General features: G+C 34.1%; 2 protein-coding genes and 1 long non-coding RNA gene across 4 annotated transcripts; 2 read left to right on the forward strand and 1 right to left on the reverse strand.

Annotated features, from left to right (window-relative positions):
- The first annotated feature begins 5,814 nt into the window (after positions 1 to 5,814).
- On the forward strand, positions 5,815 to 22,513 carry LOC136033589 (uncharacterized). 2 transcript variants are annotated; one of them, XM_065714363.1, is made up of 3 exons: positions 5,815 to 5,904; positions 20,591 to 20,694; positions 21,697 to 22,513. In XM_065714363.1, exons 2-3 carry the CDS (start codon positions 20,626 to 20,628, stop codon positions 22,015 to 22,017), a joined length of 390 nt encoding a protein of 129 aa, XP_065570435.1. In that variant the 5' UTR covers positions 5,815 to 5,904; positions 20,591 to 20,625; the 3' UTR covers positions 22,018 to 22,513. The 2 variants fall into 2 exon arrangements, with proteins under 2 accessions (XP_065570435.1, XP_065570434.1); XM_065714362.1 differs by lacking the exon at positions 5,815 to 5,904 and adding an exon at positions 18,693 to 18,800.
- Positions 22,514 to 22,630: 117 nt separating this feature from the next.
- LOC136034169 (putative nuclease HARBI1) lies at positions 22,631 to 23,584 on the reverse strand. Its single transcript, XM_065715350.1, has one exon. It carries the CDS (start codon positions 23,582 to 23,584, stop codon positions 22,631 to 22,633), a length of 954 nt encoding a protein of 317 aa, XP_065571422.1.
- Positions 23,585 to 31,527: 7,943 nt separating this feature from the next.
- LOC136033590 (uncharacterized) lies at positions 31,528 to 60,313 on the forward strand. Its single transcript, XR_010618964.1, has 3 exons — positions 31,528 to 31,656; positions 46,144 to 46,228; positions 60,171 to 60,313. It is a non-coding gene; the product is annotated as an uncharacterized LOC136033590 (long non-coding RNA).
- The last annotated feature ends 635 nt before the right edge of the window (positions 60,314 to 60,948 follow it).

The raw sequence follows: 60,948 nt of genomic DNA on the forward strand, positions 1-60,948 counted from the left end.
GGAGACCAACTTGATAATGGCTGGACTACTACATGTCTTCCGATTTTCATAGAGAAATGTATGATTTATGAGACACTCCTTGAGTAAAGCTTTAAAAAATAAGTTTTGTGTCTACTTCTGATGTAGAAACTTAATAGCAATCCAAACAAATCCTGAAACTTTTTTTTTCCTTTCTTTCTGATATATATAATCCTTTTAATTTTATATATGTAGTTACCACTGAAAATCGGAAAACTAAAGCTGTGTTTCTCTTGAAGTCCGCACGGATGACTGACCTATTGCGGAGCTCCAAAAAGTCGTTTTTCTTGCAGCGGAGATAACCATAGCGTACATCAGTTGGCAGTGCTAAGAAAAACGTGAAGAAGCGACGGACTAAGCAGACTATTCAAATTCAAGATGACGTTGAAAGATTTAAGTTAATACTTATAAGCATAGTTATTCAATGTCGTAAGTTTTTTTGTTCAGAGTGGCATTCTATTATAATCAAATGATTTAGTGCTGGCATAATTTCCTCCGGATTTTACATATTTCACATTAATTTGAGGTCAGAGTGAGTTGAAAAATAATCTAACATACTCTCTGGTATATTTGAAGAGATAGGAAGGGGCTAAATTAGTGGAATCTTTGGTTAAATTGTTCAGATAATATCTTGGAAAATGTTTTATTCATACTTTAAAACAAAATCATCTATAAAAAGTCCTAAATGATAAGATTTTGGCTTTGTTGAGCTACCCTATACAGAGGGTAAAATTCTAGTTTGATTATTTTTTTGTTTTGAATTTGGAATTCTAATACCAGGCTATAGATTAAATTTCCAGTGAAATTCCAGTTTCGCTACTTTTTGCTATCTTTGAAAGGAGTTGTGTTAGGAGAATGAAATTTTCAGTGATTAATCCATAGCTAAAAATATGCTCTGAGAAGCTATTGCTAAGCTTATGTGATAACCCTCTTCTGATTTTTAAGTCTTAGAATTTTGCATACTTGACTGGTTTGTAACTATTAACATTTTGGCAAAACAACATCTTACCTTAATTTTCAGCTAGCAGTGTTTATTTCTCTGGTTTTAGCTGTGAAAATGCAATTCTTGTTACTTGAGTAGAATCTTAAGCCATAGGCTATCAGTGTTTCATATTTGAATTTAGGAAATGTATTTCCTGGAAGTTTCCAAATCTTGGAAACTTCATAAATTGGAATTGAACAAAGTTATGACACTAAAAATGCTTTTTTTCTTGTCATTTAAGTAGAAGATTTATTTTGCAAGGGTTTCACTTTTATAACACAATCATTTTTAAGGGTGTAGACCAAATATTGAGATTTCCAACTGTCTTCATCACTAACCAGCAATTCTACAGGATTTAATCCTTATTTCATTGGACAATGTGATTTAAGGTAATTTAAGGTAAATATTTTTAAGAGAGAGAAGGAGTAGAGTTATATGCTTCAAAATACTTTCCCATGACATAGTTTAGTCTCTAGACCCATCCCTGAAAGTTTCATTTTCCTAACCTATACCTTTTTCAAGATAATACAAATTTATCTAAACTAAAATTTTACCAAACAGAGTTTTTAACCTCATAACTTGTAATAACATATTGTTCAGGCTAGCCTTTGCAATCCCTAAAAATTTTTACTCTTCACAATAAAGCCCTATCATAGGCTTAGCCTAACAAAAGAACAATAGGCCTACCTAACTGATTTGAAAGCCAAATCTTATATATATATAGAGAAGAAAAATTCAATTTGACTATCAGTATCTTACTCAAAACATAGGAACCCTGATTTCAGAGAGCAATAATTATCTAGATTTTTATTTAGCTTAGAAACAGAGAAGTTGTTATGAAGTCAAGTTATAATGTCATTCTCTGGTCCTAACACTTCATAACCAACATGTCTGCAAGATAACAATCTAATAGCTCTTTTATAGCCTAAAGCATAGCTATTTGTTATCATAAAAAATTAAGTGCAGTTCTATAATGAAATGAAAACAGCAAACTGCTTAATCTTAATAAAAAAAAAAATCTGAAGTGCTTTATGTTTCCTCAATACAAAATATATATTAATTTTGTTTTTAGTAGAATACTAGTTAAGTATAAACCTGCAAATGTGTAAGAATTTTTTGAGGGGGGGGGGGGAGCAGCTGCCTAAAATTAACAAAATATTTCTGATAAGTACAAAAATATAACAAATTAAGCTAAACTAGGAAAATTGTTTTTTTTTCTCACTAAACTGTTACCATGACACATAATTTGTTGTAAGATGTTTGCAGTACTTGTGCATTATAGCCACCACACTTAAGTTCTATTGAGAAGTTAAGTTTGGCTAAGGTTTATGACATAAAATAAAATATGATTAATATATGACACTTTATCAACAAATTATGAAAACTACAACAAATAATCTTGGAATTTGTAAATCAGCATCATATCTAAATATATCTTACATTGTGATAGATTGTTTTAACGCCCTACTGTACAGGGGTAAATATTTAAATTATGTATGATAGGCAATTATCAGAAGAGTAATCTATTAAAAGTCTCCTGAGCTATATAGGGAAGTTTTTTTCTTTTTTACTTGCTTTAGCTTGTATCCATTTCCTGATTGCCATATAAATTCCATAAGTCATAGTTAAATAACATAAGCTTATATATATAGACTTTAGCTTGTTGCTAATTTTTCTGGGTATAGAATGTTTGATTTGGTAAAGCCCTAGAGAAGGACCTGAAAAGAAAAAAACATAATAAAAAAAAATTCATGCTTCATAATTTTTAGAATAATAGCTGGTAACACATTTTATGTACAACTTTGCTCTACTTTATCCCTCAATCCTCCAAATATACAAATCTATTGCTGAAATTTCCAATTTTCCATTTTTTTTGTCAATATGTCTCTCTAACTTCATCCCATTTAGCTGTAATTTAAACCAAATGTGACAAACAATAACTAGAAAAACAGGTGACAGGATGTTAAATGCATTGAAAATATGAAATTTGGGCCATATTTCTGCATATTAGGAGGGGGATTGAGATAAAGCATATCCTAGCTGAATGATTTTCTCTTGCTATGTAGGGTAATTGGAAGGTCACTTGTATATGATGCTGTCCCTTTTGGTTTTAGTTGGATAGAAAAAAATCCAAAGAAAGTCCCCTTTGAAAAGATAGGAGTCCCAAAGTGAGATTATATTTGTCAAAGCTTGGAGGTTTGTCCCTTCTGTCTGTTTAAACAAAACAGATTCTTAATTGAAGCTTTGTTCATTTCTCTCTTAAGGGTGCCCAATAATTATGATATAAGATACTTTTCTTTATTCATTTGTCTTTTTTGTAATCTAAAAGACTATTTTAATCTAGATGTATCACAAATTGTTAATTTTTACCAGAGGTTCTGTTGACCTACTTTGAAATCCCTGGTCTCAAAATTACATTTGACTTTGTTAAAGCTAGGAGACATAGACCTTGTGTTTGTTTAAAGAAAGTAAATAAACATTAGTAAGTTGTATTGCACTAGAGCCCCAGGGCTATGACAATTCAAAACAAAAAAGAAAATTCACTTTAGAATATTCAACATTGTCTGACATAACAGAAACAAAGAAAAAAAATACAAAATTTACTTCTGTGCTCTATTGTCAACGTGAAAAGTTGTCCAAAATTTTAAAATCTTGCAAAACATTCATCCCTCATCACATTCGCAAGCCATCTCTCATCAAACCTACACTTCATTTCTCATTCCACTCAAATCTACACATACTTCAAATGACCCACACTCTCATTAGTACTTCCACAGATATGGCCAAAGTAAGGACAATCTTGCTTACATTTTATTATATCTAAAAGTTTTTTGTAGCTAAGTCAGTACTTAAATATTTTCTTACACCTTTGTAAACAACCTTAAGATGGTAAAATAGGTTGGATTATCAAAATTTTTAGTGATCTCAATATATTTCAATCATTACCAAGTGTAATATAAAGGGCAGCCAATGGTAAAGGACCTGAATAAATATTTTAAGGTAATTAAAAAGGTTTATTACCCAAAAACTTGATAAAACTAAAAGGGACTTCTTAATGATTGATTACTTTAAAATATCTACATTATACACAACAATAAACCTTTGCTATAAAGGGAAAGTCAGAAAAGCCCAAAGAACTATTCAATACCAATTGTGCTTTGAGACTGTTAGGTGATTGTCTAAATGATCTTGGAAATTAGTGAAGATAAAATGTATGTATACAAACTCAACACCAATATGCAAGTAAGTAAGTATGGCAGCACTGACACATCAAGATCTAAACTGGCAGTGCTAATTTCCACTTTGTGACCCTGTGGCCAAGAATTGCAATGAAGGGCTGGGGACCAGAAATCCTGTGCTTTTGTACACCCTCCCTGCTTACCTTTCCCATATTTCTCCATTTGCCCATTTAAAGCTGGTGTAAATCAGTCTAACATCACTGACCCCCATTCAAAACAAATAAACTGGCAATACCATGAAGCAAACCTGTACCTCATGGACAAAGGATTTCCAACTGAGAGTGTTTTCCACTTAGCCAGGAACACCATTATGACCAGAGTAAAACAACTATTTTGAAAAAAAATATTGAAAAAAAAAACAAGATGGATTTACAGCCATTTTCACTTATCTTCTATACACATTATATTTTACTTAGACAAATTATTTTAAGGCAGGTGTCAACAAAGCTCCAGCAGGGATTGCATTTACTCAAGATGCAAACTAGCATGGTGAATGCTTAGCTTTGTGATATTCTTGTCTTAAAATAATAAAAACAGCAAATTAACATTTGCTACTTGTTTTCTAAACACTCATTTAAGCAAAACCATTTGCAACAGCAATACACCCATGGTTAGGATCTATCTAAAATGCTTTACAACAGAAGGGACACATGTCTTCCAAAGCAAATATGCAGCTTTAATGCTGTTCTTTGTCATCTACAAAAATAATTAAACTGTATCAGATGTATATTGATTTAAGATACTTCTAAGACTTTAAGCCAATTCTGTTAAATAAAAGGCCAGGCATTTCTTCACGATTTATACAATGTGTAAAAGAGCACCAGGGGGTTAGATTAAAAAAAAAAATTCAGGGATGGGTCTAAAGGCTAAAGTATGTCCTGGGAAGGTCTGCTTATATATAAAATACAAAGAAACTGGTTTCAGTTTCACAACTTTCCTCAATCCCACTTTATAAGGTTTTAAAGATATGCAAATACACTTCCTGAATTTTGAAAACCAATAATTATAAATCATATAAGTCTACAGTTAAAAACAATGACAGTTCTGGTTAAATCAGAGTTCAAACAGTCAATTTTTTCACGCAAAAACACTTTTCATGACAGCCTTGTTTGTCATTGTTTCACGCAAAAACAGCGGTTGAGCTCAACCACACCGAATGGTTGAGCTCAAACAGTCTCTTTGGTAGACGCAACCAAAGTCTTAAATTCCAAATTCCAAAATCTCCAAATTCCAGATTCCAAAGTCTTAACCAAAATCCTGAATTTTAACCTTTCAGAAGTTTTGAATTCAGCGCTTCTTTCTAATGAGCCGACGGACTTCGGCCCCATTCACAGCGGATAAAAATTTAGCACGCCAGCGGACGACTTAGGTAAGTAGAAGCAAGAAAATCGACTTCAGAGATCTAGCGGACAAAGAAAAACGATATTTATCTCGCGTGGGTTCGCGGAGACAAGAGAAACACACCTTAAGGGTGCGTTTGTTTACTTGTCCAATGGGATTTTTACTAATCGAGGTTTAATCCCTAAAAGATAGCAACAAATACTTTTCTGGCCACGTGTCACTTAAAACGGCAAGATTAATTGCGAATAATAACAACATTGGTCACGTGTAATTATTGCTTTAATGCTATGTGAAGTTCTGACAAGGAAGAGGCTGGGATTTCGGGTCTGTTTCTAATTTTACAGGCAAATACACCTTCAGCAATTATTTCAGAGCTGGGTAGCCTAATACGATTTGTGTGGCAAGAAGTTTAATTGTAAGATTTCATATTGTGGTTGTCATTTGCCTTTTTAAGTCATTCCATTCAAGATGCTTTGGATATTTTTTATTGTGATAAATTGTCTTAATGCTCTGAAAAGGGAAAACTATTTCAATTGCATAGTATAGGAAAATTTCGGTAGGCTAATCAATTCAAAGTCCTAAATTAGCCAGGGAAGTGTTTTTTTGTTTTTTTTTTTTCACTAAAAAATCACCATCTTCTTTGAACTCCAATTATATAGCCCTGTTTTTGGCCCCTTGAGCTAGTATCCAGTTCCTGATTGTCATTTACACTAAATTTCACTTTTTCTGTTACCTATATATGTTTACACCAGTTTTACCATTGGGTAAAACTGGTGCAAACAGTATTACTGGCTTTCATATAAAGTGAATATACCACTTGATGCCTTTTTTAATACTGTTTACAAATATAATAATCGCTTCTACTGCAAATTCAGATTTAAGCACTTTTTGACCTCTTAAAAATGACCTATATATGGGGTAATTACAAATCTGTAATAGTTTAGAAACAAATTTGGGCTATATATTTGCACATCAGGGGGGTGGGGGTGAAGTATAGCATATATTAAATACGTAAACTAACCATTGCTGAATATTTTTTTTATGTTTGTGCTGTTGCACTGGTGATTTCTCTTCTCATTAAAATTTGATGTGCACAAATACATAAAAAAAAAACAGCAATGGTTAGTTTACATATATAATATATGCTATGCTTTACCCCCTCCCCCCCTGATGTGCAAATATATAGCCCAAATTTGTTTCTAAACTATTACAGATTTGTAATGACCCCATATATAGGTCATTTTTATGAGGTCAAGAGGTCAAAAGGTGCTTAAAACTGAATTTGCAGTAGAAGCAATTATTATATTTGTAAACAGCATAAAAAAAGGCATCAAGTGGTATATTCACTTTATATGTAAGCCAGTAATACTGTTTGCACCAGTTTTACCCTCATTTCTCGTTAATATTACTAAGAGGTCATAGTTAAGCACTAGAGAAGACATTGTTGAATAACATGTGCTTATATATATATAGCTTTTTGCTACTTATTCTTCTCTGGTTATATAATGCTTCATGTGGTATAAGCCAAGAGAAGGACCTTAAGACCTATAAAAACCTGTTAAAAAAAAAGATGATTCTTTGTTATTTACATAATAATTATAGCTAACACATTCTACATGCAGCCCTGCTCTACTTAACCCCAACCCTCCTAATATGGAAATCTATAGCTGAAGTTACATATTTTCTATTGATTCTGCCAATCTATCCCTCAACCCTAGTACCTGTTAATTGAGGCAACTGTGGCAAAACAAGAACTGGAAAATCAAGTAAAATGTGGCAGAAAATATTGGAAATATATAATTTGGGCTATATATTTGCAAATTAGGCATGTTAAGGGTGAATTTTTTCTTGTTCATATTTTGATTTACAAATCAAGTGAATATACCACTTGATGCCGTTTTGTATGTTCTTTACAAATATAATAATTGATTATTTTGCTAGTTCAAGTATAAGCACTTTTTGACCTTATTTAACCTAACAAATTTTGGCAGTGAAAAAAATACATTATTTTGTCAAAAATGACCAAAAACACATACCTTAATTGAAAATTTGGCATCAAAGAAGAAGAAATACAGCATAATATTGTAAAATTTATTAATCCAACTTAATTGTGGAAAATCAGTGCTCATAGATTATACAACATGTAAGAAAAGGATTAATAATGAAACAGTAAGTTTGAGACCAACGTTTTAAGCTTTTTTATACACAAAAACTATATGAGTATACTTTGGTCATTTTCAAGAGCTAAAAAACCCTCACTTGAAGCACTTATTATGTTTGTAAAAAACATAATGAGGCATCAAGGAGTATGTTCACTTTATTTGTAAATGAAAAATATGAACAACAAAAAATTTACTAATTATTTAGTATAGCTGCACAATTTTCCCCTGGGTATGTAGGCTTAGTGGAAGGTCACTTATACCTGATCATGTCCCTACTGTTTTTACTTGGTTGAAAAAAATCCAAAGAAAGTTCCTATTGAAAAGTAAAGAGACCAAAAGTGGGATTGAATTTGTCATAGCTTGGAGGTTTGCCCCTTCAGTCTTTTAAAGAAAACAGATTCATAATTGAAGCTTTGTTAATTTCAATCTTAGGGATGATCTACATTTGTTACACTTCATTAAATGGTTGTAAAGGAATACTTTTATTTATTTGTCTTGTTTTTTTCTACATAATTTTTTTAATTTTTAAATTGATATTCATTTCTTACAAATTAATTAGTCATACCATAGTTCCATTTGCAAGTTTTGACCTACTTCGTAACCCTGGTCTCAAAATTGCATATAAATTTATTGAAGCTAGGAAACATAGAACTACTCTCTGTTTAAAAGAAAATGGATGGCCATAAGTAGGTTTTAATACACTAAAGTCCTAGGGCCATGGAAATTAAAACAAAACAATGAAGATTAGCTTTAAAATTCTGGACATGACATAAATATAACATTCACAAAGAAAAACCATTCACAAAATTTTACTTTTGTGCTCAGTTGCCAACCTGAGCAATTGCCCTAAATTTTTAAACCTTGCAAAACATTCACCAGCCACCTCTTATGACCTTCACTCTTGTCTGTACATCAACAATTCATTGGAAAGGATGGACCACCTTAGTGGCATTTCTTCCTTTGTACTTATATTTAATGGGTTTAAAAGAAAGCTTCTATGGCTATGTCAAAAGACCAGTAAAGGACCAGGTGATCCTTTAGCCAGGAAGTGCAATAGGAAGCTAGGGACCAGTCATCCTATGCTTTTGCATGCCCTTCCTGCTTACTGACCCCAGATTTCTCTAGGTAACCTGTTAAGTTTGGGCCAATTCTGGCTGAACTTACAGAGCTACATCACTGACCTTTGTCCCAAACCAAATAAACTGCTAATGCCAGGAATTAAACCTGTGCCCTTTGGATAAAGGATTCTCAACCTAGAGTGCCAGCCACTTAGGAAGGAACACAAATGTCACCAGAGAACAAAAATTATTTGGAAAAAGAAAATATTTAAAAAAAAAACAACTCAAGTCATAGTAGCTCCCATTTTTCATTGCTGTCCCACAAACAATATGTATTTTATGACAAATAAATTTTTAAACAGGTATCAACAAAACTCCATCAGGGATTGTATTTACTTAAGGTACAATCAGCAATATGAATGCTTAGTTTTGTGATATTCTAGTCTTGAAATAATAAAAAAAGACAAATTATATGTTCTATTTGTTTTCCCCAAGCCCATTTGAGAAAAACCACTGTGACAACAATATACCCATGGTTGGCTCAGAATATCTCTAAAATGCTTTAAACAGAAGGAATTTTAAAAACAATTATACTCATAAGCAAGAAGAATATTAACATAACTATCTAAACTTGGCACTTTTTAAGACAATTTTTAGCAAAGCAAATGCAAAACTTTGTTTTTGCATTTTTGAAACTTTGACCTTCAAAATATGTGTGTTATAAAAATGAAACCTTGCAAAATAGATCTTCTGCTTAATTGAAATACAACAAAATTGTTTTCAGCTTCATAACTTTACTCAGTTCCATTTTATAAGGTTTTAAAAATATGCAAATACATTTCCTAAATTTTGAAAAAAAAAACATCGATATGGGTCAAAATTCTACTCAAATAACAGGAATTGCATTTTCAGAACTAAATGCAGAGAAAAAGCAACTAATAATTGAAAATTAAGGTAAAATGTTGTTTCTTCAAAATTTCAACAGGTATAGACCTTTCATGTAGGCAAATTTCAGAGCCCTCTAGAGAGAGAAGGAGTGGAGGTGAGTACTTTAAAATACCTTCCCGGGAAATACTTTAGCCTGTAGACCCATTCCTGAAAGATTCATTTTCCTAACCTAAACCCTTTCTGAGATAAGAAGAAGTCAATTAACTAGAATTTTATCATATATATGTATATATATATATATATATATATATATATATATATATATATATATATATATATATATATATATATATATATATATATATATATATATATATATAAATATATATAGATTAGGGGGGAGCAGTTGAAGTTCACTGATACAAACAAATTATAGGTCTATATTAGGATTCAGGATGAAATTAATTCTAAATGTAGGTCTATGTCTAGGCTATTTCATAGCTGTCCCATTAGTGATTTAATCATAAAATTTTAGCTTAGAATTCTACTCAAATAACAGGGATTGCATTTTCAGAACTAAAGGCAGAGAAAAAGCAACTGCTAACTGAAAATTAAGGTAAAATGTTTTTTTGTCAAAATTTCAATAGGTATAGACATGTCATGTAGGCACATTTCAGGGCCCTCTAGAGTGAGAAGGAGTGGAGGCGGGTACTTTAAAATATCTTCCTGAGATATGCTTTAGGCTGTAGACCCATCCCAGAATGTTTCATTTTCCTAACCTAATCTAACCCCTTTTCAAGATAGCAAAAAGTCATCACACAACTAGAATTTTACCACATATATATATATATATATATACATATATATATATATATATATATATATATATATATATATATATTTATATATATATATATATATATATATATATATATATATATATATATATATATATATATATATATGTACACTCAAATATCACATATTCAGCGTTTTTCTCACAGTTACTTCGTTATGCAAGGATTTGTAGTAATTATATTGATTTTAAAAATAGATGTAAAATCTTAAGCCAAAAATTGATATCAAGAGGTTTTTCTGCAAATAAATTAACTTGGCAATTTAAAAAATTTATCAAAAGAATTATCTAGAAATACTTAAAGAAATTTTTAACTAATTTCGGAGGTTCGAGAAATGTTGTCACAGCGCCATTTATTTTGAATTGTGTTTCTAATTGAGCAGATTTTTTTTAAAAATTAGCCACATGGTAAAGATGAATTCTATAATTGTTTAGTTCATTCAGGTTTTTTGCAATGTGTTAATATTTGTGATTTGGTAAAATTTATAATATTTAGTTTACCTATTGTTGCTAAAGGGAGGGATATATTAACAAGATAAGCTTGTTTTGGTTTTACTTGGTTGTTTTACATTTGCTGTTTTTTTTCATAGGCATGTATTTTGGGGGTGATACCTGATGCGGGGATGCCATGGATATTCTGTGGTAGCCACAACACTGTGCTGGGTAGAGAATTTAGAGTGGCGAAACCCTATATAGGCCAGTTTATTCTCCTGATGAGCCCTTATGTTATATATATATATATATATATATATATATATATATATATATATATATATATATATATATATATATATATATATATATATATATATATATATATATATATATATATATATATATATATATATATATATATATATATATATATATATATATATATATATATATATATATATATATATATATATATTTATATATATAAATATATATATATATATATATATATATATATATATATATATATATATATATATATATATATATATATATATATATATATATATATATATATATATATATATATATATAGATTAGGGGGGAGCAGTTTAAGTTCTCTGATACAAATAAATGATAGGTCTATATTAGGATTCAGAATGAAATTAATTCTAAATGTAGGTCTATGTCTAGGCTATTTCTTAGCTGTCCCATTAGTGATTTAATCATAAAATTTTAAATAGCGTAAACTATTAGAAAAGCTACTTTTTGTTATCTTAGAGAGAGATTAGGAAAAGTAATGAGTAGAGGGAAAAAATAAATCTAAAATTGAGATTGTTTAAATTGAAAATTTAGGGTAAAATAAGAAACAATGGTAATAGGAAATGTGCATTCCCAAGCTCTATTCCTAATAACACACCTTTCTAACTGATAAAAAACCTTTGTTCTGTGCATCAGAGCCTAGCCTACTAGCCTTTGAAAGCTAGGCCTAGCTCTCTAGAAAACCATAATATTTTATAAGCACAGACAAGATTATGCTACTTACAAATTCCTAAATCTGAAGTAATCTCCAATATAACTGTATTAGTATGCTCTCTGCATATAATTTTATAAGTCTTGTCAGTATATTCCATCTGAAATTTCTGAACTGAACTTTCAAACTCAATAGACAGTTCAATTGCAAATAGAAATTGAATCCCACCCTCTTCCCAAGGGACTTGATAGGCTTCCTTAGAAATATTAATCATATTTACTCCACTATAAACATAGCTTATCTTTAAAACCCATCTCAAGGGAGTCCCATGCACATGGTCGTCCCATTTTAAAAATATACGAGACCGGCGTCACAATCCTCAAATAATCTTTTTTTTGGGGGTTATAAAGTGCCAGCCCACGGACAAGTAATCCTGAGCGTTTGAGGGGATAATCCGACTAACCTCTGACGTCATATGTGTCTAAAAAAAACGCTTGGATTAATCAGATTAGTAATCGGACAAGTAAACAAACGCACCCTAAGAGCCATCTTCACTTTTAATTTTCAGGTCATTTAAGGCCTTTTTTGCGACAATCCGAATTGCTAATCGACAAGCTGACTTATCAAAAACGCGTTTTTTGCGACAAGTGGGATTCTTGAAAATCGTTTTTTCCGACAATCCGGTTTCTTCATGGTTTTGTCGATTTCACGAACCCAGTCGGGAGTTAAGGCCTTTTTTCGCGTCAACCAAAGAGACTGTTTGAGCTCAACCACTCGGTGTGGTTGAGCTCAACCGCTGTTTTTGCGTGAAACAGTGACAAACCAGGTTGTCATGAAAAGTGATTTTGCGTGAAACAATTGACTGGTTGAACTCTAATTTAACCAGAACTGTCATTGTTTTTAACCGTAGGGTTCTACCATTCATAATTGTTGGTTGACCTTTTCAGGCGTAGATTTCGAAAAGAAGAATTCGTAGGCTATAAATAAGTCTATATAAAATAAGAATTATAAGCTGACAAATATAATTCTAGCCACGCAAAAGTAAGGTTTAATTTTGTTTTTTTCGTATTAGGACTATTTGGATAAATGTTGGGTTATATCCTGCAATTTGATTCACATAGGCCTTAAGACAGGAAGTCAAGAGTTTGAATATGCTTTTGAAAACTTATGTAGATACTTGGAAATCTTTGTTTCATCCTCTTGATGCCCTAGGCTTGACCTTAGCTTGGTAATTTGGCTTCAGAGATAAAACCTTGATGAAGCAAGACCCTAGTGGTTATAAGGCATTGTTAATCCAATTACTATTCTTACTAGATGCTTCAAGATGTGTTGCATCTTTGTCAGAACTCTTTACATTTCAGCCTTACCCTATAGGGCCATGGATAAATTTTCAGGTCAAACTCTAGTTTGGCTACTGTTTGCTATCTTAGAAATGGGTTAAGTCAGGAAAATAGAACTTCCAGTATTGAATCCAAAGCAAAAAATACGTAAAATTCTAGTTTAGCTAATTTTCATTATCTTGGAAAGGGAATAGGTTACAAGAATGAAACTCAGTAATTAATCCAGGGTCAAAAACACTCTGGGAAGGTACTGCCAGGCTTCTATGTCAACCCTTTTCTGATTTCTAAGTCTTAGATAATTGCTTACTCAAAAGGTCTATACCTATACTATTGAAATTTTGACAAAACAAGATTTACCTTAATTTTTAATTATCAGTTTCTTTTACTCTGGCTTTAGCTCTTAAAATGCAATTCCTTTTATTTGAGTAGCATTTTAAGCCATATTAATATTTTTTTTTTTCAGAATTTAGGAAATGTCTGCATATCTTTAAAACCTTATAAAGTGGATTGAGGAAAGTTGTGAAACAGTTTCTTTGTACTCCATGTAAGCAGACCTTTCCAGAACATACTTTAGCCTTTAGACCCATCCCTGAAAGTTTTTTTTCAATCTCACCCCCTGGTGCTCTTTTACACATTGTATAAATTGTGAAGAAATGCCTGCCCCCTTGCTAAAAGTCTTAGAAGTATCTTATATCAAAATACACCTGATACAGTTTAATCTTTTAGAGATGACACAGAATAGCATTAAAGCTGAGTATTTGCTTTGCAAGAAATGTGTCCCTTCTGTTGTAAAGCATTTTGGATAGACACTAATCTAACCATGGGCGGATTGCTGTTGCAAATGGTTTTGCTTAAAATGGTCTGGAAAACAAATAGCAAATGTAAATTTGCTTTTTTATCATTATTTAAGACTAGAATATCACAAAGCTATGCAATCACATTGCTTGTTGTATCTTAAGTAAATACAATCCCTGATGGAGTTTTGTTGATACCTGTCTTAAAATTAATTTGTCTAAATAAAATATATTGTTTATGGGACAGTAGAGAAAAGCAACAACCATGAATTGAGTTTTTTTCAATATTTCTTTTTTCAAATAATAGTTCTCTGGTCACATTTGTGTTCCTTGCTAAGTTGTTGGCACTCTGGTTTGGGAATCCTTTGTCCAAGGGGTACAGGTTTAATTCCTGGCATTGCTAGTGTATTTGGTTTTTACCAGCTAAGTATTCACCATGCTAGTTTGCATCTTAAGTAAAGCAATCCCTACTGGAGCTTTGTTGACACCTGCCTTACAATAACTTGTCAAAGTAAAATACAATGTGCATTGAAGATTAGTGAAAATGGCTGTAAATCCATCTTGGTTTTTTTTTCTATATTTTTTTTTTAATAGTTGTTCTACTTTGGTCGTAATAATGTTCTTGGCTAAGTGGAAAGCACTCTTAGTAAGAAATCCTTTGTCCATGGGGTACAGGTTTGATTCCTAGTATTGCCTGTTTATTTGTTTTAAATGGGGGTCAGTGATGTTAGATAGATCTAAACCAGCTATAAATAGGCAAATGGAGAAATATGCAAAAGGTAAGCAGGGAGGGTGTACAAAAGCACAAGATTTCTGGCCCCCAGCCCTTAATTGCAATTCTTGGCCAAAGGGTCACAAAGTGGAAATTAGCACTGCCAGTTTAGACCTTGATGTGTCAGTGCTGCCATACTTACTTACTTGCATATTGGTGTTGAGTTGCCCACATTTTATCTTAATTACTATCTAAAATCATTTAGACATTCAGCAAACTGTCTCAAAGCACAATTAGTATTGAATAGTTTTTGGGCCTTACTGACTTTCCCTTTATAGCAAAGGTTTATTGTTGTGTATAATGTAGATATTTTAAAGTAATCAATCATTAAGAAGTCCCTTTTAGTTTTATCAGGTTTTTGAGTAATAAACCTTTTTAATTACCTTAAAATATTTATTCAGGTCCTTTACTATTGGCTGCCCTTTATATTACAATAATGATTGAAATATATTGTGGTAACTAAAAATTTGGATAATCCAACCTATTTTACCATCTTAAGGTTGTTTACAAAGGTGTATGAAATATTTAAGTACTGACTTAGCTACAGAAAACTTCTAGATATAATAAAATGTAAGCAAGATGGCTCTTACTTTGACCATATCTATGGAAGCACTAATGAGAGAGTGGGTCATTTGATGCATTTGTAGGATTGAGTGAGATGAGAAACGAAGTGTAGGTTTGATGAGAGATGGCTAGTGAATGTGATGAGGGATGAATGTTTTGCAAGATTTTAAAATTTTGGACAATTTCTCATGTTGACAGTAGAGTGCAGAAGTAAAATTTTGTAATTTTTTTTTCTCTGTTTCTGTTATGTTAGACAATGTTGAATATTCTAAAGTGAAGTTTCTTTTTTGTTTGGAATTGTGATGGCCCTAGGGCTTTAGTGCAATACAAATTACTAATGTTTATTCACTTTCTTTAAACAAACACAAGGTCTATGTTTCCTAGCTTTAACAAAGTCTAATGTAATTTTAAGACCAGGGATTTCAAAGTAGGTCAAATGAACTTCTGCTAAAAATGAGCAATTTATGAAACATCTAGATTAAAAAAAAGTCTTTTAGACAACAAAGAAGACAATTGAATAAAGAAAAGTACCTTATATCATAATTGTTGTGCACCCTTAAGATAGAAATGAACAAAGCTTCAATTAAGATTCTGTTTTGTTTAAACAGACAGAAGGGACAAACCTCCAAGCTTTGACAAATACAATCTCACTTTGTGGCTCCTATCTTTTCAAAGGGGACTTTCTTTGGATTTTTTCTATCCAACTAAAACTGAAAAGGACAGCATGATATACAAGTGACCTTCCAATTACCCTACATAGCAAGAGAAAATCATTAAGTTAGGCTATGCTTTATCTCAATCCCCCTCCCAATGTGCAGAAATATGGCTCAAATTTCATATTTTCAATGCATTTAACCTCCTGTCACCTGTTTTTCTAGTTATTGTTTGTCACGTTTGTTTAATTTACAGCTACATGGGATGAAGTTAGAGAGACAGATTGACAAAACAAATGAAAAATAGGAAATTTCAGCAATACATTTTTATATTGGGAGGATTGAGGGGTAAAGTAAAGCAAAGTTGAATATAAAATGTGTTACTAGCTATTATTCTAAAAATTATGAAGCATGATTTTTTTTTTATTATGTTTCTTTCTCTTCAGGTCCTTCTCTAGGGCTTTACCAAATCAAACATTCTATGCCCAGAAAGATTAGCAACAAGGTATAGTCTATATACAAAGGCTTATGTTATTTAACTATGAATATGGAATTTATATGGCAATCAGGAACTGGATACAGGCTAAAGCAAGTAAAAAAGAAAGAAAAAACTTCCCTAGTTAGCTCAGGAGACTTTTAATAGATTACTCTTCAGATAATTGCCTATGATACATAATTTAAATATTTACCCCTGTACAGTAGGGCGTTAAAACAAACTATCACAATGTAAGATACAGTATATTTAGATATGATGCTGATTTACAAATTCCAGGATTCTTTGTTGTAGTTTTCACAATTTTGTTGATAAAGTTTTATATATTTATCATATTTTATTTTATGTCATTAACATTAGCCAAACTAAACTTCTCAATAGAACTTGAATGTGGTGGCTATAATGCACAAGTAGTGCAAAAATCTTACAACACATTATATGTTATGGTAACTGTTCAGTGAGAAAAAAACTATTTTCCTAGTTTAGCTTAATTTGTTATATTTTTGTGCTTATCAGAAATATTTTGTTAATTTTAGGCAGCTGTCCCCCCTCAAAAAATTCTTAAACATTTGCTGGTTTATACTTAACTAGTATTCTACTGAAAACAAAAATTAATATATATTTTGTATTGAAGAAATATAATACCCTTTGGATTTTTTTTTATTAAGATTAAGCAGTTTGCTATTTTCTTTTATTAGGCTAAGCCTGTAATAGTGCTTTATTGTGAAGAGTCAAAATTTGTAGGGATTGCAAAGGCTAGCCTGAACAATATGTTATTACAAATTATTAGGTTAAACTTCTGTTTGGTAAAATTCTAGTTTAGATAAATTTGTATTATCTTGAAAAAGATTTAGGTTAGGAAAATGAAACTTTTAGGGATGGGTCTAGAGACTAAACTATATCATGGGAAAGTATTTTGGAGCATCTAACTCTACTCTTTCTCTCTCTTAAAAATGTTTGCCTTAAATTACCTTAAATCATATTGTCTAATGAAATAAGGATCAAATCCTGTAGAATTGCTGGTTAGTGATGATGACAGTTGGAAATATCAATATTTGGTCCACACCCTTAAAAATGCTTGTGTTATAAAAGTGAAACCCTTGCAAAATAAATCTTCTACTTAAATGACAAGAAAAAAGCATTTTTAGTGTCATAACTTTGCTCAATTTCAATTTATGAAGTTTCCAAGATTTGAAACTTTCAGGATATACATTTCCCTATATTTAAATACAAAACACTGATATGGCTTAAAATTCTACTCAATTAACAAGAATCGCATTTTCAGAGCTAAAACCAGAGAAACAGAAACTGCTTGCTGAAAAATAAGGTAAGATGTTATTTTAACAAAATTTTAATAGTTACAGACCAGTCCAGTATGCGAAATTCCCAGATTTAAAAACAGAAGAGGGTTATCACATAAGCTTAGCAATAGCTTCTCAGAGTATGTTTTTAGCTATGGAGTAATCACTGAAAGTTTCATTCACCTAACATAACCCCATTCAAAGATAGCAAAAAGTAGCTAAACTGGAATTTGACTGGAAATTTAATCTATAGCCTGGTAGGCTAGTAGAATTCCAAATCAAAACAAAAAGAAGTCAAACTAGAATTTTATCCTCTGTTTAGGGTAGCTCAACAAAGCTAAAGTCTTATCATTTAGGACTTTTTTATAGATAATTTTGCTTTTACAGTATGAATACAACATTTTCCAATATATAACCTGAACAATTTAACCAAGGATTCCACTAATTCAGACCCTTCCTATCTCTTCAAATATACCAGAGAGTATGCTAGATCATTTTTCAATTCTCTCTGACCTCAAACTAATGTGAAATATGTCAAATCCGGAAGAAATTAAGCCAGTGCTAAATCATTTAATTATAATAGAATGACACTCTTAACACTATACGGATGTTTTATGTTTGAAATTTTTTGCCCAAACCGACAAGTAAAAAGAGTGTTTTCGCGAACCAGTTTTGTTTGAGCTCAACCATATGTATTTTTTTCCGTTTTTGCGTTAAACATACAAGCTGGTTAAACCAAAGCTGTCATTGGTTAAACCAGCTGGTTGACGCGAAAAAAGGCCTTTAGATTATAAGCTGGGATTGCTAATCTTAGAGCGGAAGTTTTGAAATAAACAACACATGATGGATCAAGGATATGAAACAAGCATACAAGAAATCATCACCTCTTGCTACTAGGTGGGTGAATCTGATGGAAGCCAAACTTTTCAAAGTAAGTACAAAGAAGCCCTTAAAAAAGGTGGTTGAGGATCCCACTGGGGGATGGAGTGATGGAATTATAGGAAATATGATTCCTCTATAGATTGTCTGATGACAATTTTGGTAATCAGTTGATTGATAGATAAATAATCTGTTCATTGATAGTGCTCGTATTTTTATAATCATTGGTTGAACTCTTCAGGTGTAGATTTCAAAAAGAAGAGTTTGAAGGCTATAAAATAGGAATTCTAAACTGACAAAATAGAATTCTGGCCATGCACAAGTAACTTGTGATTTTTTTTTTCACTTTATGCCTATTTGGATAAATGTTAGGTAATATTCCAAAGTTTGAATCATATAGGCCCAAAGACAGGTCAAGAGTTTGAATTTTGGCAGTAACTTTCACAATGAGGCTCCAAGACTTGTCTAGATACTTAGAAATCTTTGTTAAAACCTTTTGATGCTCTAGGTTTGATACTTTATTTAAAGGATGTACTTTAGCCTTTAGACCCATCCCTGAAAGTTGCATTTTCCTAACCTAACCCCCTGGTACTCTTTTACATGTTGAACAAATTGTGAAGAAATGCCTGGCCCCTCATTTCACTGATTTGGCTAAAAGTCTTGGAAGTATCTTATCTCAAAAAACATCTGATACAAATTAATTGTTTTGTAGAGATGACAAACAACAGCATTAAAACTGGGTATTTGCTTACCTAAAACTGTGTCCCTTCTGTTGTAAAGCATTTTAGATAGATTCTAAGCAAACCATGGGTATATTGCTGTGACAAATGGTTTTGCTTAAATGAATTGTTGGAAAACAAATAGCAAATGTAAATTTTCTTTATATAGTATTTTAAGACTAGAGTACCACAAAGCTAAACATTCAAATTGTTTGATTGTGACTTAAGTAAACACAATTCCTGATGGAGTTTTGTTGATACCTGTCTTAAAATTTATTTTTCTAAATATAATATATTGTTCATGGGATAGTAGTGAAAATAGCAACTATGACAATTTTTATCAATATTTTCTTTTGCAACTAATTGTTGTTCTCTAGTTACATTTGTGTTCCTTGCTAAGTGGTTGGGAATTCTTTGGAATGCAATCCCTGCTGGAGCTTTGTTTACACCTGCCTTGAAATAATTTGTCTAACTAAAATGCACTGTTTATGGAAGAGTATTGAAAATGCCTGTAAATCCAAACTGGTTTTTTTTCAATATTTTTGCTTTTTAAAATACTTGTTTTACTCTGCTCATATTGGTGTTCCTGGCTAAGTGGATAACACTCTCAGTTAGAAAGTCTTTATCCACAGGGTACAGGTTTGATTCCTGGTATTGCCAGTTTATTGGGTTTGGAATGGGGGTCACTGATATCACTCAGTAATCTCAGGCAGATTTAAACCAGCTCTAAGATAGTTGGGGTAAAATATCAACAGTATTCTTTATTGTCTCCTCCATGTCTTCCTTTTTTCTTTTTAGTAGATTTGACATTTAATAAAGTTAACAGTATCCTCTTAAACCTGATCTTGTAGAAGAGTAACTTCAGGTGAAAGTAAATTTCTCATAATTTCGCACGATTTAACATCAAATTTCCATGAATTTCAGCACAGTTCATAATAACATTACTAGTTAAGCATATTTGTTCAGCTATTGGATCATAAGCTCAATACCACCTTCAATGAAAATATAGTGATATTTGTGAAGAGTTGAAGGTAAACTCTTTATGAAATCCTGATATTGTCTTGACCTTAGTTACAAAACTGTAAAATAAGATTTTTATTCAGTAACTAAGCTTTTCTTCTAGGTCCAGATGGAACAACGTACTATATTCCAAAAGATATGTGCCCAGACTTTGACCCTGCTACTCAAGCTGCATCACAGAGTCAAGTAAATCCACAAGATTTCTTGGTAAGCAGAATATAAGGAATCCTCTATCACACATTTTAGTTCTTGTATTATCTGTGCTGTGCTCTCTTCAGGCAATACATGACGTATGTATTATAAATAATACAAAAGATAAAAGAACATGAACCATGATTTATTGTATGGATTAATATTTAATCTGTTCTCTCATAAGGACCCTATTTTTATTATTTTCTTTTTTAATTAGAGTGGCATAACTTTAAGAACCTGTTGCAAATAAGCCAAAATAAGCCAAAATAAATTTCAAAATTAGCCTTTCTGTAAACTCAAGTATTTACGTGCTTTTATATGTGAGTTTATGTGCTTTAATAATTTTAGACAAGTTCTACTTTGTCTTCTGGATGTGTTTTTGCTTACTTCCTGAGTAATCAAGAGCGTATGAACAATCAACAATAAAAATCTCTCCAATTGAGGGTTTTATAATCATTTAGGTTTATGTTAATTTTATTCTGGTTTGTCTTTGTCATATTTATTCTTACTTTTGCAATTGTCAAGTATTCTTGGAAAAAGATAAACACCAGCTAGAATATATTTTTATAATATGCTAAATTTTTGCTGCATCTGCCTTTCAGATGCTAAAATCATAAACTTATTAGTTTTTTAAGACTTATTGATGCTCTTGCGCGATTCTCAAACACTGTTGGTAATCTTTTGCGTCATTCCAATAGTTCTGTTTTGTTTTCTTCTCTAGTTTGGTTAAAAGTTGTTATTGTAGTCAGAAAATCTTTTTCTTTTTTTTCTTTCTTTCTTTGTAAATACTCTGTAGTGTATCTTCCTTCTCGGTTATAAATTAATAAATAAGTAAAAAAAAAACATCAAATATAAGTGTAGTAACTCCCCACTTATTTCTCATATTCAACCATTATATATGCCGCAGCATGCAGCACCACATCACCGCGTGTCAGGGTCAGCTAGTAGCTACATAAGTATGCTTTCTCAACTTTTATGGTGTTTGAAATGAGTCTAAAACATAAAATTTTGTTCAAGGTTCCCATCAACGTAGATGGAGATGAAGATTTATGGAAAAATAAAAGGACCGAATCATCAAAGAAGAAGAACGAAGAAGCCAGGGCTGTTCTCATTGAAATTATGAAACTAGAAGCAACTCGGAGAATGATGGACAGCAAAGACAAACGGGCTAAGAAATTTCAATACGTAGCTGAGCAAATGATAAAAAAGGGAGTTAATCTTCCCAGTGATCTAAAAAGGTTTGTTGAAATGGTTGAAACGCAGTGGAAAAATATGATGCAGCGCGCGAAAAGTTTTACTGACAATTGTAAGAAAACAGGTGAAGCTTCAAAAAAATAAACCCTCATTCTTTGATGATGTTATGACATTCTTAAAGATAAAGCAACCTTTAATCCAGTAATGGTCATTGACAGCATTAATGGTCAACAAAAGCCAGCCTCTGAATTTAAAGATATTGAAGATGAGGTGGAGGAATTGCTATACCATAGCAATTCTCCGTCAACTTTTACTGGAGTATAAACATAGTCAAGGCAAGTCTTAAAAAGCCTAGTGGAAGCAAAGCTATTCAGGAAATGATCAATGTTATGGGTGGCGTATTCGAAATATCCAAGCAGACAGAGAAAAGGCAGAGGGAAATGGCTGATGAAAAAAAAATAGAGATAAAAAAAAGGAAGAACCCAAGAAGAAGAGACACGAAGAAAGATTGGAAGTTGCGCGTGATCTCAACGCAACACTACAAGGACTCCTAGAGCTTGAGACTAAAAAATTCAATGCTCTTCAGAAACTGTAACTTTATATGTTGATTATTTTGTCGTGTATTATATTATTCGAACTAGTCTAATTTTGATCGTATCTGAATGCTAGGTTAAAGCTTGAGGTTGAAACATCGAAATCATTTTAATAGCACAGTATCACACATACCCAAATAGCATAGATTATTGAAAACAAAACATTAAAACATATCAATAAGTCTTCTGCGTTTGGCTTTACCTTCATTGCTCTCTTGGGCACTTGTTAAGGGAGCAACTGGAATTTGTAAGTCCAATCCACCACTTGGATCTACAAATGTCGTGTTCATGCCATCCCCATTTGAAATACAAATATTGTGTAATTCACAAGATGCAGTCACTATTACACTAGCCCTTTCAACACTTGTATTTACAAATTGAGTTCTTCGAAATCTGTTTTTAAGGTCACCAAAAGGATTTTCGATAACTACCCGTGACTTTGACATTTGCTTATTGAACGCTTTTTCTTTTGAAGTAACTGCAACTGAGTCTTTTAAAACTGGTATCAACCATGAAAGGCAAGGAAAGGTTGAGTCACCAATTACTTGATAATTTGAGTTGGTAAAATATGCATTCTTTGATGTTTCAACTCCAAACCAGAGAGATGAGTTGCAAAAAACTCTACTGTCATGGGCTGACCCTGGGAATCCCACACTTACATATGAGAATAATTTATTTGGTAGGGACACAGCAATAATTATTATTGAGTGGAACATTCTCCTGTTTAAGTAGGAAATCTGGTCACTTCCAGGGGCTTTAATCTTAATATGGCATCCATCTATTGCACCTATAATCCCAGGCACAGGCAGTCCAGACTTCACTGAGGATTCAAAACTTAGTGCAATATCGCCCACTTCACTTGGACCTGGCCACCTTATAAAGTCTTTCACACAAATAAAAGCTAAGATATTGCAGACTCTTGTGATGGCTTGCCAAACTGCTGTTACTGATCTTGCAAACAGACTTGACAATTCCCGTAAATAGCACTGTGTGGCCAAGTACCATACAGTTATGAGGCATGTTTCTTGGATGGTCATTGGTTCAGTTCCACCCTGGCCTTTCATCTCAATGTGTTTTGTCACATAGTCTTCAAGCTTTTTGAAGGTAGTTCTTGTCATCCTAAAAGGGATAAAATGCATTTATTGTACACATGAATAAATTAATAAAGGGAATGAAGCTAGATTGATCTTACTTGTTATTCTGATTGCTATAAATATTATCTAAAATTAGGAATGGCTCCTTTAATATATATTATCCAAAAATGTACTAAATAAAATTATCTAAAATTTGACACTAATAAAGATAAGAGTCAAATTTTCATCATAGGTTACATGGCTTAAGTTTACTACTTCTTCTAGTGAAAATTCGTGAAGACTACATCTTTATCTGACAATCTTTCAATCAATCAAGTGACTGATGAACCATTCTTGATACATGAGTCTTCTGTCAATAGAATGATGGCCATTTAGAATATGACAGCTCATTCATATTTCAAGGGTCATTCCATGAGTAAAGCTCTCATATTCCAGACTAGATCATCTGCCTCTTGACTGATGACTTGACAATGATACATTAACCAGAAAAAAACCATGCAGCTTGCTAGTGCAGATGTGCATGTAATTTGCTGAAATTCTATGAAACTGATTAAATAAATTTTAATTTAGTTATCAGTTTATCATTTTTAAATTTAAAATTAAAATTTTTTAAATTTAGTTATCAGTTTTAGCATGTAGACACATCCCTGAAAGTTTCATTTTCCCAACCTAACCCCTTTGCAAGATAGCAAGAAGTCACTAAACTAAAATTTTACTGGCTATTTGACTGAAATTTTAAGCCAAGTCTTTTCTCTAAATTTAGGAAGTGTATTTGTAGATCTTGATTGCAGTTGAACAAAGTTTTGAGGCTGAGAATACTGGATTTTCACTTCTGCAGACATTGGCATGCAAAGACAATTATTTGGTCAGATAATAGCCTATATGCAAATAACACAGCTGTGTGCAAATTTTGATTAAAAATTTATCCAATTTTCCTAAAAATTACATAAGGTCATGAATATCAACTTCCGAAGAACCACTAAATCAATTGGTTGGGCTAAATGAAAATACATACATTACCTTTTTATTTAGCCTAGTTTTAAAAGCATAGTGAGCCAGTTCCACAATTGTGGGAGGTTGACATCTGCTAGACCTACTCTATACCTACACATAATACCCTGAGCATTCTACTCTACTGAATAAAAAACTCTCAAAATTTTAACTAGATGTGTTTAAACATTGAATAAGCTTGGGAGGAGGGCTACTTGCACTCCAATGTCTTTTGACTCTTAAAAAGAGTGCTAGAACTTTTAATCTCTATTCAACTTAGCTCCTTTAAAAGTTTCAATAATTTTTCTAGCTGAGCTAGGCCTATTTACAGATCTTTGAAACCTCATTAATTTGGATTGAGCAAAGTTGTAGTAAAGCTAAAAGCAGCTTTCTTGTTCTTTCTTTAAGCAAGAGACCTATTTTCCAATATTTTACTTTCATAACACAAAGATTTTAAAGGTCACTGCTCTCTGAAGAGAGAAGGGGTGGATATAAGTACTTCAAAATATCCTCCTTGGTCCTGGGACATACTTTAGTCTGTAGACTCATCTCTGAAAGTTTCATTAGGCTCAATTTTTGACAAAGGCTCAAATTTAAAGAAGACCAATATGGATGAAAATTGATAAAACAAGCTCTAAGATTATCTCCCATCATTTTAGTCCACATTTCAAGCAGGATTCTTAAATTTTGATTGGACAGCTTTGAGGTAGCTCCTTGAAGAAGGGGTTAGCTAACCTCCAGTCTCTTTGTTAAATTAATAATGATACATGAACTTTTCATTTTTGTTCAAATGAGCCCTCTGCTGATATTTTAGGGTTATTAGTTTGATACCATCAAACCTGAGGAAAGACAAACAAATAAACATGCATCCATGGTTGTTCTGCTGGTAAAAAAAAGTACAATTTTCAATGTTTTTTAGATAAAAGTTTGAAACCTCCATAGCAGGGTTAACCTCCAGCTGACCTCCAGTCTTTGTGGTCAATTAATAATGATACTAGAACTTTTCATTTTTGTTCAAATGAGCCCTCTGCTGATCTTTTAAGGTCATTAGTTTGATATCATCAAATCTGAGGAAAGACAAACAAATAAACATGCATCCATGGTTGTTCTGCTGGTAAAAAAAAGTAAAATTTTCAATGTTTTTAGATAAAAGTTTGAAACCTCCATAGCAGGGTTCTCTGATATGCTGAACCTAGAGGTGTGATTTCTGTCTATCTGTCCTGGTTTTGCTACTTTAGGGTCTTCCAGGTAAGCTAGGACAATGAAATTTGGCGGGCATATCAGGAACCAGACGAGATTAAATTATAAGTTGTGATTTCCCCAATTTGACCATACGGGGGGGGGAGTGCGGGGACTGAAATTGGAAAAATTAGAAAAAATGAGGTATTTTTAACTTACAAATGGGTGATTGGATCTTGATGAAATTTTATGTTTGGAAAGATATTTTGTCTCAGAACTCTCAGAAAGATATTTTGTCTCAGAATTTTAAATCTTGACTGGATCCGGTGACATTGAGGGGAGTTTGGCAGGGACCTAAAATCCTGGAAAATGCTTAGAATGGAGGGATTGGGATGAAACTTGGTGGGCAAAATAATTACAAGTCCTAGATACAGGATTGACATAACTGGAATGGATCCGCTCTCTTTTAGGGATTTTTTTTGTTTGGGGGGGGGGGGGTTAATTCTAAAATTAGAAAAATGAGGTATTTTTAACTTACAAAGGAGTGATCAGATCTTAATGAAATTTCATATTTAGAAGGACTTGTAACTCAGATCTCTTATTTTAAATCCCAACCAGATCCAGTGTCATTGGGGAGGGGGACTGAAAATCTTGGAAAATACTTAAAGCAGATGGATCAGGATGAAACTTGGTGGGAAGAATAAGCACAAGTCCAAGATATGTGACAGAAATAACTGGATCAGATCTGCTCTCTTTGGTGGAGTTGCAGGGGGGGGGGGAGTAATTAAGAAAAATTAGAAAAAAAATCAGGTATTTGTACCTTATGAATGGGTGATCAGATATTAATGAAATTTGATCTTTAGAAGGATCTTGTGCTTTAGAACTCTAATTTTAAATCCCGACCAGATCCGTTGACATTGGGAAGAGCTGGAGGGGGAAACTGGAAATCTTAGAAAATGCTTAGAGTGGAAAGATTGGGATGAAACTTAATGGGAAGAATTCGTGAATTCTTCACAAAAATTCGTGAAGACTACATCTTTATCTGACAATCTTTCAATCAATCAAGTGACTGATGAACCATTCTTGATACATGAGTCTTCTGTCAATAGACTGATGGCCGTTTAAAATATGACAGCTCATTCATATTTCAAGGGTCATTCCAAAAGTAGAGCTCTCATATTCCAGACTAGGTCATCTGCTTCTTGACTGATGACTTGACAATGATACATTAACCAGAAAAAACCATGCAGCTTGCTAGTGCAGATGTGCATGTAATTTGCTGAAATTCTATGAAACTGATTAGAATTTTAGCAACAAAGAAATAAGAGGATTCAGCTATGTTTGGCACAAAATTGATACGCAATTATGTCAATTAGTACTCTTCAGTTTAGTCAGTCAAGCACAGTAGCATGGAAAACTGTATACCCCTTTGTGTACCTGAAATGGGTCCAAAATTCCTCCTCACTCATGCAGGGGAGAATTCGATCTATAAAACCTTCATTTCTGGACACCTCATTCCTGTTCAGCAGCAAGCAGCCTACCCCACAAGCTAAAATTCTGGCTATTTCATTTGTTTTTGTGTCCACTTCATCGTCACTAGAACTACTTGAATCACTACTATCCAGAAGCTGGAAGACTGCATTCACGATGATGATGACGAATTTAATCCTCCTTCTCACTGTCGTGACTTGAGGATCATGCACTTTGGATGAACACTGCTGAAATAAAGAAAGTTAATCATAGGGATTTATCCCTTGAGATCTTGTGTAAGAATTCAATTGTTGCTGTAATCACTGTTACATTCTCATCACTTGCTGCTGCGCTACCAAGAAGATCATGGTAGTCTTTAAGTTTGTTAACACACATAAGATCATGAAGTTTTTGTCTATGCCAGTCAGTGACTGGGCACTGTAGTAGAAAGTGATTTACTGTTTCCACTTGATCACAGTAGCTACACTTTAGGTTTTCGTTATAGAAGCGGGCTAAGTATGAATTTGTTCCTACATGTTCTGATTGCAGCCTGAATAGTATTTTGCCCTGTTGTCTTGATAACTTGCTGTAAAGTTCTTTTTCAAAAAACTGTTTCTGTTTCCTGGTAACAAACCAGTTTGAACTTTTAGCTTGATTATTTATGAAAGATTCGTGTTTTAACTTCTGTATAATTGAACTAATAGCATATACTGTAGATGGTGTTACAGCACTGGATGTCTCTTCTCCTGATATAGTTGCATCTTTAGCTGCCAGATCTGCTTGTTCGTTTCCTGGTATGCCCATGTGACCAGGTGTCCATTGAAGGGTTAAGTGTATACCCATATTGACAACTTCTTGTATTGATGTGTGGCATAAAACGGTTTCTGGGGCTGGTTTCTTAGACCAATAAAAACTTTTAAGGTCCTAAATAGCTCTTTTAGAGTCAGAGCAGATTCTTACATTAGCTCCCGGGGTAAATGAGAAAGATGCAAAGTTTGCAGCCTTGGTCAATGCAACTACTTCAGCATCAAATACAGTCAAGTTTCTATCAAGCTTGAATTTCTGCACTTTGGACTTGGATGGGACAGCAAATGCAGCTCCAACTCCATTTTTATTTTTATAAGCATCAGTATATATGTCAATATAGTCAGTAAAACTTACTTCTGTGAGGTACTTGAATGAGTTTGCTAGATCCAGCCCTTCCAAGGTTTCAAGGTCTTCTAAGAACTCATTACTCTGGTAGTCCCATATGGGGGTGGGTATTAGATCTCCTATATGAAGCATTTCAGATAATTTGGGCTCAATGCCTTCTTCTCTAAGAGCATTAATGCCAGTTGACCGGCCATTATTTTTATTTGTTGAAAGCCATAGTTGTCCATGTCTCAGCAGGCAAGATTTCAGAGGATGATTTTTTTCGGTCAGGCTTATTTTCTTCAGGTGTTTAAGTCCACTGATAAGACGTCGTACCTCTAAGTCTTCTAGGCCACTTTCAGATATTAAGAATGTCACAGGTGTGGTTTTTCGAGCCCGGAATGCTATTCGAAGGGCAGAATTCTGAATACACTCCAGTTTTCTGTGGGTGGTTTTACTGGCTATTTGATAAGCTATCGAACCATATTCCAATTTTGGCCTGATGTACTTTGTGTAGAATTCAATTAAGAAGTCACATTTGGGACCGCAACTTGTGGCAGACAGCATCTTCATTATATTTAACCTCCTAATACAAGCAGCTTTAGTTTGATTTATATGAGTTCTGAATGTAAGTCTCCTGTCAAAGTGACGCACTAGCCACTTGATTTCACCAACAACATCCAGTAGAGTACTATTTAATGAGAGTTTAGGATTATTGATTTTTGTTTTCCTAGTATATATCATTACTTTGGTTTTCTCTACCGAGAATGAAATATCTGCTTGCATAGCCCAACAGCTTATCTGATTAAGTGAATCTTGAAGAATTGATTCTACTTCAATAACTGATATACCAACAGCCCAAAGACAATTATCATCTGCAAAAATACCCCCTCTGACGTTTCCAGTTTCAATGGGGATGTTAAACTCACTAATATTGTAATAGATAGGACCTAATACTGACCCTTGAGGTACCCCTCTTTTTCTGTGTATCAGATTTGATGATGCAGCTTTTCCGAAAATAACCTTCATATCTCTATCCTCAAGGAAAGACAAGGAAAAGGCCAATAATCTGCCTCTTATCTTTGCTTCAAGGACTCCGTCCAAAATTTGACGATGGACCATGGTGTCAAATGCTGCCTTTACATCCAGAAACACGGCAACAAGGACTTTTTGGTTTTCAAGGGCATATAGGGCATCATTCAAGAACATAAACATAATATCATCTGTGTTTCTGTGTTTTCTGAATCCGTACTGTATATCTTGTAGCCCTCTATTTATTTCAATCATTGTAGTCAATCTTTGCTTGACAAGTCGTTCATATATTTTCCAGCAACAGGTAGTAAGGTGATAGTTCTATAGTTTTCAATCTTACTTTTATCTTTACTTTGTTTTGGTATGAGTTTTACTGTACCGTCTTTCCATGATTTGGGGAACAAGCCATGATCCCATGTTTCATTTATGATGCCTAGTAGAATTTGCACCCAGTCTACTGGTAGGTTTTGAATAAAATAAGGGTATATGCCATCATCTCCAGGCAAAGTTTTTGGGAGTGACTTGATTACAGTAGTCATTTCCTGGAGAGAAAAGCGGCTGTTATATGGTGTGTTGTTGTCTATCTGAGACATGCGCTTCACCTTGGATTTTTGAGCAATGACTTCTTCAACAAAGGGGTCCTCAACACTAACAATGCTTGCAAGATTCTCTGCAGCAGCATTTGCTTTATCAATATCTGATATTAAAAACCTGTTTTTATAAACTAAAGGTGGATTTACGCTTTCTTGACTGTCTCTGGATAACAGTTTCTTAATGGGGGTGTATGTCTTAGTCACTGGTGTACGAAAGTCCAGGCCATCTAAGAATTTAATCCATGAATCTTTTTTTTGCTCTAACTATTGTCTTTTTGAGTCGTGCATTACTTCTTTGCATTTCTATATACAGCTCATAGGTTCTATATATAGTAGCCCCCTTTCCAGCTTTTATTAATAAATTTTGGAATATTACAATATTTTCATCTGTGTTAGTAGTTCGCTCTAGTTGGACATTCACATTAGATCTATTAAGTATATTTCTAGATACATTCCAATCCATACATCTTAATTGAGACATTGATAATCTATTGCCATCAGTATTTCCATCAGGATTTGGTACATGATAATTTTTATCTAACTCTAGCAGGATAGGGTTATGGTCACTATATAATGAGCTGTCTTCACAACAGGATATGTTTGATCTATTCAAAAGTGCAGGGGAAGAAAACATCAAATCAATTGTGGTATATGAGCCTGTGTTACTGTTTAGTCGGGTTGGTAAATTCTTTTGGGTTAGGACACAAATATTTTATTCATTAAAAGTTCTTCTATATGAATTCCACTTCTATTTGTAGTTCCAGAATTACACCATATATTAGAATGTGAATCAAAATCACCAACAATGATAAACATGTCTCTTGGGGGGATATTTTCGACTATTGTATACAAAACATCACTAATTTGGGGAGAGTCACCTTGAGGGTTATACACATTGAATATATTAACAGTCATATTTTTACTTGAAAATACTCTACAGCCCTGAACTTCAATTTTATCAAATTTGTCTAGGTATTGGGTTCTAATTGGAACAAAATTGATATTTTTCTTTATTCCGACTAAGATTCCCCTTTATCTGCATTGATTCTATCCTTCCTTAAATTGTTGAATCCTTTAAAAGTTGGGCTAATATGGGGTTTAAGATGTGTTTCTTGTATACAAAAGATGTTTACATCATTCATAAGGCAATAGTTAACCAGCATATCTTTATTTGTTTTAACTATGGATCTTGCATTCCAGGATAATAATTTTAGGGAACTCGTCATTTTCTTGTACATTCTGAATTGATTTGGACAACATCTACTTCACCAATATTTAGGTTTATCAAAAAGGAGAAACCCTTTGGATTTTTTGAGATAAACTAAAATTGTCAAATTTTACAAAGTCTTCAGAAAATACCAATGAAATGGCCATTTTAGTCATAATTTCTCTTTTTGTCTCTTTAATAATTGCATAGAAAGTATGGCTCAATGTTGAGTGGGTTGAGGTGTTTTTCTGATAGGCTTCTTTGTGTACAGCTTGTGCATAAGTCTTGTGTACAGCAGAGGCTCGTTTGTACCCTACTTGGTATAATTCAGCAACATTTAGTATTTACTGATTTTTCTGTCTTTCAGGGCATGTTTAAGAAGTTGATGAATGATTTCCCTTACAATTAATACACCTATATTTCGAAGCCCTGCTCTGGGCATCCTTAAGTTTCAACGGGCAATCCTTGGATGCATGTTTGCTAGAGCACCGCAGGCATGTAGAGTGTTCTGCTTTACAATTCTTAGCAATGTGACCTTATTTTTGACATTTGAAACACTGTAAAACTTTTCTGTTATATTTATTAACTTCTTTTTCTCTTCCAAAGCATGTAACTTTTGGGGGTAGAGTATTGCCACAAAATGTAATTAGTATTGACAAGCTATCCTCTAAGATTTTGGATTCTCTATTGAAATGTTTCATTCTTTTTGCAGATTTTACAGTCAGTGTAGAGTAAACACTTTCAATAATTTATTCTTCAGATAAGTATTTTGGTATGCCTTTGATGAGACCTTGAGAAATTTTTTCCTGTAGTTCAATTGATACATTCTGGTCACAAATTGAGCTTAATGATAATAGTTTCTCTGCTGTATTGTTGGAATCTACGTGTTTGACCATTTTTGGAACTTTACTGAATATTTCAAATGCAAACTTTTTGTGACCAACCACACTAGTTAGGAATTTAAAAACATTTGAATCTTCTGGGAATTGCTTTCCATTTTCATTTAGGGACACTTTCACTGCAACAGGAAAAATCTCATAGTCAGGAATATATTCTTTTTTTAGTAGCTGGTAAACATTGTTAACACTTTGGCTTCTTTTCTCATAATTTTGTACCTTGGAGGAATTGAGGGAGTGGTTTTGCCTGGGTGAACTACACTGGCTCATACTGTTTGTGATGATCCCTTCAGCTGGAAAAGGGTTTATAGCACTTAAATTTTCATTACAGTCTTCCATCTGTGGTAGTGGTGGGAAGTCTGGGTCATTTGCCCAAGATTCTGGGAATCTGTTATTTATTCTCATAGGGGATAAGTCAGGCAAGTGATTCAATGTGGGATAATTAGTTGGAGATAGCTGAGTTTGGGTTCTAGTCACTGATGATGGAGCAGTAATGTACACCGGTTGTCCATTTTGAAGAAAGCCATAAATAAGCAGGTTGGAATTAGTGATCATGTTTCTGTCAGGTGGTTCTGACCCCATCACTTCACTTGGCAGTAAAAACCACTTTTACTAAGCCTAGATTTGAGTGATTCCTTACTTTCACAAAAATAATTAAGATTTCAAGAAAAAGATTATTAATCCTACCGTTTAATCTTTTCCTCCGAACTGCATTCACAGCTTAAACAGCTGTAACTTTTAAAATATTTGCCATTGGTATTAATAATACCAATGTGTTTTTTCTCTTCAATCCGTATGCTAATCTTCGGGTTATGATTCAAATAGTAAATTTTCGTTTTTTCATGACGAATCTATAATCTCAATTGAGAATCCCAGATTGTCGCGAAAAATGGCCTTTAATCAAGCATCGCTTGAACTCCTTTCAGTGTTTATTTATCTGAGCTCTTTCAACTCAATCCAGTAAACCCCTATCCAACGCAATCCCCATGCAACTCAGCCCACATTTAAATCAACTTTTGTTTAACTGAACCTTAACTCAGCCCCTATTTTAACTAAGCCCCAGTTTAGGCAACTTAATCTAAGGTGAGACTTAACTTAAAGTGTGCATTTTAAAGGATTTGAATCAAATTGGGAATGAGTTGTTTGAGACTTAAATGGGAGCTCAAAAGAAAAATTTGATGGCTCATCTTAAATCAGGACTGAATTGACAGGAGTTAGGTCTGTTAAAAGGGTTGGGGTAATGGGGGTTTTGTTGAACAAGGGCTCTGCTGTATGAAAACCCAAGTTATAAAACATTTTTCACGGTCAGTGGGTTAGTTTTATCTTTCCAAGGCATTTGTTACTTTTTTCTTACTAAGTGATTCCGTTTTGCCTAGAAAATTCTCAGAGATTCAGTGATTGTTTTCAAAATGGCGAGAATAGCTCAAAGCCTTAAACAAAACGAGCACAAATGACAAATTTGGAATAAAATTACTTTTGACAGTTTAGCTTTGAGGAGACATCTTTGAAGCTTAGAGAAGAGTGATTTTGAGAACTTAAAAGGAACAAGAATTTATTTTTTGTGGTTTACGCAACATATTTAAAAAAAAAACTGTTTCAAGCAAACTAGTTCGAAATTTTTCCTTGTCTTTGTAGGATTCTGAAAATGGTAATTGATTGAAAATACAAAACTGACGCAACAAAACAAATAGCCCTTTATGGGCCTTCAAAAAATAAAAAGCATATCGAATTGTGCCCATTGTGCTCAAAATAACCATGGTGCAACGAAAGAAAATCCCTGCCAGAATGCGATTTCAATGCCTAAGCTGTACAAGCACCCGACACACATGCTACCACGCTAGCTGCCCATCTAACAAGTTATCGAAGTTAATGACCTCAAACGCCCAAAATGATTGAATTTTACATTGTCAAACGTTTTGTCTCCTGGAATATGAATGGTAGTCTTAGTACCAAAATTACCGTGCTTGAACATCTCTGCCTCGCCAAAGAAATTATTTGTCTCCAAGAACACTTTCTGTCTAACGACAGTAGAAATATATTCGATGCCTTACCCTCACAAACGGTCCATTTTGTACCAGCGAAAACCTAAGAAACGAGGGCGCCCCTCGGGTGGACTTGCTACGCTAATAAGTGGGCATATCAACTCCGAATTGTTCGCCAGTTCCGACCATTTCCTAGCAGTTAGAGCTGGTGAGACAGTTATAATAAATGTGTACCTGCCCACCGACTACAGAGACGATTGCTCCAAAATGAAGTTTGCTCTAGCCTGCAAAGAACTTGGGAAATGTATGAATAAAATTAGTACTTCTCATCTCCATTGGATTTTATTGGGGGACTTTAATTGAGATATATCCAAAAGTGAAAGCTCGCGTTCAGCTCTTCTGCTTATTCTGATTCCAAATGAAAGTGCTTTTGTACCGAAAGCAGGTGACTTTACGTACATTCACCCTACCGGATCAGTTTCTAACCTTGATCATGTCCTTGTATCTAGTAGTATTTTTAGTAGCTCATTAACAGTAGATGTGCTCCGTAAATTTTTTGCTTCTGACCATTTACCGCTATCGTTCCGAATCAATGCACCATTTTATCGAATGCACGCAAATCGACCTTTAAAATGGAGAACAATCATTGAATGGAGTAAAACTGATTTGACTCAGTATCAGTACTGGCTTGATAATCTACTTTCGAAAATAAAAATACCTTTTGACTTGCTCCAAACATCAGTACCTATTCCCACGTCTAAAATTCGTCTAAAACTATATACGTACTCGTCACTTATTTCACATGCGCTACTACAATCAGAATCGCACTTTGTCCCTCGATCCAGAGTCCGTGCTGGGTCACAAGTTAAGGGCTGGTCCGGAAACCCATCCCTTGTTGAAGCCTGCCAGAAGGCCAAATTTTGGCAAGGCATACGGATAGAATGCGGGAGACCCAAGAACGGCATAGTGAACCAAATACGGATTTTCACAAAGCGCCATTTTTCCAAAGAACTGCAAAAACATAGAGCCGCTATTCGTTCTGATTTTTCAGAAAAGATAATGAGTAATCCGACACTTCTGTGGAAAAGTTTGACCCGCAACCAGAGTGAAACAAATGCTCCATCAGCTCATATCTCTGCCGTGGCCTGGCAACAGCATTTTTTGAAAGAGTTTTCAGATCCTGATTCCGAAGTAGAATATCCCCTTAAATGTGATCTCAATCGGATACCGTCAAAAAAGGCTGTACCCACGTTTATTGTTTCACTGTCTGATATTATGAATTCTGCGCAAAAATTAAGAAACCTATTTCGAGGGGTACAGATAATATTTGTGCTAAATACATTCTTCTTGGAAATCCCCTACTACTTTGTCACCTTGATCTCATGTTCCAAATGGTGTTCACAACTGGAATAGTTCTAACCTTGTTCTCTTCTGGTCGTCTTACTCCTGTTCCAAAAAAATAAATCGCTGAATGAGTGTTCTTCATATCACCCTATTACGGTTGCTACTACTTTCTGCAAGATTTTTGAAACATTCGTAACGCCAGAAATTACAGATAAATGCTACATGCCGCCATATCAGTTTGGCTTCCAAAAAGGCCTAGGATGTGCCCACGCGCTTACTGCACTATCGTCAATACTTATAGATGCTGATAAGTTTGGTGATTCGCTCGTCCTAGGGAGTCATGATGTAAGCCATGCTTTCGACTCTCTGATTCACGCACAGATTCTCCTTGATTTATATAAACGGGGAGTTGACAGGTCTGCCATTCATGCTTTGTATGATATGTATAACCATTTTGCTGTTGTAATCGGGCTACCTAATGGGACCATAACACGTTTCGTTATTCAAGTCCGTCGAGGCGTCAGACAGGGTGCCCTTACCTCTCCACTTGCCCTTAATAACTGTATATTGAACGCCCAATCCAGCGCAGTTCCTTTGTGTATTTTAAAAGGGATTGATGTGTCACTTATCGCTTATGCAGATGATATTTTTAAACCCAGTCGAACAGTACAGTCGTTCGAAAGAAATTTTGAAATTTTAAGTAAAGAATATGTTAAGATTAACCTTACATTCAATAGAGAAAAATCGGACATGGTTCTGTTCAACTGGGTTGAAACTCGAGCAGGATTTACTACTAATCTCGACGGCGCACCAGTTTCCCCAAAATCACAAATGAAATATTTAGGGCTTCCTATCGGTAACACTCTTAAAGCAACTAGAAGGCTCTTGATCCTTCATTTCCAACGTCGAACAGCAACTGCATACGTAAGCTTGATAGCAAACAAACTTCGACTCAACCGCAAACTGCTAGCGAAACTTTACAATGCTTCTGCACTCCCGAATTTCCTATACCTTGCACCTTTTTGGCGTAAGTTTACGATAACCGAGACGAAGGAACTTCGGCGAATCAATATCTGGTATGTCAAATACCTGCTTGCCCTTCCACCGTGGTCAAGCAACTCCTGGGTCATTAAAAGATACGCCATCATAGACCCGAATGCTTCTATCAGAAAAAGCATAGAAGCTTATAATAGTAGAATTGGTCGGCACCCATGGAGCGGTATTTTGATTCAATGAAAGTTTTGCTTTTGTATGTTTTAATTGTTTTTAAGTAAGGTGAAGTGTTGCAAAGTTTTTTGTGTAGTTTTTTAAGTCATTTTCTTTTTCATCTTTTCTTTTATTCACATTATACTCCGTTTTTCATGTGTATTATAACGGGTTATAAATAAATTCAATTCAATAAAAGAATAAAAATTTTGAAAAATCATTTACTGGCCATAAAGTGAATAAATTTTCAAACACTATTTCAGCAATCTAAAAAATCAAGAAGGCCAAGATTAATGAATCTGTTGGTTTTTATTAGTTCTTTCAAAAATATATTGCACAAATCACAGAAGTTTTCGATAAACCCAATTTTTTGTTCTTTTTGAATTTTGAATCCACTCTTTTTTGTTTTTTCTAAATATTGATCATAACATTTATTCAAGGTTTTTTCACACTTACAAAAAGAATGAAACTAATGAAAATAAAATAATTCTTTGATAAAATAGGACAGCAAACAAAAGTTTAACTTCGAATTTCTATTTGGCTTAGGTTTTTAAAATCCAGGGTTTGTCACACAATGAGTCTTTTGGGTATTTACCTATTTCTGATGTATCGCAAGTAAATAATTCAAAAGTCTATGATATCCTAAAAGTATTTATGATCTCCAGTTAAAATAGTTCATAAGAACTTGTATTTTATTAGTATTGCTTTTTTTGCATTCATTTTTTGGGAGAACTGATCATTGGAAATCAATCAGTGCTTCAAAGAGAATAGATATTTTTTAAAATATGCTCAATTCAACAACTCAAGCTCTATCACAAATGCCACTAGCCAAATTTATAGCAACTAGACTAAATTGCCTTGTAAATATCTTTATAATACTATTTTTTTAATTTACACTTTTATCGTATTGTAGAAATTTATACCGATCTTGCAACATAGATCTCGCCGTTTTCCAAGCTGTATTACAAATGCCACTAAGCAAATTCATAACAACTAGACTAAATTGCCTTGTAAATATCTCTGTAATACTATTCGTTTTTTAAATTAAACTTTTATCGTATAGTAGAAATTTATAACAATCTTGCAACATAGATCTCAAAAATTTCCCTTAAAAATGTGCTTTTTAATGCTCCTTTTCATTATACTCTACAAAAAACAAGCTGAAATAAGAGCTTTGAATTCAGCCTTTAAAAAATAGTTATAATGTACACTGTGGCCCACAATTTAGTTTTACTGGTTGTTATTGAAATATGGGGGGGGGGGCACCCAAAGATCAATTTTGGTTATCACATGGAACTTTTTGGTGGCGTCATTGAACAGCTCTCTTTGTTGGAAAAAAGACAAGACATGCGTGCTACCTATGTAGAGTATGGTTTCTTGTTTTGAAGGTAGGGGGTTTCACGCTACCTATATGCCGTTTTTGGCAATCGCAATTCCAATGGAATACTTCTTGCTTTGCTTTGATGCAATTTTTGGGCAATTTCTGGTTCTTTATGAATATTTCTGCAAATTTGTTTTCAAGATAACATTTTATGAGAAATGTTAATCGAAACAACATTTGCAATTACTGAATCTGCTACAACTGGATATTTTATAGCTAGAAAGTTTTTTTTGAAACGTGAGTTTATCAGCTTTTGGTTACTCTGTGCTGTTGTGCAACCATTGGTCTTTCTGCAAAGAGGACGATAAGCTTTTGGTTTCAATTACATGACTTTTCTTTTTGCACCGTTTCGTTCAGTTTTTCGTAGCGAATTGTGATAAATAAAAAGAAATTTGTTGAATTTTTGAAGGTCGGGCTACGGTACGTTCGGTGCGTTAAGCCCCCCTGCTTTTGTCTAATAAGACGTTTACAGTAGGAAGAAAATACATCTAATGAAGGTTTTGTTTTCAAAAAGGCCGTCAGTCAGTTCTAAAATCCACTCTGTAGTGCTAGGGGGGGGGACAAACCAGATAATAATTTAGATTTTCTTGAATACAAATACAGGGAAGTTAAAAATAAAAAAATGAAGAAAGTTAAAACTTAAAGAAAAAACGTATTCCAGTTGAATGAGTACAACATAACATAAAATAGAACTATACTACTACTACTACTACTACTACTAATAACTCACTGCAGCACCAAGCCGCCTGAGGCCAACACAGCTACGCACGCTCCTCCTCCAACCTAATCTATTTAAAGCCTCCCTCTTTACACCCTCCCAGGAAGTTCCCATTTCCTTTAAATCCTTTTTTATGACATCCTCCCAACCCAGACAAGGACGACCTGCTTTCCGTGTAGCCCCAGACGGTTGGCCAAAAAGGACAATCTTCGGTAATCTGTCATCCTTCATCCGTAGAACGTGGCCTAGCCATCTCAACCTTTCTTTCATTATAGCCCCAGAAAGCGGGATTGAACCACACTTTTCGTACAACCTACTGTTTGAAATACGGTCAGTCAGCCGGGTACCCAGAACAATCCGTAGGCAATTTCTCTGGAAAACATCTTGTAAATTTTCATCTGCTTTTCGGAGTGTCCATGCTTCAGAGCCATATTTGACCACTGTCATCACTGTAGCTTCCAATATTCTAATCTTGGTTTGTAGGCTTATCTTTCTATTCTTCCAAACTTTTTTTAACTGTGAAAAAACACCCTGAGCTTTAGCTATTCTACTTTTAACATCTTCACTGCTCCCACCATCTTTACTAATAATACTACCAAGGTAACTGAAGCTCCCAACCTGATCAATCTTTTCGTTACCTAAGGTCACCTGTTCATCTTCACTTATTCCTAACCTTAGTGACTTAGTCTTCTTAACATTAATTTTCAAGCCTATTTTAGCACCCTGAACTCGTAAAACCTCTAAAAATTCATTCATTTTGCTTACGCTTTCATCTAATATGCTTAAATCATCAGCATAATCTAAGTCCAGGAGCGTTCTTCCTCCCCATTTGATTCCATGGTCTCCAATTGCCTTTCCTGTGCTCCTTAAGACGAAGTCCATCAAAATGATCCATATAAAAGGGGATAGAACACAACCCTGCTTAACTCCTGATTTAATACAAAACCAGTTGCTAACCTCATTTCCTACCTTAACCGCAGCAGTATTATTCTCGTACATAGCGCAAATCACTTTAATGTATTTTTCTGGTATACCATATAACGATAAGACCTTTGTTAACGCTGTTCTATCAACAGAATAGAAAGCTTGCTCATAATCGATAAAACTAAGGACCAAAGGTGTTTGACAACGAAGGGACTTCTCAATTATTAACCTAAGAGTGAAAACATGGTCGACACATCCTCTACCTTTTCTAAAACCGCATTGTTCTTCCCTTAAAACTTTGTCTACAGCATGTCTCAGTCTAAAAAGTATCATATTACTCAGTAATTTGCTACCTACAGAGACCAGACTAATGCCTCGATAATTCCGACATTCACTCTTGTCACCTTTCTTATACAGTGGTTTAATTAAGGTTTTCCTAAAATCATTGGGTACTTCCCCTTTTTCAAAAATCATGTTCATAATCTTCAGTAGCTTATTCCTAACCTCAGAGCCACCATATTTAAGGAACTCATTAATCATACTATCAGCACCTGGGGCCTTATTATTTTTTAATCCTTCTAGTACTGTCGCTAATTCTTCCTCACTAAACAAATCTTCCTTCACATCCAAGGTATCACAAACTTTTTCATTTTCATCTATATCTTTTCCTGCAACTGTATCTCGGTTTAGCTCATTCTCAAAATGTTCCACCCATCTTTCTTTAACTTTTTCCTTATCACTAATTGTGACCCCATTTCTATCTTTAACTGGGACTAGTCCGGATCGGCTACTCCCTTTCAATTTATTAACATGCCAGTATAATATTTTACTATTATGCCGTCTAGCCGCATCTTCCAGATCCTCAGCAATTTTATCCATCGCCTCCATTTCACATCTCCTTAGTTCATATTTTAATGCTTTCTCCACTTTCTTTACATTCCTTTTGTTTTCATACGACCTATCGCTCAGATAATTCTTATACAAACCCCTTCTACTCTCTATTAAACCTAAAGCTTTTTCACTAATATTCCTAGTTGCTGTCTTAGCACTCTTCCCTAGGACACCATCAGCAACTTCACAAATTGTTTTTCTGAAATTATTCCATCCATCTTCCACATTGTCAAATTTTAAACCCTCAAGTTTAGTACTCAACTGTTCCTGGAATTTTTTTCTCAAATTTTCATCCTGAAGTCTACCAACATCATAACTTCGCGGGAGGGAGTTACTCTTCCGAAATTTCAGCTTTAAATTAACCTTAGACACTACTAGATGGTGATCTTTGCTTTTAACATCAATAACGGCACTCCTATACACCCTAGTATCTTGTATTGATCCTGCTAGTCTTCTGTTTACAATAACATAATCAATAAGGTTTGCTGTCTTACCATCACGTGAATACCATGTCAACTTATGGGCCATTTTGTGACCAAACACCGTATTGGTTATAACTAGGTTGTTATACCTACAAAATTGCAAAAGCCTATAGCCATTACTGTTTTCTTTTCCTACACCAAAATTACCTAGGCTAGAATACCATCTATCCCTATTTCTACCAACCTGGGCATTAAAATCTCCTAGCAAAAACACCATATTTCTACCTGGTACCCTGTCTATTTGCTCCTGTAACTGTAAGTAAAATTCATCTGAGTCACTAGTATCTCCATCAGTTGGTTCAATGGGGGCATATACTACTATAACTGATACCCTAAACTTTTTAGTCATAAAATGAGCAATTAGTATTCTATTATTAATACCTTCCCAGCCTAAACAAGACTTAGCAGCTTCCTTATTCATCATGAGCCCTACTCCCTGTCTATGTACCCCATCCTTCCTTCCTGAGTAAACAAATTCTATGTCACCTAATTTCATGCTTCCTACCCCTGGGATATGAGTTTCTGAAACAAACACTATTTAAAGGAATAAACTCTCTTTATTAGTAACAGACTATATGTTTTACATTCTAAGATGTTTTTACGGAAGCCTTTGTCAAACAAGAGCGTAGAGATTTAGGCTCGAAGAGGATAATTTTGATGTTCAGGTACAGAACAACTTTTATTTGTTGAGGCATTATCTTGATTAATTGCTATAAAAAAATTGGAAGGTTTGGAGGAAAGTTCCATTTTGCTGGTGGTAATTTCTCGTTTTAGTCGGCAGATTTTTCCTCCCAATGCTCACAAATTGTCCCAACCAGCCATTAATGTGATTTGAGTATCAATAAAAACTGTCGATATAAACTGATAAAAATCACCCCTTTGTTTTTTCGTTTTATAGATTTGAAGACTTTCAATAATTTTCTTAAGCTGTTAAAAGTAGCTGTCTCAGCTGAAACAGTATTTTTGAATGAAAAAAAAAGAATAAACGAATCTAACTGTTTTGCCTAAATGAGTATAAAATACTTATTTTTACTAGCAATCAAACGAAAGGACATGAAGTTGGTTCAAAACAGTTGTTTCATAGTTCCTGGATTTTGTGAAAGCAGACTTTGGGCAAGGATCGATATCAGTACCAACATCACCATTCTGCTTGATATGGATGACTCCTCCGTCAATCCTGAATACAATCCTGAATAATATATATAGATATACTACTAACAACTCACCGCAGCAACAAGCTGCCTGAGGCTAACAGAGCTTTGTATTATCCTTCTCCTTCCTAATCTATTCAAAGCCTCGCTTTTTACACCCTCCCATGAAGGTCCCACTTCCTTTAAATCTTTCTTTATGACATCCCACTCAGACGAGGACGACTTGCTTTTGTTTAGCCCTAGACAGTGTACCCAAAGGACATTCGTCGGTAATTTGTTATCTTTCATCCGCAGAAATTGTCCTAGCCATCTCAACCTTTCTTTCATTAGAGTCCTAGAAAGCGGGATTCAACTACACTTTTCGTACAGCCTACTGTTTGAGATACGGCCAGTCAGCCAGGTGCCCAGAACAATCCGGAGGCAATCTCTCTGGAAAACATCAAGTAATTGTAATGAAACATCAAAAACATCAACCACTGTCGTCACCTTCCAGTATTCTAATCTTTATTTGCAGACTTATCTTCCTATTCTTTTTTTAGCTGTGTAAAACACCCTGACCCCTGGCTATTCTACTTTTAACATCGTCAGTCCTCGGACCGTTTTTTACTACCAATAATACTACCAAGTTAAGTGAAGCTGCTCACCTGATCAACCACTTCATTACCCAACGTCAACTTTCAATTTTGACTAGATCCTAGCCTTAGTGACTTATTCTTCTTAACCTTAATGTTTAAACCTATTCTAGACCCTGAACTCGCAACACCTCAAAAATTTCATTCAGTTTACTGCGTCTTTCATCTAGGATGCCTTAATCATTAGTATGATCTATGTCTAGGAGAGTTTTTCCTCCCCATTTGATTCCGTGGTCTCCCATTGCCTTTCCCGTGATCCTTTAGACAAAGTCCATCCAAATGATCCAGATAAAGTGGGATAGAACACAAACCTGCTTAGCTTCTTATTTAATGCAAAACTAGCTGCTAACCTCATTTCCTACTATAGCTGCAGCAGTATTATTCTCATACATAGAACTAATCACTTGAACGTATTTGTCTGGTATACAATATAAGGATAAAACCTTTGAAAAAGCTCTTCCATCAACAGAATTGAATGCTTGCTCATAATCAATAAAACTGAGGACCAAAGGTGTTTGACAAACATGGCACTACTCAATTATTAATTTAAGAGTGAAAATCTTTTCGAAACATCCTCAACCTTTTCTCAAACTGTACTGTTCATCTCTTAAAGTCTGCAGCATCTCTCAGTTCAAAAAGTATCGTATTACTAAGTAATTTGGTACCTACAGGGACAAGACTAGTGCCTCGATAATTATGATACTCACTCTTATCACCTTTCTTTTATAATTAAGGTTTTTCCTAATTAAGGTCTTTCTAAAATCATTAGGTACTTCTCCTTTATCAAAAATCATATTCATAATCTTCAGTAGCTTATTTCTAACCTCAGAGCCACCATGTTTAAGAAACTCTTATATCACACTATCAGCACTTGGAGCCTTATTATTTTTTAATCCTTTTAGTATTGTCTCCCATTCTTCCTCACAAAGCAAATCTTCCTTCCCAACCGAGGTATCGCAAACTTTTTCATTTTCATCAATATCTTTTCCTGTAACTGCATCTCGGTTTAGCACATTCTCAAAATTTTCCGCCCATTTTTCTTTAACTCTTTCCTTATCACTAATTGTGGGCCCCATTCCTATCTTTAACTGGGACTAGTCTGGATTATATAATCCCTCTCAATCTACTAACATGCCAGTATAATATTTACTATTATGTCGTCTAGCTCCATCTTACAGATCCTCAGCAATTTTTTCATATGATCTATCACTCATATAATTATTGTACAAACCCCTTCTAATCTCTATTAAACATAAAGCTTTGTCACTAATATTCTTAGTTGCAGTCTTAATACTTTTCCCTAAGGCACCATCAGCAACTTCACAAAGTGTTTTTCAAAAATTATTCCAGCCATCTTCCACATTGTCAAATTTAAACTCTCAAGTTTAGTATTCAACTGTTCCTTGAAGGTCTCTCTCAAATTTCCGTCCTTGAGTCTACCAGCATCATAACTTTCCAGGAGGTAGTTACCCTTCCGAAATTTCAGCCTTAAATTAGCCTTAAACACTAATAGAAGATGATCTTTACTTTTAACATCAATAACAGCACTCCTGTACACCCTAGTATTTTGTATTGATCCTGCTAGTCTTCGGTTTACAATAACATAATCAATAAGGTTTGCTGTCTCACCAACGCGTGAGTACCATGTCAACTTATGGGCCATTTCATTATCTAACACCGTATTGGTTATAACTAGGTCGTTATACCTAAAAAAATTGCAATAGTCTGTGGCCATTACTGTTTTCTTTTCCAACACCAAATTTGCCAGGGCTAGGATAGCATCTATCCCTATTTCTACCAACCTGAGTGTTAAAATCTCCAAGTAAAAACACCATATTTCTGCCTGGTACCCTGTCTATTTGCTCCTGTAACTGTAAGTAAAATTCATCTGAGTCACTACTATCTCCGTCAGTTGTTTCAACAGGGGCATATACTACTATAACTAATATTCTGAACTTTTTAGTCATAAAATTAGCAATTAGTATCCTATTATTAATACCTTCCCAGCCTAAACAAGACTTCCTTATTCATTTTCCTCATTTTTCTGTATTTTCCTTATTCATCATGAGCCCTACTCTCTGTCTATTTACCCCGTCCTTCCTCTCTGAGTAAACAAATTCTATATCACAAAATTTTCTGCTTCCTACCCTTCGGATATGAGTTTCTGATACTTCTAATAAGTCCAGTTCGAATCATCTGAATTTGTCAGCCAAAATGTCAATACGATAGTCATTTCTTAACGTCGTATTATTCCAAGTTCAATTTATATTTTCCTTTAATCGTTGAAATTATTTTAGCCTCAGGAAAAGCAATGATCTCAGATACCACTCCAGGAAAGAGATCAACATATCTTCTCCAGTCTACACTGACACGCTTAAGCCGGTTTAGAACCGGGTAGCAAGAAGTCCCTCGGACCTCTAGTATGAGTAGAGGGTTTGCACAATCCTGGGCCAATTTCGGACTCAATATGGTTTTCAGCCCTTGGCGTATCAAGAAGAGTCGAAATCCTTCGCAGATACTCCAAAGCCTATTACCTCCGACTCATTATATAATCATAATTACCAATATTATGCTACTACGGGGAGGCTGTCAATAGTAGACAAATTAGCTAGGAAGAGGTGTTTCAGCCCGAAAACACTCATCAAAACAGACCAGGCCCAGAATAATTCCCGCAACAAGTACAAGTAATTACTTTTAGTAATCAAATCGATTCATATCTCATTTCATTGCCTCTGTTCTTAGTACTTTCACGGATGAAACCTCCTCAAATCCCGTTTTATTATCATTTTGCTTGGCACTTTTACAGATCAAACCGAATAAAACCCTTTTTATTTCCCCGGCTCGTGACGCTTCCGCTAATCGATTCAATCCCCATTTCATTTTTATTCTACTTGCTAATTTCACTTACCAAACTGTTTGAAAGCCTGCTTTTTCACATTCAGTGTTCTTGGTAATTTAACAAGTCAAATTGGTTCAAATGCTCATTTCATTTTCATGGTTCTTTATACTTTTATTGATACAACCGATTCTAATTTCGTCTCATTTTCACTATTCTTTGTACTTTTATGGATAAAACCGAATAAAACACACTTTCGTTTTCACGATTCTTGGTAATTCTAATGATCAAACTGATTCAAACCTCTTTTCATTTTTATTCTTCTTGCTGCTTTTACTGATCAAACTGTTTCATCCCCCGCTTCATTTTCAGTGTTCTTATTAATTTAACCGGTTAAAGTGATTCAAACACTTATTTCATCGTCTCTGTTGCTGTTACTTTTATTATATAGTCAAATCTGTTCAAATCTCATTTCATTGTTTCTGTTCATGATACTTTTTCTGATCAAACTGATTAAAACTCCTGTTTATTTTCACAGGTCTTGGTACTTTAGCTGATGAAATCGATTCCAACCACCTCACTATTTAACAACAAAATCCGCGTTTGCTATAGTGATTCACAAGGTGAGTTAAACGGCTAATCATTAAATCTTTTTAGGTAAATCATAAATCCCATCATTGCTCTTTTATTTGATCTGCTGCATTTAATTTGTGTAAGGATGTTTTGTAGCTTTTCTCCATGGTGTAGGTCTTGTTTTTAGAAGTCTGTTCGCACATAAAAATAAAAAATAGATTTAGGCCTTTAAAAAGTATGAGGGTCGCTTAAGAAGAAAAAAGTTGAAATGCAGCAAAAAAAAGAATTTACAATGAAGGATTTTTACAGAAGGTAATATTGCCAATCATAGGTAGCGTAATAGTCCTTTGTCTTTTTGAAAACTAAAGGTCTAATATTCCCATATATATCAACAGCAAATACTATATATAAGCAATAGGCGAATTGGCTAATTTACAATCCTTTCCCCAAAGGCTGTTAGGGGGGGGGGACTCCCCAGATAAAACATGAACGAACGATACATTGTGCTCATATTTCTCTTAACTTATTCACTGCTATTGCGCTGCCTCTGAAAGAGAGAAAAGTTTTACTTTTAGTGTTAAAAAAGACAAAAGGCAGTCAGATGGACCTTTCAGAGATTGTTGAGTGAAACGTTGAACTGAATCCCAACATGGCATGTGCATATTGTTTGTCAAAAGTGTGCACACTAAGAAAGACCGAGTGTATTAATTTGAAACTTCCAGGAGATGACAAGGGAGATAATCAATCATAGGTATTGCAATAGCTCTGTGTATGTAATGAGTAATTTCGGCACAATATATTATTTATTTTCACCAAGGCACTTCATATAGAAGGAGTTGTCGAAAAAACTTTCAAAGGAATTCATTCTATTGGAAATGGAAAGTTTATGCGCCCTCTTTAAGAGTCAAAAGCTATTAAAGGTTAACCAACCCCCTTCTCATGTCCATAAGATCCTCAAGCACATGCAATCAAACTATTGAAATAGCAACCAGGTTCAGCATAATTGAATATTATATATTCGATATTTTATAATTGAATAATATAATTGAAAGAACTATTAACTATGTATTTTGAGATGTCAACCTCCCTAGCCCATAGGACAAGGGTTTTAAGCTATGCAACTCACCGATTGTTTATCAATAGTATTTTTTCAAACAGTTCGTTGTAACAACCGTTAGTTAGGAGTGATCCGGCTCAATAGTAAACGAAACTCTAAAAAATGGGATTTTGATACTAATAGATACATCAAAAGAATCAGAACTTTATGCTGATTTAAAATATATAGGTTTCATCAAATTTAGTCTTACTTATCAAAAGTTACAAGGCTGAGAAAATTTGCCTTATTTCGGAGAATAGGGGGAAACACCCCCTAAAAGTCATAGAATCTTAACGAAAATTACACCATCATATTCAGCGTATCAGAGAACTCTATTCTAGAATTCCAGTTTTTCAAGCTCCTATCGGCAAAAATGTGGAATTCTTTTTTTTTGCCAGAAGACCATCACGGGTGCGTGTTTTTTTTTTCTTTTCCCCAGGGGTAATCGTTTCGACTCAGTGGCCCTAGAATGTTGCGAGAGGGCTCAGTCTAACGGAAATTGAAAGTTCTGGTGCCCTTTTTAAGTGACCAAAAATTTGGGGGCACCTAGACCCCCTCCCACGCTTATTTTTTTCCCATATTCAATGGTTCAAAATTCTGAGATAGCCATTTCGTTCAGCATAGTCAAAAAACCTAATAACTATTTCTTTGGGGACGCCTTACTCCCTCACAGTCCCCGGGGGAGGGGCTACAAGTTACAAACTTTCACCAGTGTTTATATATAGTAATGGTTATTGGGAAGTGTACAGGCGTTTGCAGGGAATTTTTTTTTTGGATTGGGGAGGGGTGAGGGTAGGGGGCTACATGGGAGGAAATTTCTATGGAGGAATTTGCCGTGGGAGGAGAGATTTTCCATAAAGGGGGCACAGGATTTTCTAATATTATTTAAAACAAAAAAAAATGAAAAGATAAATATGAAAAGGATTTATCAACTGAAAGTAAAGAGCAGCATTAAAACAAAACGAACAAAAATTATCACGAATACGACGGTTCATCTCCCCCTAAATACCAGCTCTTTACACTCAAGTATTTTTAGTGATTTCAACTATTACTCCTACGGCCTTTGTGATTCAGGGGTTATTCTTAAGGAATTGGGACAAAACTTAAGCTTTAGCGTAAAGAGCAATGTATTAAAGAGGGGGCAACCCCCCTTATATACGTAATAAAATATACGAATATAAAAGTTCGTTACGAAAGTTAATTTGGAAGTTATGTATATTTTTTATTAATACAAACTTTCGTAAGAAATCAAAAGTTATAGTTGCCTTTTTAAGTAACCAAAAGATTGAAGGACAACTAAGCCTTCTCCCCCACTCCTTCTTTCTCAAAATCGTCCGATCAAATCTAAGAAAAAGCCATTTAGCCAAAAAAAATATATGCAAATTTCGTTCTAAGTATTCATGTACGGAGAGCCAAAATCAAAACATGCATTAATTCCAAAACGTTCAAAAATTAAATTAAAAAAAGAAGTTTTTTTAACTGAAAGTAAGAAGCGACATTAAAACTTAAAACGAACAGAAATTATTCCGTATATGAAAGGGGCTGTTCCCGCCTCAACGCCCCGCTCTTTACGCTAAAGTTTTTCACTGTTTTAAAAAGTAGATTTGAGAGAAAGAATCAAACTTTAGCGCAAAGAGCGGGGCGTTGAGGAGGGAACAGCTCCTTTCATATACGGAGTAATTTCTGTTCGTTTTAAGTTTTAATGTCGCACCTTACTTTCAGTGAAAAAAAAAATTGATTTTTTTATTTAATTTTACAGAAAGGTGGGCGTGTTTGACGTTTAGTGTCCAAAAAGACGACGGGTGGCAATCAGGTAAATTTCTCAAAGAATTTTTGGGGGATCTTCAACTAAATCAAGTTAAAAGGGTATAGCTCAGGAATGACTGAGTCTATTCATATGGTGTATCCAGGAAAGGATAAGGAGGAGATTAATTAACCGAAAAGGCAATATTTTTCATGCTACTACTACTACTACTACTGCTACTGTCACTCCTACAACTACTACCACTACTGCTACTGCTACCATTCCTACTACTACAATTACTGCTTTTGTAGCGATAATATAAAGCTGGGTATACTAAAGTGAAAATTTGAGGAAACATTGAGGGAAAGGTTATAAAAACATACTATGTGCATACGGATTGTTAAGAGCATACAAATTGGTGTACATATGGTGCATCAACAATATCTTTTAAACGGCTTACCGTATTAAGCTCACATTTCTGGCCATTATGAAGGGATGTTCAACAGGTCATAAGTTGTTGGTTGAATACTACTACTTCAATTAAAAATGTCGTTTTTACTGTTAGTACTCTTACTAATACAACATTATTATTGCTACTACTACTATTTCTACTTTGATGCTAGTATGTTGAGCCTAAGGATATTAAGGTGAAAATTTGAGAGAATATAGAGGGGAAATTTGAATTAAATCAAAATACACTATGTGCATACTGATTCATGAAAGGGGTTATCTCAGGAATGGATTAGGATACTAAATCGGAACTTTCAGGGAATACTTATCGGAGTAGATGAATTGACCAAAAGACAATATGTGCATGCTACTACTAATACTATTACCAATACTAGCACTTCTACTACAACTACTCCAACAACTACTTTTTTTTGTTATAAGCACTATTAACACTAAGCGTATTAAGATGCAAATTTTAGGAAGTTTTGAGGGGGAAGTTAAACTAAATTAAAGCGCAACTATGGATTAACTGATTGTCAAAAGGACATAACGGGAATATCATAGCAGTGGTTAATTATATTCACTTGGAACCTTCAGGGTACTACTGTTACTACTAGTGCCAGTGCTACTGCTGTTAAAATAGCCAGTAGTCCTAAAACTAGTACCTATAGTATTCCTGCTACTGTTACAGTGACTACTATTACCACTATGGCCAAGAGGGTGAATGTGGAATTTTCAGGTAAAATAGAGGATCAAAATTGAATTGAATCACAAAACACCGTCTGCATGCAGGTTGTCAAAAGGGCATGTCAGCTATATTTTAGAAATGACCTTGTGTGTGAAGTCGCAACTTACAGGTCTTGTTGTGGGAGATGTTGAATTCATTAATAGACCATATTTGCCTCCTCCTACTACTTAGTATTGTCACTGCTATCACTGCCACTGCTACTACTGCTTCAACATCTAATGTTACGACTAATTCTACTGCTCCTAAAGGTATTAAGGCGGAAAATTGGGAGAATGTTGAAGCGAGGTTAAACTAGATCAAAACACGCAATGCGTATATAGGTTGTGAAGAAAATTAATCAGCAATGCCTCAGGAACAGTTTATGGCATTAAGTCGAAACTTTCAGCGGGACCTAAGGGTTGTGCTGGAAAAAAAAATCAAAGATGCTGTGTGCACACCGCTATTAATGCTACTGCTACTATAACAACTATTGTTACTACTGAAGCTAAAGGTGTTAGGGTGAAGCTTTCAAGAAGGGTTTTAGTAGATGCTGAAATAAAATCAAACTATGATGAAGTAGACCGTCAAAAGGGTGTAATGGCAATATCAATATTCAAGGAACGAATTTCAATTGAAAATTGGAACTTTCACGATATGCTCTGGCGGATTTTGAACTAACCAAAAGCCACTATGTGTATACTAATGCCATTACGATCCTTGTAACTAATGAGGCTATGGGTATTAAGGTAAAACTCTTAGGGAGCGTATCAGGAGGGGGCCAATTGGATGAAAAACTATGTGAATGTAGGTTTCGTAATTCGTAGGCAGGGCAGCGCTATCATATAAAATATTAAAGGTGCTCGTTCGACTGGAAGGAAAAGTTCTACTGCACTTTTGAATAGTCAAAAGAAATTGGAGGACAAGCAGCCCCCTCCAAAGACCAATGATTCTACAAAAACATCAAATGAACATTTTGATAGAGTTATTTTATTCACCATAGTTGAAAGATCTAGTAACTATGTCTGTGGGGATGTTGGGAAATTCAACCCTCAGAGCAGGGACTGTAAGCTCCCCAATTAACCCATTTTTGTATCTAGGATTTGTTATTGGGAGAAAGAATATGTTTGACCATAGGTGTTCAAAAGGACCAAGCGCATTCAAGTGAAGCTTTCAGAGAATGTGGATGGGAAAGTTGAACTAAATCAAAACGTTTTACGTGGATTCTGTATGTCATTAAATAATAAAAAACAAGTTTTTTTTAATACAAGTAAAGAGCGGCATTAAAACGTAAAACGCATATTATTCCGTATATGAAAAAGGTTGTTTCCTCCTCAACGCCCCGCTCTTTACGCTAAAATTTAACTCTTTGTCACAGCTCCACATTTTAAAACAATAAAAAAGCTTTAGCGTAAAGAGCGAGGCGTTGCGGAGGGAACAACCCCTTTCAAATACGGAATAATTTCTTTTCATTATAATTTGTAATATCGCTCCTTACTTGCAGTTAAAAAACACGTTTTTTATTTAATTTCTGAACGTTTTTGAATTAACACATGTTTTGATTTTTGCTCACCGCACATGAATAATTAAAAATAAATTTGTATATTAATTTTTTTTGCTAAATTGGTTTCTCATAGTTCTGGTTGGGCGATTTTGATAAGAAAAATGGGTGGGGTAGGAGGCCTAGTTGCCCTCCAACTTCTTTTAATTAAAAATGCAACTAGATTTTTTATTTTGTGTACGAACGTTTTTGTCAGTAATAAACATACATACCTTACAAATTAACTTACGTAACGAACTTCCATATTCACGTATTTTTATCACTTATATGAGAGGGTTTGCCCCCTTGTCAATACCTCACTTTTTACACTAAAGCTTGAATTTCATCCTGAATCTTCAAGAATGACCCCTGAATCACAAACGCTGTAGAATAAATAGTTGAAATTACTAAAAACACTTTAGCGTAAACAGCAAGGTATTGTGGAGGAGACAAACTCCTTTATATGCGTAATATTTTATGTTCGTTTTAAGTTTTAATGCTACTCATTACTTTTGGGTGAAAAAATTATTTATTTCCTCATCGTTTTGTTTCTTGAATAATGCTAGAAAATCCTGTGCCCCCTTCATGGAAATTCTCTTTCCTCATGATAAATTCCTCCATGGAAAGATCCTCCCACGTAATCCTCTACCCTTGACAACCCCCCCCCCACCCCAGCGCGAAGAAGTCCTCCTGAAAACGTCTTTACACTTCATAATAACCATTACTATATAATGAAAATAAGAAATCACTAATGCAACAGCACAAACACACAAAAAAAGCCGTCCCCAAAGACATAGTTATTAGGTTTTCGACTAAGTTTAACTGAATAGATATCTTAAAATTTGATGTGGTTACTTTGGGGAGGAAAATGTGCATGGGAGGGGGCTTAGGTGCCTCCAATATTTTTGCTACTTAAAAAATGCACTAGAGCTTTTCATTTCCGTTATAATGAGCTCTCTCACGACATTCTAAGACCACTGGGTCGATACGATCACCCCTATGTAAGAAAAAAACCAAATAAACAGGCATCCGTGATCTGTCTTCTGGCAAAAAAATGCAAAATTCCACATTTTTGTAGATGGAAGCTTGAAACGTCTACAGTAGGGTTCTCTGATACGCTGAATCTGATGGTGTGAATCTGCTAAAAAATCAATTTATTTTAATTATTTTATACTGCCCTAAAGGCACAAAGGCATAAAACCCCTCCTCGGACTGTTCCAACAAGGAAAAACCGAAAGTATTGATGAAAAGGGTGAACTTTACCTTTTTTTCAAAACCCAGTGGTCCCTTCCTCTTTCCTGTGATAAAAACTTCTTTGACTTGGTTCAAAAATGCCTCATTGTTACACATTTTCATAAGTCATCTTTTATTAAGAAAATTTAAATGGGTTCAGTTTTAACATATTAAGCTTAAGACGGAAATCCTGGGTTTGTTTGAAACCTTAACTTTGTTTTAAGAGAACTTAGATTTTTTGTTTCCTCAAAGTTTTTTTTTATTGATTACAAAAAAAAACAATGCCATTGCATTTGCAAAAGTAGTTGGTTTAGTTTACTAGTAAAAGTTAAGCTAGATTTGATAAAACTAGAAAAGAAAAGTCAGCTAATATTTTCATTTATTTTTTGTATCTAACTTGTGGATGTTTTTGGTCTTTGGTGCTGGATCTGGGTGGGATGATAAACTAGTTGCTATTTCTGAAAGAAAAGTATAAGTTTCCTCTCCTATCGATTCCCCTCCCATTTTCTTTGCTCCAAAGTATTTTCAGTCAGACAACCAATGCTTTTTGAAGTGACTTTGTTGAAAAAAAATGAAAATTTTTGAACATAGAGGATGTTTTGTATTCACATAGCATGTCACTTAGATTTAGGCTAATAATATTAAAAACGTTATAATTTTACGGTTTTACACAAAAATTCTATTATTGGTATGGTTGCCATTTATAATTTTTAAATTCTAATATTCTAAAATTTTAGTGTTTTGGTGTTACAATGCACAAATGTTCTAAAATTCATTCCGACTCGAGTGTCACAAGGATTTTTGTTTCGAATTGCACATTTACGTTTTTTGCAGAGAAATAAGTAAGCGTTTTATTTTGAATTATGTGATGAAATGATTTTAGCTTCTTTACGATAGTTTAATCATCCTAGACACAGAGAAGAAAATAATTTTTTTTTAATCTGCTTTTACTATACATTTCGTATTAAGCGTTATAATTTATGATTGTTATTGTTATTTTTTTTATTGTTCTGTTTCTAGCTTGTTGCAAATACAAAAGAAGAAATAAAATCGGAATACTTCTTAAGATGTAAAGGCAAAGATTGCTCAAATATGTAACGTAGTAGCCAAAACAATGAAAACGCAGGAAGTCAGATTCATTCGATTGCTAATTTCAAATTAGTATCTGAATCCTAGGACGTTTAAAGGCGGGATAACAGCTATTTGATTCCGTACCAGCTTGAAATCGAGAAATAAGATGGATGAAAACATCTTTCATCCATCTTAAGTATCTTTAAGTATCTTAAGTATCGTTAAGTATCTTTTTGTACATAGGTTGGAGCAGCCATCGATGCTTCCCAAAGAAAATAAAGTTGAAGTTTTTGAATTTTGAGTAAATATAATTGTTATCTTTTCAGTTTGTTCTCATTGTTTATCTTCTCAGTCAACCGACTGAGTCGAGTTTTGGCTAATTCGGTTGGTTTTGCAGTAGAGCTATTCATATCTAAATTTGACTTGATTTTCGAACATCCCTAAGACATAACACTGTCACTGGGTAGAAGTGCATTAAGAAAGCTGAAAAAGTTTCGATTCTTCGTGGACACCATGATTTCAAAACATCAATTTAATTTCTCGCTTACAATAAGTATATTTTATTTTTATTTTCTCTTCTTTGTAAATGAGATATACTCTAACCACACAACAAGTGCATGGAAACCGTGTAAAATAGTGGCATTTGGGTTGTAAGGTATTATAATGGGCTTTATGAGGATAGTTAAGACCAGTATTTGTTTTAGGAAAGAATAGTGTTCCTTAATCTAGAAATTTATTATAGATTTGAAGTTCAGGAATAGTAAAAAAGCAATTACGCTACTCGTCATTTCATCCTACCTTTTCCAGACTAAGACTTTTTTCAATTGCTGAAGATATTACCTATACAAAAAAAAACGAAATTCACCACAAAAAGTAGAGGACCTACTATATTTTAAAGAACGTTTGTAAAGTAGCAGGCGGTTTATCTTTTAAGTAATTTATTTTAAACAAAAGGTTATGGCCTGTAAGTAAGGCCATTGTAAGTAAAGGCTATTTTCGTCTGTGCTCAGAATCCTCATTCTTATGCTATCATTTCGACTAAATTATGCAAGTTGCCCATTGTTTACATACAATTTTATTATTGGTGAAGCAGGCATGTTTATCCTGGGTATCCAAAAAGGGTAAGAGTATTAAAGAGTTGCTTTTGGGGAATCGTGAGATGGTGGATGAACTAAGTCAAAACACACTTGGGCATACAAGCTGTCAAAAGGGCGTATTTGCAATGTCTCAAGAACAGCTGAGGGAGACATGTTGAAACTTTTAGGACATGTTAAGTGTGACGTAAAACTAAATAAGAAAACACTATGTTAGTCTAGGTTCTCAAAAAAGTATATCTGCAATAGATCATAAATGGCTAAGGGTATTAAATCTAAACTTTCACAGCAATTCTAGGGTAAAACTTTCAGGGAATGTCGAAAGACAGGTTAGATTAAATCAGATGATTCTAGGTATTTAATATGGTGTATATGTAATATCTGAGGAACATCTAAGGTATTAAGCAGAAACTTTCAAGGCATTGAGAGCGGGAATGTTGAGTAAAATTAAATTACACTGTGCATTAAGGTTAACACAAGGGCAAAACTACAAAATCTCAGAATCAGCTAAGAGAATCTAGTCGAAGCCTTCAGGGAATATTTAGGAACATCTTAAGTAAGATCGAGACTCTATCTTCATTGAGGATTCCAAATGGTCGTATCTGTATTGTTAAAAGAATGACTTATTGTATCTTGTAGGAATTTTAAGAGAATGTTGAGAAGATTTTGAGCAAAATCAGAAAAGATTATGTATACCCAAGTTGTAAAAGTGCGTATTTGTATTATCTCAGGAAAAATTAAGAGTATTAAGTTGAAATTTTCAGAGAATGTTGAGTGAAGGGTGTTGAACCAAACTAAAATAAACTTCGTACATTCAGGTTGTCAAAGGGCTTACCGTATCTGCAATGTCTTAGGAATGACTAAGAGTTTTAAGTAGAGACCCTTCTGGCTTGTCGATGAGGATGTTAAATTCAATCAAAAGACATTATGTTCACCCATGTTGTCAAAGGGCGTCACTGTGAAATCTCAATATCAACTGAGGATGCTAAATTTCAGGGAGTACTGAGTAAAATTCACAGACGTTATCTACATTTTGGTTTTCAATTGGGCCTACTTGGAATATGTTAGGAACAGCTCTGGGTATTAGGCTAAAACTTTTAATGGATACCAACAGAGGATGTTGTATTAAATCAGAAGACAGTGTCAAATGACATTGCATCCAGTTTGTCAAAAGACTTGCATGTGATATTTCAGGAAAGGCTAAGGGTGAATTTATGTTGATAAGTTTATTGAACTCTGGCTAGTTTTAAGAAAACACATTTCAGTGTTTTTAATTTAATAATTTTTTTTCTTGAAATTTGAATAGCCAAAAGGGTATCATAAAAAATTGTGGGCATTTTAAAGGAGGCTTAGAACAGGATGTCCAGCTTTTCAATAAATATAAGGTGATTTTCCATAAAATTTGTTGAGTCGCAACATTTATTACAAGTAAACTATCAAATTTTCTTCGCTATTTAATTAGTTCTCTGAATCAAACAGTTCGTGGTAACGAACTGTAGTAAGGAGCGACCCGGCTCAATAGTAACCAAAACTCTAAAAAATTGAATTTTGATATCAATAGCTACATCAAAAGAATCGCATTTACAAACTTTGACCAGTGCTTACATAGTAATGGTTATTGGGAAGTGTACAGACGTTTTCAGGGGGGATTTTATTTTGTTTGGGGGTGGGGCTGAGGGGAGGGGGCTATGTTGGAGGATCTTTCCATGGAGGAGTCTGTCATGGGGAAGAAAAATTCAATAAAAAGGGCGTAAGATTTTCTAGCATTACTATAAGAAAACAATGAAAAATAAACATGAAAACGTTTTTTCAAATGAAAGGAAGGAGAAGCATTGAAACTTAAAACGAACAGAGATTATTACGCATATGAGGGGTTCTAAAATACTTTAGCATAAAGAGCGAGGTATTTAGGAGGAGATAAATACCTCGCTCTTTATGCTAAAGTATTTTTAGTAATTTCAACTATTTATTCTACGGCCTTTCTGATTCAGGGGTCATTCTTAAAGAATTGGGACAAAACTTACGATTTAGTTTAATAAGCGAGGTATTAACGAGGGTACAAACCCCCTCGTATACGTAATAAAAATATAAGATCATGAAAGTTTGTTACGTAAGTTAATTCTTAAGTTACGTATATTTTTTACTAATCAAAACATTCGTTAAAAATTAAAAGTTCTAGTTGCCTCTTTAAGTAACCGAAAAATTGGAGGGCAACTAGACCTCCTTCTCCACCCCTTATTTCTAAAAATCGTCTGATCAAAACTAAGAGAAAGCCATTTAGCCAAAAAAAGGATTAATATACAAATTTCATTTGAATAATTTATGTGCGGAGAGCCAAAACCAAACATGCATTAATTCAAAAACGTTCAGAAATTAAATAAAAAAAAACTAATTTTTTTAGCTGAAAGTAAGGAGCGACATTAAAACTTAAAATGAACAGAAATTACTCCATATGAAATGGGTTGTCCCCTCCGCAATCCCTTGCTCTTTACGCTAAAGTTTGACTCTTTGCCGCAATTCTACTTTTTAAAACAATTAAAATCTTTAGCGTAAAGAGCGAGGGATTGCGGAGGGGACAACCCATTTCATATACGGAGTAATTTCTGTTCGTTTTAAGTTTTAATGTCGCCTCTTACTTTCAGCTAAAAAAAATAGTTTTTTTATTTAATCACACAATAAGTCATGGATCACAAAAGAGAGTAAGGATCTCATGAATCACGAGTTGAGCTCTAGAAAGCGGGGTGTCAAAATGAATTTCATGGAATTAATTAATTACATGAATTTTTCATGAAAATACTAAAATTCTAGAATGCTAAAATTTTTAAATTATAGAAACTTGTTCTCTAGAACAAGCTGTTGCCGGTTAGGCGTTGACGACAATGAAGCATTTATATTGGCAACCATATCAATTATAGACTTTTTGGTGTAAAACCGAGAAATTATAACGTTGTTAATATTATTGGCCTAAATCTAAGTGACATGTTATATGAGTACAAAGCATCCTCGTTTTAACACATAGAGGGTTATCGGAGAGTTACTTGCTGTAGTCTCCTCTGATTGGCTAATTGCTAAGTAGCTATAGTTACCTGGCGTATAGGATTCAGACAGTTGAACTTTATCACTTTCTGTTTATTAAATAAAAAAAACAAGTTTTTTAACTGAAAGTAAGGAGTGACATTAAAACTTAAAATGAACAGAAATTACTTCGTATATGAAAGAGGCTGCTTCCTCATCAACGCCCCGCTCTTTACGCTAAAGTTTGACTCTTTCTCTCAATTCTTCTTTTTAAAACAGTAAAAAACTTTAGCGTAAAGAGCGGGGCGTTTATGAGGAAGCAGCCTCTTTCACATACGAAGTAATTTCTGTTCGTTTTAAGTTTTAATGTCGCTCCTTACTTTCAGTTAAAAAAACTTGTTTTTTTAATTTAATTTCTGAATGTTTTTGAATCAATGCTTGTTTTGATTTTTGCTCTCCGCAGAGGAATAATTAAAACGAAATTTGCATTTTTTTTTTTTGCTAAATGGCTTTCTCATAATTTTGATCGAATGATTTTGAGAAAAAAAGAGCGGGGGAGGAAGCCTAGTTGCCCTCCGATTTTTTGGTAAATTAAAAAGGCAACTAGAACTTTTAATTTTTTACGAATCTTTTTATTAGTAAAAGATTTACGTAACGCATAAATTAGCTTACATAAAGAACTTTTGTATTCTCATATTTTTATTACATATATGAGGGGGTTCGCCCCCTCGTCAGTACCTCGCTCTTTACACTAAAGCTTAAATTTTGTCCCAATTCATTAAGAATGACCCCTGAATCACAAAAGCCGTAGAATAAATAGTTGAAATTACTAAAAATACTTTAGCGTAAAGAGCGAGGTATTAGGAGGAGGTGATCCCCTTATATGGGTAATAATTTCTGTTTGTTTTAAGTTTTAATGCTGTTCCTTACTTCCAGCTGAAAGAACGTTTTCATATTTTATTTTTTCATTGTTTTTTTTTTAAATAATGCTAGTAAATCCTGCGCTCCCTTCATGGGGATTTTCTTCCCCCATGACAAATTGTCGATGGAAAGTTCCCCCAGCATATCACCCTCTTCTCAACCCCTCCCCCAACCAAAAAAATCCTCCTGAAAACGCCTGTACGCTTCCCAATAACCATTACTACATGTAAGCACTGGTCAAAGTTTGTAACTTGTTGCCCCTCCCACGGGGACTGTGGGGGATTAAGTCGTCCCCAAAGACATAGTTATAAGGTTTTTCGACTACGTTGAATAAAATGGCTATCTCAGAATTTTGATCCGTTGACTTTGGTAAAATAATTAGCGTGGGAGGGGGCCTAGGTGCCCTCCAATTTTTTGGTCACTTAAAAATGGCACTAGAACTTTTCATTTCCGTTAAAATGAGCCCTCTTGCAACATTCTAGGACAACTGGGTCGATACGATCACCCCTGGGAAAAAAAACAAAAAAAAAAACAAATAAACACGCATCCGTGATCTGCCTTCTGGCAAAAAATACAAAATTCCACATTTTTGTAGATAGGAGCTTGAAACTTCTACGGTAGGGTTCTCTGATACGTTGAATCTGATGGTGTGATTTTCGTTAAGATTCTATGACTATTAGGGGGCGTTTCCCCCTATTTTCTAAAATAACGCAAATTTTCTCAGGATCGTAACTTTTGATGAGTAAGACTAAACTTGATGAAACTTATATATTTAAAATCAGCATTAAAATGCGATTCTTTTTATGTAAGTATTGGTATCAAAATTCTATTCTTTAGAGTTTTGGTTACTATTGAGCCGGGTCGCTCCTTACTACAGTTCGTTACCACGAACTGTTTGATGAGTATTTTCTGTTCGAGACAATAGTCATCCTGAACTTAGCATATGAATTTTGAGTATCATATGATGCTTAAGAAACATCATAAGAGAAGTGTATACTCCTTGCGCTGCTTAAATTTTGAAGCGGTATTATGTTACCGACATTTTTCTCATTAATGTTTGTTTATGTGTTAATTTAATTGTGTCTAAAGTTTAATTTTTTTTAGATTTCACAGTCGCATTTGGGACTTAGAAGATAGACATATGACAGATCTGCGTCGATTTGGTTTCCTGCTGTTCAGAGATGGATTGTGGAGAATTTACAATTGTGTGTAATGATCAGATATTAAAAAAAAAAAATTCTTGGAAATAGTATTAATCTATGACTCACTAATTTATAGAGAAATTAATTTTGAAAATTTCCAAGAGATCAGTTTTCCAATGGAAAGTAAAGAGCTACATTAAACCAAAGACGACAGAAATAAAGTAGAACAATAATTCTTCAAGCATAAAAATGATCATATATCTCTATCAATTTATAAATGAAACCTAAAAGGAGCAGAAATCACAATAAATAACCAAAGTCAATTTAAAACTAGCAGAAAATACTAAATTATGAGTAAAAGTACCGTCCTTTTTGCTTTTTATACACCTGAACAGCATTTGCGTTCTACTGAAAACATCTGTTATTTCGAGCTATGTGTGTTTTATTTCCCAAACTATCAAAACATTCAAATCACTATAATAGCCATAATTACTGAAAAAAAAAACAGATTAATGTGGATTAACAGTTATATATATACATAGATATACAGTCCAGAAATTCTCAACAGTTTTCGACTTATTAATGGTATGATAGAAATGTTTAAAATGTGTTTTCTTTTCAGTAGAACACCCCATGTGCGTGTCCATATATATTCAATTTGAAAACATTTTAGCACACGATTTTGACACGGTTTTTTAAGAACAATAGACTAATCGGAGGGACAAAATATTGTGGAGCTG

This window comes from Artemia franciscana, chromosome 12 (genome assembly GCF_032884065.1).
Source record: "Artemia franciscana chromosome 12, ASM3288406v1, whole genome shotgun sequence".
Lineage (NCBI taxonomy): Eukaryota > Metazoa > Arthropoda > Branchiopoda > Anostraca > Artemiidae > Artemia > Artemia franciscana.

What these genes read in the sequence shown, in the direction of transcription:
- LOC136033589 (XM_065714363.1), top strand. Translation starts at nt 20,626, where the DNA reads ATGTGCCCAGACTTTGACCCTGCTACTCAAGCTGCATCACAGAGTCAA. An exon ending in TAAATCCACAAGATTTCTTG is followed by an intron (nt 20,695 to 21,696) that starts GTAAGCAGAATA and finishes ATTTTGTTCAAG; the next exon opens with GTTCCCATCAACGTAGATGG.
- LOC136034169 (XM_065715350.1), bottom strand. Translation starts at nt 23,584, where the DNA reads ATGACAAGAACTACCTTCAAAAAGCTTGAAGACTATGTGACAAAACAC.